Here is a 72,089-nt window from a genome sequence, read left to right as displayed (position 1 = left end):
ATGAATTATTTTCAAGAACAACATTGTTAGTAATTGACATTGCATTGAAGTTGAAACATAGCTAGTGATGCATGATGTACAATTGAGTGGACAGACGATTAATCCGTATTTCTTCCAAATATAAAATCAAAACTTGGAAAATCTTTACATAATATGTCACCTAAGTTGTTACTTGATGTAATTGGGTGATTCTTCAATTAAGGGAGTTTTTCTGTCCCCAAATTTTGAAAAAATAATGTTCTTTAATATCTGTTTTTTCTATTTCAAAAAGTTTATCAATTGGTCTGGAACAAAGATCTTAGCATAGCTTTGATTGTATTTCATGATGATTTTGATATTTTTATAATTTTTTCAAAGTTGTCAGAGCAAAATGTCATTACCATCACGAAAACAAAACACTGATTTTAATACAAAATGATTTGAAAAGCAAAGTTTTCACAATCATTCCAGTAAGTACAAAACATGCTCTTTAAGAATCATATTCTAAATATTTTTGTGTGCTTGCTTGCAAAAGCACACTAACTACTATTCACCGGGTCTATTTTTATTCTTCCGTTTCTTCCGTGTCATTTTTCGGTCGACTACTCCTCCCAGAGTTTTTGCCACACATACACAAAAAAAGGTATCAAATCGACCGGCTTGCCCATGACAAGTGTGCTATGACTTTTCTAAGGGTTTCGACAAACGGTTTTCAAATTATTGGGCAAAAACACGTCAAAACATCCCCCCAATGTAACCCTATGGAGAGTCTAGAGTGGTGATGTCATCAAGCAGAGTGGAGAGGGAGAGAACGAATTGTCAAAAAATATATTTGAAAACTGCGCTCCAGGCCGCAGATTTCACTCTACAGAAATAATTTATACATAGAAACGTAGGAAAATTTGTCCTCTCACTCACAATTCTCTGGTAAAGCTGTCAGAGTTATAGTTCGGTCGTAGGACGCACAGATGCGCCAACAACACGCACAAACTGCCTCATTCGCTCCCATATTAAAAACGCAGGAAGATTTCTGAAAAAGGGAGATCTAACAGTTTTTTTAGATCGCTCTGACAAAGCCATTTTTTAAATTTTTCTTAAAAAACAACAACATATGTAGACGTTGAGGAAGAACTCAGGACGCTCAAAGTGAAGTCGGATCAATGATAGGTATTATGGTTTTGCCAAAAATGCTTTCTGTTCAAGGCCAGAATTTCCACTTTGTCGACCTCTGGCTGCTCAGTGTGGCGGAACTGTCTCCACCGTCAGTTGATTTCAGTTGATTGCTCTGCTCTGATTGGTCGACTCCACCTGGCCACCTGGTTGCTTAACTACCAAAGCCCCCCCCCCTCCTCCAACACAGACATCTTAACTGAAAAGAGTTTACTCTAACTCAGCGGTTCCCAAAAAAACGTTTTTTAGCCGTGCACCCCCTTCTATGTCCCAACCATGTTGACGCACCCCCAATCCCCCACACCTTCAAAAAAAAAAAAAAAAAATGCAATAAGCTTTTTTATAGCCGTATTAAAGGCGGCATGTTTAATCATGCTTAAATGAGAACATATAATAAAATAATCACCATCATCATCATCAGAAATTTTATTGAGTAGGATAAACCCCTTGAGAGGGGTTCTTTTCGAGGGGGTCCTAAAGTACATTACAAAACAAAACACTCAACAATTTACAGACATAAAACAACAAAGACAACAGGCATCAACACAAACATAACAAACAAAAAATGAACACAAGAATAATCACAACCTCTCAATGGCCACAAGTTGGCCATAACATTAGCCTAGTAAAACTGAAAGAAGTAACATAATATTATTGTAAATTGAAATTGCATTTTTAAAAATAAAAAATAAATAAAATAAATATGACATAATATTATCTGAAACATGTGCAGTTTAACTCAAAATAAGAAGACAGGGCATATTTAAAACTATGAAAAGACGCCAATGATCGTATGTTTAAAGGAAGATTATTCCAGTCCGATGGCGCTTTGAACTTAAATGCTTTTTTACCAATTGCTTTGTTCACTGTAGGAATGAAAAAGAAGTACTGAGATGAGTGTCGTAATTGATATGTTGAGGAATATGAAATCAAAAATTGTTGTAAATAAACAGGATAATTGCAATGTATACATTTAAAAATAAACTGTAGCCAGTGAATATGTCTTCTTATATTGAGTGTGGGCCATTTGAGTGTGTTATACATGATACAGTGATGAGTGTAAAATAAACAACCAAGAACAAATCTACATAGACAGTTATATGCTGCGTTGAGGGGTAGAAGATTGGTTTTAGATGCATTTAGATATACTACATCAGCGTAATCAAAAAACGGTAAAATAAGTTGTAGGGCAAGTTTCCTTTGAACATTAAGTGTAAAATAGTTCTTGGATCGAAATAAAACACCAATACCAAAGTTGATTTTACGGAGAATATAGTCAATGTGAGGTTTGAAGGTAAGTTCTGAGTCAAGCCATAAACCTAGATATTTAAATTGTTCAACTCTATGCAGATTTGTACCATCAATACATGTTATTATTAAATTATTAGACTTTGTTTTTAGATTATGTTTTGTACCAAAGACCATGGAATAAGATTTAGTTTTATTGAGCAGAAGTCTGTTAGATGAGAGCCAGTTTTGTACGATATCAAAATCCAATTGAAGAGCATTTTGTATCTGTGAAATATTAGATTTAGAGGTATAAAGGACAGTATCATCAGCATAGAGTTGAACTGAGGTATTAGAACAAATCACAGGAAGATCATTAATAAAAATTGAGAAAAGAAGAGGTCCAAGTGTTGAACCTTGGGGTACACCCTGTTGTTGTACAAATAAGTCAGACTTACGTCCTTGAACAACAACATCATCACAACAATGCGGTCTCGCATTTGAATTAACCTGAACACAGTTTCAATATTAAGAGCAAAGAGGATGATGACAGGCTCAGGATCAGAGGCAGAAAGCACATAAGTTGGGGAAAATGTAATATAATATTTTGAGCCGCGTTGAAAAAAAATTGCAGCAAGTTTAAATGAGCATGGAGCTGAACAACCAGTCATAATCGTACCATCATCATAATCATCAATCATAACACAGGTTGGAAAAATGGAAGAAGATAACTTCTTCTACGCTTCATTTGAAGATGAAGTGCATTTTGAATAGCCTGCATTTATTTATTAATTAATATTACAGTTTTTGATTTTACATTTTACAAAGGAAATGTTAATTTACACTTCTTTATTGTGTGGGGGGAAAAAATGTAATTGTGTTATTATCAGACCGCCATTACATTTTTCATCTGGCGCACCCCCAGGGGTGCATGCACCACATTTTGGGAATCCCTGCCCTAGACAATAACAGGTTGTCTTACATAGTTTTTGCTGCTTCTTCTAGGGTGGGTAGATAGATATCTTACCTTATTAGGTGAACGGCCATGCATTCATATATTTTTTTTCTCATGATAACGAGATAATTTCATTTGTTTTCTCGAGATAACGAGATCATTTTCTGGAGATCTGTAGTCCAGACACGTAGCCAGCAAAGGTGAACCAGTAACTCTGCCCCTGAGACCATGTGCATCAGTAACTTTGTCGCTGAGACCCTGTGAACCAGTAACTCTGCCTCTGAGACCATGCAAACCAGTAACTCTGCCACCGAGACCATGCGAACCGGCGACTGCCACCGAGACCATGCGAACCGGCGACTCGGTCGCTGAGAGACCATGTGAACCGGTGACTCTGTCGCTGAGACCATGTGAACCAGTAACTCTGCCGCTGAGACCATGTGAACCAGTATCTTTGTCGCTGAGACGCTGTGAACCACTAACTCTGCCTCTGTGACCATGCGAACCAGTAACTCTGCCGCTGAAACCATGCGAACCTGCGACTGCCACCGAGACCATGCGAACCGGGGACTCTGTCGCTGAGAGACCATGTGAACCGGTGACTCTGTCGCTGAGACGCTGTGAACCAGTAACTCTGCCGCTGAGACCCTGTGAACAACTAACTCTGCCTCTGAGACCATGCGTACCAGTAACTCTGCCGCTGAAACCATGCGAACCGCCGACTGCCACTGAGACCATGCGAACCTGCGACTGCTACTGAGACCATGCGAACCGGCGACTGCCACCGAGACCATGCGAACCGGCGACTCGGTCGCTGAGAGACCATGTGAACCAGTAACTCTGCCGCTGAGACCATGTGAACCAGTAACTTTGTCGCTGAGACCCTGTGAACCACTAACTCTGCCTCTGAGACCATGCAAACCGGCGACTGCCACTGAGACCACGCGAACCTGCGACTGCTACTGAGACCATGCGAACCGGCGACTGCCACCGAGACCATGCGAACCGGCGACTCGGTCGCTGAGAGACCATGTGAACCGGTGACTCTGTCGCTGAGACCATGTGAACCAGTAACTCTGCCGCTGAGACCATGTGAACCAGTAACTTTGTCACTGAGACCCTGTGAACCACTAACTCTGCCTCTGAGACCATGCGAACCAGTAACTCTGCCGCTGAGACCATGCAAACCGGTGACTGCCACTGACACCATGCGAACCTGCGACTGCTACTGAGACCATGCGAACCAGCGACTGCCACCGAGACCATGCGAACCGGCGACTCGGTCGCTGAGAGACCATGTGAACCGGTGACTCTGTCGCTGAGACCATGTGAACCAGTAACTCTGCCGCTGAGACCATGTGAACCAGTAACTTTGTCGCTGAGACCCTGTGAACCAGTAACTCTGCCTCTGAGACCATGCGTACCAGTAACTCTGCCGCTGAAACCATGCGAACCGCCGACTGCCACTGAGACCATGCAAAATAGCGACTGCCACTGAGACCATGCGAACCTGCGACTGCTACTGAGACCATGCGAACCGGCGACTGCCACTGAGACCATGCGAACCGGCGACTCGGTCGCTGAGAGACCATGTGAACCGGTGACTCTGTCGCTGAGACCATGTGAACCAGTAACTCTGCCGCTGAGACCATGTGAACCAGTAACTTTGTCGCTGAGACCCTGTGAACAACTAACTCTGCCTCTGAGACCATGCGTACCAGTAACTCTGCCGCTGAAACCATGCGAACCGCCGACTGCCACTGAGACCATGCAAAATAGCGACTGCCACTGAGACCATGCGAACCTGCGACTGCTACTGAGACCATGCGAACCGGCGACTGCCACCGAGACCATGCGAACCGGCGACTCGGTCGCTGAGAGACCATGTGAACCGGTGACTCTGTCGCTGAGACCATGTGAACCATTAACTCTGCCGCTGAGACCATGTGAACCAGTAACTTTGTCGCTGAGACCCTGTGAACCACTAACTCTGCCTCTGAGACCATGCAAACCGGCGACTGCCACTGAGACCACGCGAACCTGCGACTGCTACTGAGACCATGCGAACCGGCGACTGCCACCGAGACCATGCGAACCGGCGACTCGGTCGCTGAGAGACCATGTGAACCGGTGACTCTGTCGCTGAGAGACCATGTGAACCAGTAACTCTGCCGCTGAGACCATGTGAACCAGTAACTTTGTCGCTGAGACCCTGTGAACAACTAACTCTGCCTCTGAGACCATGCGTACCAGTAACTCTGCCGCTGAAACCATGCGAACCGCCGACTGCCACTGAGACCATGCAAAATAGCGACTGCCACTGAGACCACGCGAACCGGCGACTGCCACCGAGACCATGCGAACCGGCGACTGCCACCGAGACCATGCGAACCGGCGACTCGGTCGCTGAGAGACCATGTGAACCGGTGACTCTGTCGCTGAGACCATGTGAACCATTAACTCTGCCGCTGAGACCATGTGAACCAGTAACTTTGTCGCTGAGACCCTGTGAACCACTAACTCTGCCTCTGAGACCATGCAAACCGGCGACTGCCACTGAGACCACGCGAACCTGCGACTGCTACTGAGACCATGCGAACCGGCGACTGCCACCGAGACCATGCGAACCGGCGACTCGGTCGCTGAGAGACCATGTGAACCGGTGACTCTGTCGCTGAGACCATGTGAACCAGTAACTCTGCCGCTGAGACCATGTGAACCAGTAACTTTGTCACTGAGACCCTGTGAACCACTAACTCTGCCTCTGAGACCATGCGAACCAGTAACTCTGCCGCTGAGACCATGCAAACCGGTGACTGCCACTGACACCATGCGAACCTGCGACTGCTACTGAGACCATGCGAACCAGCGACTGCCACCGAGACCATGCGAACCGGCGACTCGGCCGCTGAGAGACCATGTGAACCGGTGACTCTGTCGCTGAGACCATGTGAACCAGTAACTCTGCCGCTGAGACCATGTGAACCAGTAACTTTGTCGCTGAGACCCTGTGAACCAGTAACTCTGCCTCTGAGACCATGCGTACCAGTAACTCTGCCGCTGAAACCATGCGAACCGCCGACTGCCACTGAGACCATGCAAAATAGCGACTGCCACTGAGACCATGCGAACCTGCGACTGCTACTGAGACCATGCGAACCGGCGACTGCCACCGAGACCATGCGAACCGGCGACTCGGTCGCTGAGAGACCATGTGAACCGGTGACTCTGTCGCTGAGACCATGTGAACCGGTAACTCTGCCGCTGAGACCATGTGAACCAGTAACTTTGTCGCTGAAACCCTGTGAACCACTAACTCTGCCTCTGAGACCATGCAAACCGGCGACTGCCACTGAGACCACGCGAACCTGCGACTGCTACTGAGACCATGCGAACCGGCGACTGCCACCGAGACCATGCGAACCGGCGACTCCGTCGCTGAGAGACCATGTGAACCGGTGATTCTGTCGCTGAGACGCTGTGAACCAGTAACTCTGCCGCTGAGACCCTGTGAACCACTAACTCTGCCTCTGAGACTATGCGTACCAGTAACTTTGTCGCTGAGACCATGCGAACCAGTAACTCTGCCGCTGAAACCATGCGAACCGGCGACTGCCACCGAGACCATGCGAACCGGCGACTCGGTCGCTGAGAGACCATGTGAACCGGTGACTCTGTCGCTGAGACCATGTGAACCAGTAACTCTGCCGCTGAGACCATGTGAACCGGTAACTTTGTCGCTGAGACCCTGTGAACCACTAACTCTGCCTCTGAGACCATGCAAACCAGTAACTCGGCCGCTGAGACCATGCAAACCGGCGACTGCCACTGACACCATGCGAACCTGCGACTGCTACTGAGACCATGCGAACCAGCGACTGCCACCGAGACCATGCGAACCGGCGACTCGGTCGCTGAGAGACCATGTGAACCGGTGACTCTGTCGCTGAGACCATGTGAACCAGTAACTTTGTCGCTGAGACCCTGTGAACCAGTAACTCTGCCTCTGAGACCATGCGTACCAGTAACTCTGCCGCTGAAACCATGCGAACCGGCGACTGCCACCGAGACCATGCGAACCGGCGACTCCGTCGCTGAGAGACCATGTGAACCGGTGATTCTGTCGCTGAGACGCTGTGAACCAGTAACTCTGCCGCTGAGACCCTGTGAACCACTAACTCTGCCTCTGAGACTATGCGTACCAGTAACTTTGTCGCTGAAACCATGCGAACCGGCGACTGCCACCGAGACCATGCGAACCGGCGACTCGGTCGCTGAGAGACCATGTGAACCGGTGACTCTGTCGCTGAGACCATGTGAACCAGTAACTCTGCCGCTGAGACCATGTGAACCGGTAACTTTGTCGCTGAGACCCTGTGAACCACTAACTCTGCCTCTGAGACCATGCAAACCAGTAACTCTGCCGCTGAGACCATGCAAACCGGCGACTGCCACTGACACCATGCGAACCTGCGACTGCTACTGAGACCATGCGAACCGGCGACTGCCACCGAGACCATGCGAACCGGCGACTCGGTCGCTGAGAGACCATGTGAACCGGTGACTCTGTCGCTGAGACCATGTGAACCAGTAACTCTGCCGCTGAGACCATGTGAACCAGTAACTTTGTCACTGAGACCCTGTGAACCACTAACTCTGCCTCTGAGACCATGCGAACCAGTAACTCTGCCGCTGAGACCATGCTAACCGGTGACTGCCACTGACACCATGCGAACCTGCGACTGCTACTGAGACCATGCGAACCAGCGACTGCCACCGAGACCATGCGAACCGGCGACTGCCACCGAGACCATGCGAACCGGCGACTCGGTCGCTGAGAGACCATGTGAACCGGTGACTCTGTCGCTGAGACCATGTGAACCAGTAACTCTGCCGGTGAGACCATGTGAACCAGTAACTTTGTCGCTGAGACCCTGTGAACCACTAACTCTGCCTCTGAGACCATGCGTACCAGTAACTCTGCCGCTGAAACCATGCAAACCGCCGACTGCCACTGAGACCATGCAAAATAGCGACTGCCACTGAGACCATGCGAACCTGCGACTGCTACTGAGACCATGCGAACCGGCGACTGCCACCGAGACCATGCGAACCGGCGACTCGGTCGCTGAGAGACCATGTGAACTGGTGACTCTGTCGCTGAGACCATGTGAACCAGTAACTCTGCCGCTGAGACCATGTGAACCAGTAACTTTGTCGCTGAAACCCTGTGAACCACTAACTCTGCCTCTGAGACCATGCAAACCGGCGACTGCCACTGAGACCACGCGAACCTGCGACTGCTACTGAGACCATGCGAACCGGCGACTGCCACCGAGACCATGCGAACCGGCGACTCGGTCGCTGAGAGACCATGTGAACCGGTGACTCTGTCGCTGAGACGCTGTGAACCAGTAACTCTGCCGCTGAGACCCTGTGAACCACTAACTCTGCCTCTGAGACTATGCGTACCAGTAACTCTGCCGCTGAAACCATGCGAACCGCCGACTGCCACTGAGACCATGCAAAATAGCGACTGCCACTGAGACCATGCAAACCTGCGACTGCTACTGAGACCATGCGAACCGGCGACTGCCACCGAGACCATGCGAACCGGCGACTCTGTCGCTGAGAGACCATGTGAACCGGTGACTCTGTCGCTGAGACCATGTGAACCAGTAACTCTGCCGCTGAGACCATGTGAACCAGTAACTTTGTCACTGAGACCCTGTGAACCACTAACTCTGCCTCTGAGACCATGCGAACCAGTAACTCTGCCGCTGAGACCATGCAAACCGGTGACTGCCACTGACACCATGCGAACCTGCGACTGCTACTGAGACCATGCGAACCAGCGACTGCCACCGAGACCATGCGAACCGGCGACTCGGTCGCTGAGAGACCATGTGAACCGGTGACTCGGTCGCTGAGAGACCATGTGAACCAGTAACTCTGCCGGTGAGACCATGTGAACCAGTAACTTTGTCGCTGAGACCCTGTGAACCACTAACTCTGCCTCTGAGACCATGCGTACCAGTAACTCTGCCGCTGAAACCATGCAAACCGCCGACTGCCACTGAGACCATGCAAAATAGCGACTGCCACTGAGACCATGCGAACCTGCGACTGCTACTGAGACCATGCGAACCGGCGACTGCCACCGAGACCATGCGAACCGGCGACTCGGTCGCTGAGAGACCATGTGAACCGGTGACTCTGTCGCTGAGACCATGTGAACCAGTAACTCTGCCGCTGAGACCATGTGAACCAGTAACTTTGTCGCTGAAACCCTGTGAACCACTAACTCTGCCTCTGAGACCATGCAAACCGGCGACTGCCACTGAGACCACGCGAACCTGCGACTGCTACTGAGACCATGCAAACCGGCGACTGCCACTGAGACCACGCGAACCTGCGACTGCTACTGAGACCATGCGAACCGGCGACTGCCACCGAGACCATGCGAACCGGTGACTCTGTCGCTGAGACGCTGTGAACCAGTAACTCTGCCGCTGAGACCCTGTGAACCACTAACTCTGCCTCTGAGACTATGCGTACCAGTAACTCTGCCGCTGAAACCATGCGAACCGCCGACTGCCACTGAGACCATGCAAAATAGCGACTGCCACTGAGACCATGCAAACCTGCGACTGCTACTGAGACCATGCGAACCGGCGACTGCCACCGAGACCATGCGAACCGGCGACTCTGTCGCTGAGAGACCATGTGAACCGGTGACTCTGTCGCTGAGACCATGTGAACCAGTAACTCTGCCGCTGAGACCATGTGAACCAGTAACTTTGTCACTGAGACCCTGTGAACCACTAACTCTGCCTCTGAGACCATGCGAACCAGTAACTCTGCCGCTGAGACCATGCAAACCGGTGACTGCCACTGACACCATGCGAACCTGCGACTGCTACTGAGACCATGCGAACCAGCGACTGCCACCGAGACCATGCGAACCGGCGACTCGGTCGCTGAGAGACCATGTGAACCGGTGACTCTGTCGCTGAGACCATGTGAACCAGTAACTCTGCCGCTGAGACCATGTGAACCAGTAACTTTGTCGCTGAGACCCTGTGAACCAGTAACTCTGCCTCTGAGACCATGCGTACCAGTAACTCTGCCGCTGAAACCATGCGAACCGCCGACTGCCACTGAGACCATGCAAAATAGCGACTGCCACTGAGACCATGCAAAATAGCGACTGCCACTGAGACCATGCAAAATAGCGACTGCCACTGAGACCATGCGAACCTGCGACTGCTACTGAGACCATGCGAACCGGCGACTGCCACCGAGACCATGCGAACCGGCGACTCGGTCGCTGAGAGACCATGTGAACCGGTGACTCTGTCGCTGAGACCATGTGAACCAGTAACTCTGCCGCTGAGACCATGTGAACCAGTAAATTTGTCGCTGAAACCCTGTGAACCACTAACTCTGCCTCTGAGACCATGCAAACCGGCGACTGCCACTGAGACCACGCGAACCTGCGACTGCTACTGAAACCATGCGAACCGGCGACTGCCACCGAGACCATGCGAACCGGCGACTCCGTCGCTGAGAGACCATGTGAACCGGTGACTCTGTCGCTGAGACGCTGTGAACCAGTAACTCTGCCGCTGAGACCCTGTGAACCACTAACTCTGCCTCTGAGACTATGCGTACCAGTAACTTTGTCGCTGAGACCATGCGAACCAGTAACTCTGCCGCTGAAACCATGCGAACCGGCGACTGCCACCGAGACCATGCGAACCGGCGACTCGGTCGCTGAGAGACCATGTGAACCGGTGACTCTGTCGCTGAGACCATGTGAACCAGTAACTCTGCCGCTGAGACCATGTGAACCGGTAACTTTGTCGCTGAGACCCTGTGAACCACTAACTCTGCCTCTGAGACCATGCAAACCAGTAACTCTGCCGCTGAGACCATGCAAACCGGCGACTGCCACTGACACCATGCGAACCTGCGACTGCTACTGAGACCATGCGAACCGGCGACTGCCACCGAGACCATGCGAACCGGCGACTCCGTCGCTGAGAGACCATGTGAACCGGTGACTCTGTCGCTGAGACCATGTGAACCAGTAACTCTGCCGCTGAGACCATGTGAACCAGTAACTTTGTCGCTGAGACCATGCGAACCAGTAACTTTGTCGCTGAGACCATGCGAACCAGTAACTCTGCCGCTGAAACCATGCGAACCGCCGACTGCCACTGAGACCATGCAAAACGACGACTGCCACTGAGACCACGCGAACCTGCGACTGCTACTGAGACCATGCGAACCGGCGACTGCCACCGAGACCATGCGAACCTGCGACTGCTACTGAGACCATGCGAACCGGCGACTGCCACCGAGACCATGCGAACCGGCGACTCGGTCGCTGAGAGACCATGTGAACCGGTGACTCTGTCGCTGAGACCATGTGAACCAGTAACTCTGCCGCTGAGACCATGTGAACCGGTAACTTTGTCGCTGAGACCCTGTGAACCACTAACTCTGCCTCTGAGACCATGCGAACCAGTAACTCTGCCGCTGAGACCATGCAAACCGGTGACTGCCACTGAGACCACGCGAACCTGCGACTGCTACTGAGACCATGCGAACCGGCGACTGCCACCGAGACCATGCGAACCGGCGACTCGGTCGCTGAGAGACCATGTGAACCGGTGACTCTGTCGCTGAGACCATGCGTACCAGTAACTCTGCCGCTGAAACCATGCGAACCGCCGACTGCCACTGAGACCATGCAAAATAGCGACTGCCACTGAGACCATGCGAACCTGCGACTGCTACTGAGACCATGCGAACCGGCGACTGCCACCGAGACCATGCGAACCGGCGACTCGGTCGCTGAGAGACCATGTGAACCGGTGACTCTGTCGCTGAGACCATGTGAACCAGTAACTCTGCCGCTGAGACCATGTGAACCAGTAACTTTGTCGCTGAAACCCTGTGAACCACTAACTCTGCCTCTGAGACCATGCAAACCGGCGACTGCCACTGAGACCACGCGAACCTGCGACTGCTACTGAGACCATGCGAACCGGCGACTGCCACCGAGACCATGCGAACCAGCGACTCCGTCGCTGAGAGACCATGTGAACCGGTGCCTCTGTCGCTGAGACGCTGTGAACCAGTAACTCTGCCGCTGAGACCCTGTGAACCACTAACTCTGCCTCTGAGACTATGCGTACCAATAACTCTGCCGCTGAAACCATGCGAACCGCCGACTGCCACTGAGACCATGCAAAAAATAGCGACTGCCACTGAGACCATGCAAACCTGCGACTGCTACTGAGACCATGCGAACCGGCGACTACCACCGAGACCATGCGAACCGGCGACTCTGTCGCTGAGACCATGTGAACCAGTAACTCTGCCGCTGAGACCATGCGAACCAGTAACTCTGCCACTGAGACCATGCAAACCGGTGACTGCCACTGAGACCACGCGAACCTGCGACTGCTACCGAGACCATGCGAACCGGCGACTGCCACCGAGACCATGCGAACCGGCGACTCCGTCGCTGAGAGACCATGTGAACCGGTGACTCTGTCGCTGAGACCATGTGAACCAGTAACTCTGCCGCTGAGACCATGCGAACCAGTAACTTTGTCGCTGAGACCATGCGAACCAGTAACTTTGTCGCTGAGACCATGCGAACCAGTAACTCTGCCGCTGAAACCATGTGAACCGCCGACTGCCACTGAGACCATGCAAAACGACGACTGCCACTGAGACCACGCGAACCTGCGACTGCTACTGAGACCATGCGAACCAGCGACTGCCACCGAGACCATGCGAACCGGCGACTCGGTCGCTGAGAGACCATGTGAACCGGTGACTCTGTCGCTGAGACCATGTGAACCAGTAACTCTGCCGCTGAGACCATGTGAACCAGTAACTTTGTCGCTGGGACCCTGTGAACCACTAACTCTGCCTCTGAGACCATGCAAACCAGTAACTCTGCCGCTGAGACCATGCAAACCGGCGACTGCCACTGACACCATGCGAACCTGCGACTGCTACTGAGACCATGCGAACCGGCGACTGCCACCGAGACCATGCGAACCGGCGACTCGGTCGCTGAGAGACCATGTGAACCGGTGACTCTGTCGCTGAGACCATGTGAACCAGTAACTCTGCCGCTGAGACCATGTGAACCAGTAACTTTGTCACTGAGACCCTGTGAACCACTAACTCTGCCTCTGAGACCATGCGAACCAGTAACTCTGCCGCTGAGACCATGCAAACCGGCGACTGCCACTGACACCATGCGAACCTGCGACTGCTACTGAGACCATGCGAACCGGCGACTGCCACCGAGACCATGCGAACCGGCGACTCGGTCGCTGAGAGACCATGTGAACCGGTGACTCTGTCGCTGAGACCATGTGAACCAGTAACTCTGCCGCTGAGACCATGTGAACCGGTGACTCTGTCGCTGAGACCATGTGAACCAGTAACTCTGCCGCTGAGACCATGTGAACCGGTAACTTTGTCGCTGAGACCCTGTGAACCACTAACTCTGCCTCTGAGACCATGCGAACCAGTAACTCTGCCACTGAGACCATGCAAACCTGCGACTGCTACTGAGACCATGCGAACCGGCGACTGCCACCGAGACCATGCGAACCGGCGACTGCCACCGAGACCATGCGAACCGGCGACTCCGTCGCTGAGAGACCATGTGAACCGGTGACTCTGTCGCTGAGACCATGTGAACCAGTAACTTTTGCCTCTGAGACCATGCGAACCAGTAACTCTGCCGCTGAGACCATGCAAAACGGCGACTGCCACTGACACCATGCGAACCTGCGACTGCCACCGAGACCATGCGAACCGGCGACTCGGTCGCTGAGAGACCATATGAACGGGTGACTCTGTCGCTGAGACCATCTGAACCAGTAACTCTGCCGCTGAGACCATGTGAACCAGTAACTTTGTCGCTGAGACCCTGTGAACCACTAACTCTGCCTCTGAGACCATGCGAACCAGTAACTCTGCCACTGAGACCATGCAAACCGGCGACTGCCACTGAGACCACGCAAACCTGCGACTGCTACTGAGACCATGCGAACCGGCGACTGCCACCGAGACCATGCAAACCGGCGACTCTGTTGCCGAGACCATGTGAACCAGTAACTCTGCCGCTGAGACCATGTTAACCAGTAACTTTGCCGCTGAGACCCTGTGAACCAGTAACTTTGTCGCTGAGACCCTGTGAACCACTAACTCTGCCATGCGAACCGCTGACTGCCACTGAGACCATGCGAACCGCCGACTGCCACTGTGACCATGCGAACCGCCGACTGCCACTGAGACCATGCGAACCTGCGACTGCTACTGAGACCATTCGAACCGGCGACTGCCACCGAGACCATGCGAACCGGCGACTCCGTCGCTGAGAGATCATGTGAACCGGTGACTCTGTCGCTGAGACCCTGTGAACCAGTAACTCTGCCTCTGAGACCATGCGAACCAGTAACTCTGCCATGCGAACCTGCGACTGCCACTGAGACCATGCGAACCGGCGACTGCCACTGAGACCATGCGAACCTGCGACTGCTACTAAGACCATGCAAACCGGCGACTGCCACTGAGACCGTGCGAACCGGCGACTGCCACTGAGACCATGCGAACCTGCGACTGCTAATGAGACCATGCGAGACGAGGAAGACCACTTTTTAGTTTTAGACTTATCTTTTCTCTTTGTTTTTACATAATTTCATATGAAAAATACTATGTATCAATTTCTTTAAATGAGATTTGAATTTAAAGTAAAAAATAAATATTTCACCTGAAATTAATATATTATTAATGTAGGCTTATTAAGGATGTTTAACCCATCATTTCAAGACTGTCAATATTTTTTTATTTTATCCAATGAGAGATGAAGTTTATTATTGTATTTGTGGTAATCTACATTTGAATGCCATTATAGTTATGTTTTAGAAGATAAAACTAATGTTAATTGCAAAATGAATGTCATTGAAAATAATGTTCATGTCATTGAAAGGCCTTGAAAATCTACCATTGCTTTTTTTGTTTGTTTGATGTGCTTCTCTCTGGGTCAGGAATTGCAAAACTATCGTAAAATTTTGAAGCAACCAAGTAGATTGATAGTTGTGTATACAGATAGCTTTCCCCTGAGACACCGGTGTTGGTCTCTTGCATGCAATGTTTAGACTTACCCTCTCCGCCCCCTCCCCAGAAACAACAATTACAAATCTCACAAAGGTTTTGTTAATCTAAAAAGTTACCATCAAGATGTAACCTCTCCTTGGATGGAAGTGCGTGCAATGGTTGGTTTAAAAAAAAAGAAGATGTTTAGTATGATTGATTTGCATTAAGTTATGTATTTAAATATACATTTCATGTTTGTGTTTGTTGAAATGGAAGACATACAATGTTTTGTGTATCACTTTGTGCAGAATTAACAATTGAAGAATTTTTTAAAAAGCCTATCTTTTCAACTGGTGAACGGGGGCAAGTGGGTCCAGAGGTCATCCAGCTGTTCTTGGACTGTGGGGGTGTCTGTATTTTCAGAACCAGATGACACACAATACCAAATTTATTCATACATTATAAATACTCAATTGTGAATTAATATTTTATTATTCAAAGGAAGTAGTTAAGACAGCAGATTTTATTATCAGGCCATGTCTGTGTCCACTGTGATGGGGAAAACAACAAACCCATACCTTGTAGACTGGAGAAGGAGTTGTGGGTGCGTTATCCATCATCCACAGCCGGCTGGTTGACGGAGGTCTTTGAGGTACCCCATGGTCGGAAGTGGTTGGGCTAAGTGGGGCAGGATCTGCAAGGTCGAGACTTGTCCAACGCACTTTCTGAGTGCGGCATCTTGGAAGCAGTGGTCTTCCTCATCTCACTTGGTCCTGCAATATACAATAGCCTGTACAACAATAACTCACAAAATAACACAATTGTAACAATAATACGCAACTGTAAGTGATCTGAACTAAATTAATTTGCTAACTTAACTGTCCCTAGACCAGCATAAAAAGCTAAACTATACAAACTAAATACTCTACTATAAACCTAACCTACTCCTAACCTAACCTAAATATAAATGTGCAAAAAATATGAAAAGTTAGCTTAGTCTGTCTTGAAGATGCTGGACACAGGAAACCTGGAAAAGTCAGAAAATACAGTGACTTCTATACTATATATTGAGGACCACATGCTGAAAAATCTGCATCATGTGAAATACTTATTCTGATGTGAAACAACAACATGGTGATGGCTTCTCAGGTTTTAGCCTACAAAATAAATAAATACATTAATACATTAATGAGACAGCAATACTTAATTAGATGAGAGTTTGACCAAGCGTCAATTAATGAATGAACATTATTGTTACCAATTATTTTTTACTAGTTACTAGTTTTTGTATTCATAATCTATTTTCCCCCATTCTCTGATTTAAAAATGAATAAATACATGAATAATACTAATAATATTGATTATCCCAAATACACCTTTCCTTCAGATATAATTGTATATCACTATACATGACATCACAGAACAGTGGTTGAAAGTTCTTTATGAATAATAATTTCAGTGTTTCTCAACATTACAAAAGCATTTTTTAAAAATTGCTTACCTGAAAAGGTGAAGACAAACAACTGAATGCTGGAGGTCAACGAAGAACTGGATACTCAAGTCTCTTAGGTGAAGTAGTGTTTATCTAGAACAGGATGACAACCGTGAGCATTGCAGCAATGTAATAATAATGTGTAATTAATGTTTTAAATAACTGAATTAATGCATCACTTATTCATAAAAATCAGTATGAAGCTGAATATAATCATTAGAATTAAATACACACATAGCACCTCTAGAAACACAGCAAAATTTTCAGCATATGTGCCCCTATGCATCCTTTATAGATAATATACATTTTAACTTTCTTCATACATTTTTACGTGTTTTATACATTTTTATAGCACCCATGGTGCTCAGGGGTCAAAAAGGACCTCATGACATTATACTGGTTTTAGGAAATGTAGAAAAAAATTTTACCAACTTTTTTTTCACCTTTTAAGGTAACTCATGACCAAAAAAATGTATACTTCATTTTCATATTTTTTTCATTAATATTGGTCAATTTTATTCAAATATACAAATATCAAAACATAAGTTTCACTAAAAGTTGACATGACCTACTCTGTGCATTCCCATCAAGAATTATTTTTTTCCATTACTATTGAAAAAAGTATTCAGGGTTTTTTTTTACTTTTTTCTCTCTTGAAATGAGGCCTAATTTAAGCCATTAATGGCTATGACTCTGGTATTACAAATACACCTTATTACATAATAACCTCTATTATCAAAATAGTATTGCAGTATTAATATCAGAAGAAAATAGGATTAAAGCCTACAATGAAAATGCTTCACAGCACCACTTGAGGACACACACACACACACACAAATTAGTCCAAAGCTGTTTAAGCCTACATTTTCAACTTCCAATCAATCTCTCTCTCTCACACACACACACACACACACACACACACAGAGAGTACATTAATATTAGTCACAGGAGCACATACTTCAGGTACCAGTTGACATGACAAATTGGAAAAAAGAAATGGTAATAGTTTGGGTAATAGTCTGCTAACAGTAGTGAGTAACATTGACATTGACACAATGTAAATCTTAAATGGTGAAGTAAACTACCAGTTCATCATTACAGTAAATTTCTACAGCCCTGACTCCATGGTTAAATGTATATACCCATGATTATCTTTTCTTTTTAACCTCTCATTACCAAGTGAGTTTCAGTTTAATATTATCCAAATACACCGAATGTTCAAATTTAGCCATTGATGAGTATGACATTGGTATTACTATTACACCTTATTACATAAGAATACCAAAACATCCTCACAAAAAACAGGACTATTATCAAGATGCTACCATCAAAATCCACATACAATTAGCTACATATCACAGTTAAAAAAAAAATTAGTCAGGCCAATATTGTACACAAACCCTACATTAAAAATGGCATTTAGACAACATTAATCAAGGAAAATAGCATAAGCTGGCAATTTTTTAGCATTATTATATTATTAGCATAATGACACCTTCCCAGGTAGACACAAGACAAAACACAGCAATCATAAACTGTTGTGGCCTAGATTATCAACTCACAATGCATTATAGGCTGTCTGTCAGTAGCATCAAATCAGTCAAACCATGCAATGCACTCTTAGAATCAATAGTGTTTGCTAACACCAGACACATCTACTGTTAGCATCATGGTAACTGTAACATGGAGTAACTGTAAAGATATTCTGCCTCAACGGACCATTTATAAATTGCTTCGACATGATGCTAAAGCTAGCTCAGACCTAAGACCAGTAGCCGCGAATAAGTTAGCAAAATAAAATGACAAACATCGTCCAAATGAAACTCAAATAACTTGCAACTACATTTCACAAAATTTTCGACAGTAGTTTAAAAGTTCAAATATGAAAATGCTAACATTATAAGGCACAATTGTAACGGTAGTATGCTAGTAGTATGTCTTCTTACCTCAGACGAAAGGCCAGAGAGGCCGAGTGCCGCCAGCTCTGATGTAAAGGATTTACATCAAAGCCAAAACACAAGAAGCCAATCAGATTCGCCCCATAACTGTGCTCCAATCCTGTGATTCCCAACAGCTGTTCCGCGGCACACAAGTGTGCCGTAAGAAATCGTGTGCCGTGGAAGATTATCCAATCTCTAAGTGAGCGGCGTGAAGTGAGAGGCAGAACAATTAAATGCTCTTCCAACAGAGTGTAGTGTATCAGTGAATCTCGCGAATTCACGCGTAATCAAGTGATATAACCGGAAGAGAATCAACATCTCATTAATGACTGGAGACAAATCCAGGGACTCTGTTCTATGAAATCTTCCTCCAGAAAATGCTAACTACAGACGCTCGGGTGTTTTTAATTTCACCGCCGTTATAACCGGAGCTCTACTGAGAGCACAACACTCAGTACAGTACAGCGGCATCAATCCGCCGCAGTGACAGACAGGCAGTGAGACAGGTCAAGTTAAGTCAGCAGGTATTAAGTCATCAACTATGTTCATACTCCAAAACAAACCGTATACACAAACACAATAATTGAAACGTAGCTGTCCGACTCTGTCCCTCTGTGAGCCTCTTATTAAACACACCTTTCACCTCAAACAGCAGCCCTCATAAATACCCTCACCACTCTGAGCCTAAACATGAACATATCTGCAGCTCAGGATTGGTCTGAAATGACTGTCAAAAATGAAAAAGTAACCACATTAATATTAAAAAAACACCTGTCTTAAAACCCAAATAATTCCACATAAACATCATTTAATTCCTTGGCCAGAGGAGCTCATCACAGCTGATGCAAACCTCTAAAGAAATGATTATTTTTACTTATTATTTCTTACCGTGACTCCACGTTCTCCACGTCAGTCAGTCGGGTTATCCTAAATTCCGCGACCTCCCTCACCACATCTTGCAGGCTATATTCTTGTGATGTGTGCAGTTTAGCATGCGCTATTCCTTTACTTGGCCTAACTGCTTCAAATGCGTCTCCATGTGTAGTGGCAGATTTTTTAAATAAAAAAAGCAGCTTCTGCTCAACAGAAGTATTGACAGTAGCTAGCTAAAAAAAAATCATGTTGTCACCCAGACTTCTCAGACATGTTTTGCATCACACTTTCGTCCACAAGAAAACGTGTTCTTTCAACCTAGCCGGCCATTTGATGTCATTGTTAGCTAACGCTAATGTTAGCTAGTAATTAGCTATTACCGTTAGCATGGAGCAACATAAATTGAAACGTTTTCGTCTGATAACGATTGAAAATGGAAACATTTTCGCATCTTCTCCATCATATTCCTGTCTCACGTTTAGCGTTTATTTATTATATTTTACGTTAAACCACCGGCGATTACTGACGTTAGTTAGCTTGACCTAGTTACCTGCTGTTGACAGGACGCTCCGGTGTCTCAGCTCGGACATCCTTCAGCTCGGACATCCTTCAGGGACAGCACGTCCTCTTCCCGGCACAGTACTCCAAATGTGCGAACATTTGTTACACATGCTTCACCACGCATGGTATGGTCCAGGTCAGCCTCCTGACAGCAGATTCAGTCTCAGGACACACGACACCAGGTGCTGCCGAGCTCCGCCCCCCAGACGAGCTCCGGCTCCACATCCTCCTCTCTCCGGACCACCGCTCCAGTCTCTGATCAGAAAGTCTTCCAATGTTTGTGGGCTGTCTGAGAAGACTGACATAAATTAAGACGACCGCCATCCTCTGCTTCAGAGAGACAGCCTGCACCGCTGGACTGCAGGTCTCTGCTCGGTGTCACGGCAAACCCATGGATCTAACACTTTAACTACTGTATGATCATTTAGAAACAAGAAACAGCATTTTTTTAACCTTTTCGTTATCGGTGATGAAGCGTAGAGTTGTGGTCGTGAACGTCATGAAACAACCGTTGTTGTTGTTTAATTGATGCCGCCGCTACCAGCTGTCAGCAGTAAACTGAAAAGGCACCCACGTGGAGGGCTGGAAAATGACCAATCATAAGAGGCCTGGGGTCAGCCTTGCCCCCGCCCCCAATGTGTAAAGAGTCCTCGCTCCGCGGGAGTAGAGCTCCACCGCGAGCGAGCACGGGGAGAGTCTGCTTCACTCAGTTGCTGAATATGTGCGCGAAGATCAAGCAATGACTCATGACCCCCCCCCTCCAAGACAGACATTCTAATTTAAAGGACATGGCGTTTTTTCATAAAGCATGATACCTTATAACTTGACCATACATTGTCCAATCTGCCTCCAACTTGTCATGCATGATGATGGTTCATCACTGACCAGTTCTACATAACAATATTTAATAAATTCCCGCCCTTTTTGATTAGCCACGCCCCCTTTCATAACTAATAAACTGTTTGTCCTAGAAACTTGTATAAGGTGTCAGATTACTCGGCATAGAGTTCCTGTTTAATAAGTGGTTGATTACCCCGCCCCTTTTGATTAGCCACGCCCCCTTTTACTAACTAATGAACCGATTGTCCTAGAAACTTGTATGAGGTGTCTGTGAACTCAGGACAGAGTCCCTGTTTAACTGCTGATTTAATCAACGAGAATCAAGGGCCAGAGGCAAGCACACAATCAAAATTTCTTTAGAAATGTTCTAGTTGTAAATACAATTGGTCACTGTTCAATTATGTATCATAGTAAAGTAGTAAACAGTAAATTAAGCTAATATATTCTAGTTATAAGGTAATAAACAGCTAAACTGTCATTAACATCACTGATTGTCATTACCATCACAGTCACTTGTGTGATGGTAATGACACGTGATGGTAATGACAATTTTCACTTGCCGCACAAAATGTTGGCTAGGTTTTCGCTAAGCTAAGCTGACTGGTTAGCTAGCATACAATTTACACTAAATATACGTAAATAAAGTGAAATTTCCTATTAATTAATTAAAATACTCAAATAGTAACTTGTTTGGTAATGACGCCTAATAAACATACTCTCAGATCAGGATGTATAAAACATCAAATTACTTACATATGTGGGCATCAAAAAATCAGGCTACTGCCTCATGTCTGGGATTGGTCCTCTGGAGCATCTAATTTGCATGCAACAATGTAAGTAACTTTTTGTAAAAACTTCATTGCTCTCTAAAATGTTGAGTGTGATGGTCATGACAGATGTATGAGGGACAGTGATATTTAACTATAAATAAATTGTAAATTGAATAAATATAAATTATATGAATTTTAAAAAAAATCTTTTTAAGTTGTTATGAGGAAATGCAAAGTAAAGTTTTAATGAATTTAGCACTTTTTATTGCTTTATTGAAGAGGGGATGTCAAAAAGTCTGGGTTGGGGACAAGCCCAAAACAGTGAAATTCTTGCCCATTTCAATTTTCAAACACTGAAAAGGTATTAAAATGTCATCATTGAGACACTGTTATTTTTTTCATAGCTACTACAACCTAACCTTAACAAATACAATAATTGTTTTTCCTAAAAAACATTTTTTTCTTGAAAATCTACCCTGGGGACAGAAAAACTCCCTTAATTGAAGAATCACCCAATTATATATTTTTTTACCTGCAGTGGTATCTTTTTATTGAAGCTAGACACCGAAATAGCCGAGGTGTTTGGTCTTTCTCTCTGTCTGTCGGCCATCTTGGTTTCACTGACTACTTTTTCCCATTGCAATGACCAGCCAATGGGATTTTTTGTATGGGATGATGCAGTAGCTTCCACTAGTGTGGACTATATGCAGCAGTGCCCAAAATTGCAGGCATATATAGAAAAAAAGCACTTTTTAACAGCTGTACACTGTAGTGACCTCTATGCATGAAAGGGTTAATGAAATACATCAAAACTATATTGTTGCTAATCATTGACATATCCCACACATACTCTCAGTATTCAGTTAACAGAAAATAAATATTTTTTTATTTTTTTATTTTTTTAACATCAGTGGCATTATGCACACAAAGTGACATTTAAAGGGTTAAATTTCACATTTGCGACTGATGAGCTGGACTCATGTCGGGTGAAAGATGTGTAAAGTGGAAAATAATGTTATATATATATATATATATATATATATATATATATATAACATTATATATATAATTTTATAGCACATTTCTGCCATTTTCGTCCTCAGAGGTAACAATAGCAGCATTTTAAAGGGTTGAAAGGGGTAAAATAAATTACTTGTATAAAACCAATAAAAACATTTTGACATTACCAGAGCTACTGGAGATGACAAGTAATGCCTCACAGGAGCCACTAGAGGACAGTGTTGCTGTGTGCTTGTATGTTTTCAGGCTTCCCCCTCAGATAGCCTGCAGTGAGCCTGTGGTTTTTATTCTCTATTCATCATTACTAATAAGGCTGAATCACATGCTTACTGCTGTTTATTTCAGAGTAGGATTCCCCAACCTATCACAGGTCATACCCTAATGCTGTTACCACCAACATGCTAGTCTGCTCCTCAGTTGAACCTCTCAGAGTGGACTGAAAGTTCCCTGTCTGTTCTTCCTTTAGTCACGTATAAAACATTCACAAGGACATTGTGATTATACTGCAAACCATCTACTCTCATCTGTAAAGGACATAGTGCTGTTGTGGTATAGTTTGACTCCTGTCTCTCAGCGTTGCTTGTGTTTAATGACCTTCCCTCCATATAACCAAATGAACCGATTGACCTCGATGACAACAGGAGGTGTGACTTGTTCACCGCAGAAAGAAAAATGAAAATAAACACTCAGCAGACTGAATCATCTCACAAACATTAGTCACAGTTTTTAAAAAAATCTATTAGCCAAACACAAGTCATAATGCTGACAGCACATGATGCATTTGAGCATACATCGATTTTCATCAGGATCACCAACAATCCAAAGAAGATAATACACAGATCACTGCTGTGAACGTGCACCACTATGAGATGCTTAACTGCAGTTATCTAAACCAATAACCCGTTAGTGTTTACAAGCCAATAAGCACCATAAAAGTACACATCATAGCACTGCAGCTTTCTGTTTGTTAAATGTCGGTCATTTTAAGTAGGTCAGCTTGCAACAAAACGTACTTATGAACCAAATATATATATATTTGCATTCATAATATACTTAATATACTTAATACACTTTTCAATAATTCATGGTGAAAAGTAACAACCTTTTTAATTTGATGTGTTATTTTAACATTCATCAAATTATTACATTCAAACACCAGGATATTAATAAATATGGAAACCGATATCCAAGCAGCAGCTATAATGGAAGTACAGTTCATTTCGCACTACATTTATATATTCAAATTTAGTTTTATTTCCTGATGTGTGTATTCAACTATCAGGGGACTTTGGATTAGTGTCTACTGGTTAGTTATTAGCAACAGAAAGCTGGACCCTTTCAAAGTGCAGAAATCAGAAAGGGCCAATGGTCACTGTCTGCAGGGTTTAAAAAAAAGGGCCTCACAGTCCTCGGGTCACCTCTGGTCTCAACAAGCATGCCTCTCCCTCGCCTACAAACAAAGCTCTCTCTTGTGGCGAGGAGGGTTTCCTACCACTATTCCTGTTTCTTCCCCAATTCCCATGAAAATCCCAGTAAGAATCACTAACAAGCCCTCACACCAACCTTGTTAATAATAATAATAATAATAATAATGCATCGGTTTTATATAGCGCTTTTCAAAATACACAAAGACGCTTTACAAAAACACAGAGTGAACAAATGTACAATACATACAGTACATAAATATTCAATGGTCGGGTTGGCTGCAGTGTGCAAGTGATCCAGAAAATTGCTCGTAACGATTCCATTACCAATCAAAAACTTTGAAACAGAGGGCTGCTGTTCTGATTGAATCGGCTGTTTGTTTAATAATTCCCTCCAATATCGAAACTTTGCCTCCTTTGAATGTGTGGCTCTAAAGTTGAATTGTTCTTCCAGAGTTCCTAAGTTCCTAAATGTTCCTAAATGGCCACCTAAATACTGTACAGCCTTATTTGATTAATTTTCTGAACTGCTGTCTATAATCTATATTGACTTTGACTGTGTAGTTATTGTTGGTACCTTTAACATTTATGTTGACAAACTCCATGACAGAGGGACTAAACAACTGTAGTGTGTTATTGATAACTATGGACTGACTCATCATGTGATGGAAGACACACAACAAAGGTCACACTCAGGACTTAGTCATGTCCAAGGCTGTTGGCATTTCTAAGGTTGTTGTGATTGATCTGATCAATACTGTGTTTGTTCTTTGAGAGTACTATCTCTGCACAGACTAATGTGCAAAGAAAAGTTACCACAAAACATTACATCACAGAGAACACCTGTGGAACATTGATTCAGGCTGTCTCCTCCACAGTCAGTAGCCTAAGGCTTCACTTACTTTTTCCACCAGCACGTTGTGTTTGTCTAAACTTGTGACTAAGATGCAGACCGGATCAAGTTTTGTGACAAATTTAAAACAGAAAACTAAGTAGCTTTAAAGGGTTCACACTCTTTTTCTTGTCGCTGCAACTACTAGTAACAACTGGGCGTAACTGATATATTCATGTTGAGAGCCAGATAATAGAGGGATTTGTATTTAATAAAAAGTTAAGGGGAAAAAATATTTTCAGGTTTGCTTTTAGTGACCTCAACAGAGTCAGTCAGACTGTGACGTACAAAGTGAGGTTTTTCCAGAGAAAGGGGGCATGATTGGGAAAGGCCCTGTGGCCTGCTGACTTGTTTTTGACTGAGGAGACAGATAGGAGCCCTGTCTTCTGAGAGCGCAGAGGATGGCCACAGACTTTCCCAATTACATCACTTTTAGTATTGTTCCTGTGAACAGGGTTTACCCTCGCTTGTTTGTCTTTTTGAGTGTTTGTTTCTGGGAAAAAATAGTCAGCACAACTTTAAAATAGCACATGACTTTAGCAGAAAAGTTGATCTTCTCTGCAGTGGGATATAGATAAGGAGCAGCCGATGTCCCCATGGCTCTGGTCACGTCAGGACAAATGCAGTTATGTTATCAGCTGGTTATTCTGGGAAGCAAAGAGACCAGATATCGTGCTATATCCCCTCTGAAATTATGTGCATTTAGACTTTAATGTGCATATATGTTTTATTGCTACTTTTTGAGTTGCTTCTCTAACATGAATTGCGAGTCATCCCTGAACACTAATATTATCAAGTGCAGGACAACAGCCCTGCAGATGATAGAAGTTTCCTGTTACTCTGTTGGAGTCACTACAATTATTTCCAAGAAAAAAAATCTCACAGAATATGTGATAGTGAAGGATATAAAACAGAGTTCAACTCAACTTTTTACTGATATAAGATCATAAAGCAATCATAGCAATATTATAACTTAAGTCACCATAGCAGATAACAGAAGTTACTTAAGTTATAAGATTATTCTAAATTCGCAGTAAAACTCCTTACAAGAAAGAGAGGGGGACAGAAATGCATGTGGTGGAGGGCAAAAGTAGGGGATTGCAGATAATATGATCTATTCATAGAAGCCAAAGGTAAAGTAAGAGATAACCACTTAACATGCAGCCATGCACTCCATGGCCACTTCTTTAGGTACACCTGTACAATGTAATACAATCAAATATAAAAGCTCTTCCATGAATTCTACTTTTAAAAATAATAAAATTAAAAAAATAATTCTACTTCAGTTTATTACTGGGTCATAGTGGATGATGGTCTTGTACTCCAGTGCATAATACTAATACTTCTAATATTCTGGCCCTCTGCAACCTCAGATAGAAAAACAAGATAAACATGTAGTTAAACTGTTACCTCTTTTATGGTTGTTCATTGCTGCCACAAAAAAGAAAAAACACTCAGTATTACACTTCAATGTGAATATTTTATATTTATATAATATTTTATTATAACAAGATATTTTTCATGTTATGAGAAGATATTTTATGCTGTGATGAGTTTTTTCACATCATAACGAAATACGAAATTGTTCTATACTATTACTAGTATACTGTAAAATTGCTGTTGTTATTATAACAATGTTAGAATATGAAATGTTTAATGCTATAACGAAAAGTTATGTTTTATATTCTTATATTTTTATTACAATATACTACTTATATTAAAACATATTATGTTACAGACACAATTAATCACATTATAAAATCAATATTGTATTGTTTTAACAATATACAATTTGTTTTGTTATAACAAGAAACAAGTTATAATGTTATAACATGAAACATGTTGTTATGACGTGGAACTATTCTTGTTATAACAAGTTATCATATTATCAATTGAAACGTTATGTGTTATAACAAGTTAATTCTCATCATGAAGCATTTCACAAGATACACAGTGCATTGTTATAACAAGTAAAATGTTCTCGTTATAAGTTGTTTGTCGTAAAAATCACCATTCCAAAAAAGTTCAAATTCAGAATTATTTTATAGGCCTATATTTACAATATCTTACAATATTTTGTCTTTGTACTGTATTAAATTGAATGTATGTCGCAAATCATTTCATTCTGTTTTTATAATCTTTTTTCACAGCGATTTTTTTGGATCGGGGGTGTAATTAATTATCTAACGTGAAATGAGCTTGTTAAAACCTACTATTAAAAAACTTTTTGTTATGACAATAACATTTCACGTTGTAAATTTGTTGTGATCCATTTTTCTTTGTCTGGTGGCAGCAATAAACTGCCATACACAGGGCTGTACTGGGTCACAGTAGACAATGAACTGGCCGGTGAGAATACACTCTATTTTAATATTAGGGGGAAAATGGCTCATAAATTAAACCTCGGCGAAAAGATGGAGTGGAAAAGAAAGGGGGAATAAAAGCACCGGGTACAAAGTTAAGAATTCGTGGATTACCGTGAAAGTAGGCGCGGGCTGTATTCTGAGGAGCGCTCAAATTACAGACTTCAAGGAAAACATTACAAGTGAGTCCTCCAAGGACGCAGATAAGTGAACACGTCGTTTGCCAACCCCCTGAGAAGACCTTTAAAGGGAGTGGTTTGCGCTGTTGATGACTGCAGAATTGACTCAGACACCTCCGAGTGTAATTCACTCAGCTCTCAGCAAACATGTCAACAGACTTTTCCAAGAACGCAGTGGAGAGCCCGGAGCCTTGCAAGGCAGAAGTAAAAGGTAGGTCTACTTCTTAAACTTCTTTTGAACACGCATCGAGTTTAATAACGCTGAATGTTTAGAGTTTTTCATTTATTTTTTTACTTCTCATTTTAGGGAATATTCCCAGCTGGCTGCAAGGCACGCTGCTGCGCAATGGCCCCGGCCTCTTCTCTGTGGGGGACACCCGCTACGACCACTGGTTTGATGGCATGGCCCTCATGAGCAGCTTCGACTTTAAAGATGGTAAATTGATGGCTTTACACTTGTTGATCTTACATTATGTCTGTTACACCTGAAGCATCGTGTCAGTGAAGAGAGCACACTAAACATTTTTCTTCTTCCAGGTGGAGTGACCCACAGGAGCAGATTTCTTCGAGGGGACACCTACAAAGCTAACATGGCTGCAAACAGGATAGTTGTGTCTGAAATGGGGACAATGGCCTACCCAGACCCAAGCAAGAACTTCATTGTCAAGTGAGCACACTTTTATTCCTTCATGGCATCACTGTAGTAGTTTTATTTGTATTTATTTTCAGTCAAATATACCTGAAGTATTGGTTTGTTACCCACAGTTCTGAGTTCCCATTGATTGTTTTTATGTAACAGTCTGGTTAAGGGTGTGTATTCCCTCAAAGATATAGGGGTTTACACTTAATTGGGTATTTTGTGAGTGCATTGAGATGCAGATGTGCCACCCTCCACCCCACCCCCCCCAGGGTCCTTTCTACCACAGCTGTATGCAGCATTCCTTTACATTTCTTTGTCTTACTTTTCAGGGCGATTACCTTTCTCAACCACACAGTGCCTGACTTCACGGACAACGGTGCAAGTAATTTCATTAAATATGGAAAGGACTATTACGCCACCTCTGAAACCAACTACATCCGCAAGATTGATCCTGTGACACTGGAAACCCAGGACAAGGTAATGTCCCTCTGCCGATCTTAATCTCCAATTATCAGTATTACCACAAGTGAAGAGTTGACTTCAGAGCTCATGAGTTGCTCGACTGTTTCACCCAGGTGGACTACATGAAGTACCTTCCGGTCAACTTGGCCTCATCCCATCCGCACTACGACAAAGAGGGCAATGCCTACAACATTGGAACTTCAATCGCAGAGAAGGGCAAGACTAAATATATGTTGTTCAAAGTCCCTGCTGTCCAAGAGAAAGGTACATAAACCTAATAACTTGCTTTACTTTGTCCTGATACACTGTGTTGTTTTCATATCAGCTGTGTTGAAGATATAGAAAATTAAAGGTGTAGCACAAAATTATTAAAATGCATGATAGGACAGGAGAACATTTTCAACAATTTCAATGAACTCTTCACAGCATTACACTTTTCTGCAGATAAACTGATGTCCTTTTCTCTAACCTTTTTTTGCTCTTTACTTTAAACCTTCAGACAAAGGCAAGAACGTCCCCGCGCTGAAGAATGTGGAGGTGATCTGCACAGTTCCCTGCCGTTCCCTGCTCACACCCAGCTACTACCACAGCTTCGGCATGACAGACAACTACTTCATCTTCATCGAGCAGCCTTTTAAACTGGACATCCTCAGGATGGCCACTGCCTACATGAGGGGAGTCAACTGGGCGAGCTGCCTCAAGTTCTGCCCTGAGGAAAACGTGAGTTTGTTTGTTGTTTTGTACGTCGTTCTTTGCTACTGTAGATATCTGGGGGAAAAGGGTGCACACAAGTTTACCATTGTTAAGGACGGAAAACCTGCATTAGCATAACCGCATTTATCTTAATTTCTTCTACAGACGCTGATTCACCTGATTGACAGAAAAACCGGCAAAGAGGTGGAGACAAAGTACTTCACAGGAGCAATGGTTGTCTACCATCACGTGAATGCTTTCGAGGAAGACGGTCATGTGGTCTTTGACGTCATCGCCTACAGTGATAACAGCCTTTATGAGATGTTCTACCTGAACAAGCTAAAGGAAAATCCCGGGTTCCATGATGAAAGCTACTCCAAGCCAAGCTACAAACGATTCGTACTTCCCACCCACTCAGATAAGGTGTGATTTAAAAAAACAACAACTGGAGAAACAAATGGATTTCATTCAGAAATTTTGAGAACATGTTCCTATGAATAACACTCAATTTTTATTTCTTTTTGACTGGGTTTTGCAGGGTGTGGCAGTTGGAGAGGACCTGGTGAAACTCAAGTACACGACAGCCAGTGCGGTGAAAGAGAAAGAAGGCAAACTAATCTGCCAGGCAGAGGTGTTCTGTGAAGGTAAAACCATTGGCACTCACATAGACTCTGAGAGCAAAACAAATCATTATGGTTCATCAATTAAAAATTAAAAATAAATATTATTTCTTAGAACTGCACCAACACCAGTCTCAAATATCGTATATCACCCCAATACTGACTCAGATATCAGTGACAATGGGGCAAATCTATTTAGTTAAATTGAGATAGGCCCCTCGTGCTGCATTCAAGTGTTGTCAAACAAGTTTCCTGGTCATATTTCATGGCTCATTTCATCAATTTCCTTTGCTCTTCCATCTCATGCAAATACTGGCAACAGCTATCAACATGCTGTTGAAATGTTCTTCTCTGTAGTGTCCATGTTGCTTCCACATTACAACTTAAAGCTAACGAACACCTCAAAGTCAGAAAAACCACTTCCTTACTTGGGAGATGACACTGTCTGATGAGCACATGAATGCTCCATTGACCTGTGCTCTCTGAGTGCCATTTTGTTTAGTTATTTTATTTTAATGATAAACATTAACACTGTGATTGAACTGCTGTCAGCATCATTCTTACATGCACAATTGCACATTTCTTTGTTTATAACTGCCCTGTTGCTTTTACATGGACATTTGATTTGCTTATTTCAGAAAAAAATACACTTCTTTAGCAAGCTAGATTCCAAAGTTGTCATTAAAAGCAGAAATGAATGCAATGAATATGCCCATTAAAACGATTCTGAATAGTGAAATGAAATGTATAAAAGACTTAATTTCCTTGAGCATAGAATGTCAAGAAGTCTTTTAGGATGCTGTTGTCTATCTGCTGTGTGCACAAGGTGCAGTAACCTCTCATGGCCACATGGTACCATTTGAATTGTCAATGCACATTTGATCTGGTTTACATATGCATATATAAGCATTGGCTATGTAATTATTTTAATGTATATGCAAACAAAAATGCATTGTGCTGCAAATTATGTTAGTGGTTTTTAATATAAAAATTATTTTTGTACTTCTCTTAGTACTTCCTGAACATTTCAGCATGATTATTTGTCTCACTAAAATAGTGCAAATACATTTTAACATCCATTTACCTGTCTTTAAGAGAGATGTATTTGTTCACACAAATCTTTTTTTTTTCCCAATCAGGTTTTGAATTACCCAGAATGAATTATGACTTCAATGGCAAGAAGCACCGATTCGTCTATGGGAACTGCGTGGAGGAGTCCGCACTGTCAAAAGAGGTATCTACTCCCTATTGTTTTAAATTTCAGCTATTGTCAAACAGAACTGGTGGGAACATCCGTCGTCGTGATTTCTTACAGTCTCTTAGGTATAATTTGCCAAGAGAGATCAGAAACAGGCAGAAGAACAGCGTTTCTACAAGTAGGGCTATTGGGAAACAGATTGTTCCTGGCAGCATTGTTTTTACAGAGGTAGGAAACCAATTGGAGAACTGAGAGTTACCAGTTGACGTAACAGAAGATAGGAAACACTTTGATTTGAGAGCAGCTGATCGCCGCAACAAAGACAGAACCACTTCATTGCTTTGGCTGAAATACTCGCATGTCCTTTCCAATGGGCATACTTGTATATCAAGGTAACAGAAACAATGGAAAGAAGTGATAAACTCAGTGAGGCTTGTGTAAAAAGAGCTTCCCTTACGTGTCACTGCATACCCACACTGTCTGCAAAGAGGAAGAAGGAACAGGAAACATCCTGGTTCAGACAATAAGATATTTTTATTCATTCCCACTTGACGCACCATTCCAACAACAGAAGAAAGCTTTGCTTTAAATTTTAATGTTGTTTGTGATACTAAAGGCAAAGCCGGACAAGCAAAAAAATAATAATAATTAAATGATCATGAGCAGTTGTCACACCAAGTAAGAAAACATTTTTATGTGATGAAATATTTAAGGTCAGTTCATTTCAGGTCAAATTGTATGATGTAATTGTAAAACTTACATACGCAAGGGGAAAAAATGCCTTTATTTAAAGCACTTGAACATGTGAGCAGTAATAAAACATGTGATATGTATGCATGAGTTGAACCACTGCATGATGCCACATCAGCAATTCTATTTTTGGTTATTTCAACACCATAAAAAATAATCTTAGTCATAAATCTAGATAAAGTCATTGGAAGAAATATTATATATGTATACATATAAATATGTTTGTACTGACATACGCAATTATTTTGGTCCCTTTTTAGAGATTAATCAATAGACGGTTATTTATCATACCTTTTGACTGCAACGATGAGGAACACAAATAGGAAATGAAACAGGTGGAAAATTACAGTTATTTGTTAGAAGCAAATATGCTTCTGCATGTTTATCCACTAATTTAATTATAACTATAGTGAGTTCACTTTGTGTTTCAGTTTCTAAAAACAACATTGCCTTCCACTATTAGACATTGCACATTATGACCAGGATTTCAGGTCATTTTTATTTCTATTTTGCATTAATGAAACAGGGGTTTCACAGTTTATGGGTCCACTCTGCCCACCTGTGTGTGTGTCTCACAGTATGGAGTACAAGTATCTGCATGGGTTTCCTCCCACAGTTACAAAGTCCCATGCATGTTGGGATAATTGGCAACAAGTGTAAACGTCAGCATGAATGTTTTTTGTTTTTTGCCTCATCCCTGTGGATGACTGTTGACCTGTCCTGCCATATATAATCTGGGATCGGCTCCAGCCGCCCACGACAATAGATTAATGTAGTACTACTCTGTGGTACTTAGAAGCATTGGCATCTGATTCCAGGAAAAGAGACTTGATTTCTAAATGATCTTTAGTCACTCTGACCAGCTAACAGCTGTTGCCAGTTCCATATGCATACTTACATAACTAAGAAGGTCTATTTTACATCTTTATTGCTCTTTTGTAAGTATATGGCTTGTAGTTGGGGCGAAGTCCTGCATGGGCATTGGTTGTCTACATGATAAGCGATTTGTGCAAGATTCTGGACATGTAAGTTAAAAGAAAAAGAAATAAGACGAGTGGGGGGAAAATATTTCTTAAATAAATCAGATTAACTTAATATTTTATGTTTAATGTTGCCATTTTATGTATTGCTTATGTTTTTAATAATAATTCATGTAAATAAATGTGTGTCTTATGCTAATTATTTTTTCTTCTTTTAATTTAATGTAGATTGCAAAGCTTGACATGGAAACCAAGGAGAAGACCTACTGGAGTGAAGACAACTGCTGGCCGTCAGAGCCTGTGTTCATCCGCAGACCAAATGGAGAGTCAGAGGATGATGGTGAGAATACTGTGTGGTGTGCATGCATAATGTACGACATGTATATAATTGCTGTGCGTATGCTACAGTACGTCTGCTACAAATGGATAGAAACATCTGCCTAAAAAGATAAGCTCCCTCATGGGGGACCTCCTTGAAAACCTGCACTTTTAAATTCTTTGCACTCTAACAAAAGCCTCTTCCTTTCCATTTGCAGGTGTGGTCCTAACGTCAGTCATCAACTCCAACCCAGGACAGTCTGGTTTCATCCTGATTCTTGACGGCAGAACATTCAAAGAAGTAGCTCGAGCATACGTGAAGGCTGACCTACACAAGGATATGCATGGATTTTTCATCCCACATGAAAATTTGTAATTTGTGTACATGTAAACTGTGCTATATGCCACGGGGATCTATTTGAACATTGAAAATCACACTGTTTGGGGTATCCCATTTGCTCACCTGGAAGAGCATGCTTCCCTCTCCCTTCCCCCCATTTCTGTCTATCTTTGGCCCCATAAATAAATAAAAAACACTGCTGAATAGTGTTTTAGACAAAGTGTGAGGAGGATGGTTTCATGGACTACCGTATCTTTTTAAAATGAAAGGGGTTGTATCAAAACATTTTTTATATGTGTGTTTATGAAAAAAGATGCCAAATTCTTGATTTTGCCTGGATTCAAAAGTTGTATAAGCATGTATATATCACTCTTTGTTATGTAGTCAACATTATTGTATTGTATTGCTTTGAGATCACTGTATTTCTGCTCATTCTTGTCATTAAAAAACAACAACATCTTAAGATGTACGTCCATTCTTCCCACCAGTTACATGGGAGTCCGAGGTTCATAAGCCACCACGGTTATCTTTTTGTTCCCAGTATATCATCACAGCCCCTCTGTGAGCACGTTCTCAATTACCATTATCACTGGACAATCTCAGGTTAGTTAACTGAAAAGCAAAGTCTATTGGGGAAAGTACAGTACAGGATGGTACGCTGCAAAAAAATGTCTTCAGTTTTCTTGTGAGCCTCACTTGCGTGTGAAAGTTGCATGTCATAGCTTTGTGTTGAAAAATTACATACATGTTGATGAAGCGATTATACATTAGAGAAGATGTGATTAGGGTTAACAAGTTTATCAGCAGAAAATAAACATCTGAGCATTATTATAAACTACTGCACGACTTTAAAAGCAAAGTTCGGGTTTTATCAGGGTTTCAGTCTGGCTATCTACAGAATATGGTGTTAACACCGCAAGACCTATAATAAGACTATCTACTGTAACACCCTGTACAAGCAGTAACTGTTAATCACAGAGGCTGGAAATGTGTTGCATTACATATTCCTATCCATATGACCTGTAAAAGTGTCCATTTTATTAATATGTATTAATGTATTATGTATCTAATTATATTGTAACAGATGAGCAGTATTATGGTTCATCTGCAGCCTAATCAGCAGTTATTTAGCATTTCATTCATCTTCTGTTTTTGTTTTTTCAAAACTAAACTGTAAGTGGAAGCATTTTACAAGCTGTCCTTGCCACAGGGACACAGATAATTGTAAGTTATTATAACTTTTTAAAAAAAATCATATTCAGTTGTGAAACCCTTTTTGTGTGTGTGATTTTAGGAAGTATTAAATAGAAATGAAAAAATATAACTTTTGTCATGACATATAGTTCCATAATTACAGTATTGAATGCCACATTTTTTTGTATTACAATACAATTAATTTTTAATTAAATTAATTACAGTTTCTGTCTCATAACAGAGAGCTAAAATCCCAATATAGGTTTATTAAAAATAATGACAAATTTACCAGTGGTATGGCTTTTCTGTGGCCACATAGTAGATTTGGCCACTAGAGGGAGACAATGACCATCTTTCTCAGCCGCTCTCAAATGTGGACAAGATAATCAAATGAATTCATCTTGATGTTATTTTCCACCAGTGAGATTTAATTGCATGTCAACAAAAGCAAATATGAGGGAATTACACCATAAAGTCAATGACAAAACAGTGACATGACTCATGAATGAACAATATAGAAAATATGCTCTCGGTCACCTGTACTACAACAGTACTGGTCATGAAATCACATTATACTTGACTCAATATAAGTAATTATGATCTGTAAATACAAAGTAAAAATGCCCCATTGTCATTTAAAGGCATACTATGTAGGAAGTGTTTACTGTGAGTAAATATAACATTCAGCCCTTCTCCCTGGCTCAGTGAAAGCAAGAGTTCTGAATGCATCAAAATCAAAAGAAAGGAGAAAATACGGGCTGAGAGCAGGGTCTGTGTTGATACGGACACAGCTACACACTTCTAAAGGGGCATAAATCATGACAGAGAGGGATTGGTTTTGTATGTGTCAATACATTGTTGTTGTGAGGTTTTTATAGGGAAGTCATTTTATTTCTTTTTCAGTCTGAAAACTCCACAAATACAAGCCAAGACAACCAAGTGATGTCATCAGTTTTAAGAAAATACTCAAACAAAAGCGTTATATGAATTCAAGATAGAACATTTCAGAGAGTATATCCCCATATGTGATTGGTATCTTAGCAATCGTAATAGTACTGAAAGGGGTGGTTCCCTCCTAAGTTTAAATGAAAGGTTGACTGACGAGAGAAATGTGGAATTCATAGGCAGTCTGTCCGATCACAACAATAATCATTCTAACAGACTCCCCATAACAGAGAAATACACACTTCCAATAAACAGTAAGATAATACATTATAAACAACACACTGGTGTATTTGAGTGCAATAAGTGTTTTTTTTTCTCCAGTAGCAAATAAATGCTTGATCTAAATATTCCACTGTAAATTAAATCACACTAAACACACACTTCCTTACACACACTCACACACAGACACGTTTGGATATGCTAAACAGCAGTGCATCAATCTAGAATAACCAGAACACATTGTAATGTGGACACTTTTTGTGTGTAGACTTTAAAATCTTTACGCTTGAAAAGAGAACTTCTTCATCCATTGCCGTCACGTACTACAAGACAATGAGAGGGATGATTAAATATAACTATTAGTAGCCAAACTAGAGTTAGATCAACATAAGGTGTATGGTAATGGTAAATTCCATCTGACTGATTGCAAGAAGTCACAATGAATATTTGAAGTTGACAGCTTAATATATACAAAGTTACAAAATGTGGGAAATCATAGGTAGGTTGCATTTTAAAACGTTGTCATTGTTCAAAGATCTAGAAAACCTTTACATTATTTTGAATATATATAAAAAATGGAAGGAAAATATGTATTATCTAGTAGAAGCACATAGTGGCTGCATCCGTGATGCCTGGCAGTGGGTACAAAAAGCACTATAGTGGATTTTTGCAAGGGTCAGTGTGCAAGAGCAAAGCAAGAAAAAGTGAAGCCAGCCAGTGAGACGAACATAGTCGCTCTTTATATTAGCTTTTTGCCTTGATGATGTTAAAGAGCATTGTTCCAGTAATAAATGCTATATGTCCTGTGTTTTTAACCTGATTTGGACTGGCCCTTTCTAGCAATGCTGTTTTTAAAAGTGGCAGATTGCAGGGTGTTCAGTGCGACTTTAACCACTCAAAATCCAAAAGATGGATGGAACTAGTAGACTAGTAGGCCCAAAATAAACAAATATACAAAAGAAAATCATTGAGGGAGATGAGAAATATAACACACGTGCAGGTGTAAATGCAAAAGAACAGAGGAAGGAAAATATCCAATCACTGTCCTCCGTTCCCTGAAAGTGTTTCAGCTGCATCACCAGTGATTGATTCAAGACAAGGAGTTTTAATTCAATTTAATTTGGAAACACTTAAGTCTGGCTCCTTCTCTCCATTCCACTCAGGACCACTGACAGTCAAACATGGCTGATCGGGGTTGCTGATGTCATGCATGCATCAGGTCCAATCTCATTCTGCCAGCCATGATGGAAAGGCAGCAAGCAAAGGAGACTTTTTAAGGAAAATGGAACACAACCAAGCACAGAAGGGAAACTGCGCTGTGGTTGCCATAGCAATGCCTCCTTGACAGCGGGACGGTGGCAGTGGAGGATTTTGCCGTGTCTGTTCACAGTCATTAGATGCGACTGGCCAGTTGGGGGCCTAGCATTCGGGGATCAGGTAGACAAGAAGAAGTGGTTCTTTGAGTCCACAAATGTCAGTTTAGCTGCCCTCAGCTTGAGTCTCCTCTTCTTTAGCTGGAGAGTTCTGGCCTTTCTCACTGTTTTCTCCCTCATCACCTGGCAGACAGAGGGACAGAGGGACACAGAGACAGACAGTCAGTTTCATGCATAAGTTACTACTTTTGGAGTCAGTGATGCGAATGGGGTTGGTTGAATCAGCGAGTAAGTCACCATGAAAACAGCAGGCACAGAAGTCGACAAGGCAGAGCCGAGAATAATCACCTCAGTTTTAAGACATATAGCATGTTTGAGTCTGTTAAAAATCTTAAAACTGAGCTGCAGAAGGAAATTTAACATTTCCAAGACTTTGCAATCAGGATCAAGGACAACAATGTTTATGTAGTGTGCTCTGCAGGACACGCCAGTGGGATTCCTGCCTACCAGTACAAATGTCAGGAAACGCCCAGGACAGCCCCACATTCAGCACCATGGACAGCAGTCATGACTTTAATGCTAATATTCTCATTCAAAAATTTAAAGCCCTGGTCCTAAAATATCTTACTGAAAAGTCAATTGTCAGCATTTGTGCACTGCAGGTTCCAAGTTTCTACTTTACGTGGGAAAGCTACTTTGAAGCATAGCTTTACAAGCTACCAATTACTTCACACTGGAAGAAATTGAACAACAAAGTTACGCTAAGAGAAATCTAGTTTGGTTCACTAAGCTACTTAGATTAAAAAAAAATAGTACTTTGTAAAAAGATGATAAAATTGACAATGAAGCTGTGATATGAAATTCAATCAAAATATATACTCTAATACAAAAAAGCCACTCAGTTGAGTTTATTGAGTTCCAACTTATTTACACGTCATAGCATACACGAATAATAAAAATAAAAGAAAAATACCCCACTATTCATGGAACACTGCAAGGAATGTCACTTTTGAAACTCCAGGTGGGGGTATTGCACCGAACGGTTTACTCAGTTAGTCAGGTAACTTCTAAAATAGCTTGCAACGACTTCTCTAAAATGAATTAATGAACAGCGATAATCAGTACTACACATGACTTGACATGTCTACATGACAACTAATATATTCAAGTTGAATTTAACAAATTCAGATTAAAACATTAAAAAAGTATAGCCAAATAATTTCCCAGATAAAACAATAAAAGTAATAATAATAGTAAATAATTTCTTTCTTCTTTGTAGTAACAAGAAGTAAAATGCATATCTGGGTTACTATGCTTTTCCTCTCTTGTTGTTGAATGATGTTTTATGTTCATACACTATCTAATATTCTTGCAATAAATAGCCATTTCACAGCCAATATATACAGTTAACTTAAACTTTTTTGAGATTTGACATCACCTGCTGATAGTATCAAAAAGGACACTGCACATGCTCACAAATATTCTTGATGGATTTTATTTTATTTATTTATTTATTTATTTTTAAAGATATTTTTTTGGCCATTTTTCAAGGCTTTATTGATAGTGAGACAGATAGAAAGGGGGGTGACAGAAGGGAGGACATGCGGCAAAGGGAGCTCAGGCCGGATTCGAACCCGGCTCCGCCGCAGCGAGGACTGTAGCCTCTGCACATGGGGCGCCTGTGTAACCCACTACGCTACAGACCACCCCAATGGATTTTATTTAAATATATTTTTACAAATTACCGGCATTTACAAGCGCTGCCTTTGACACAGTAGATCACCACATTTTATTAATCAGACTAAGAAACCTGGTGGGACTCTCTGGTACTGTTCTTAACTGGTTTTACTCCTATCTCACAGACCGATGCTTCTTTGTAAGTATGGATACATGTTCCTCCAGAACCCATGAAATTAAGTGTGGAGTGCCCCAAGGGTCAATTTTAGGTCCAGTACATTGTAATCTGTATCCCCTTGGAGGTGTCATCTTCCACAGCTACGCTGAAGACACACAGTTGTACATCTCTGTGTCTCCTGATGACACAGGGCCTATTGATTCCCTTTTAAACTGTATTTTAGATATCAAGTCATGGATGGCAGAGAACTTCCTACAGCTCAACCAGGACAAAACAGAGGTTTTAGTTATTGGTCCTGAAGGCAAGAGAGAGAAACTCTTATCAAAACTACAAGGTTTTAAACCTTCACAATCTGTTAAGAATCTGGGTGTCATTTTTTACTCCGAGCTAAGTTTTATTCCTCACATTAAAAATGTAACAAAGATAGGTTTTTACCATCTTAAGAATATAGCCAGAGTCCGCCCGTTTCTCTCTCAGGCCAACATGGAGGTGCTGATGCATGCTTTTATCTCCTGCAGGTTAGACTATTGTAACGCCCTTCTCTCTGGTCTTCCCAAAAAAGACCATCTATAACTTACAATTACTCGAAAACTCAGCTGCATGTGTGCTGAAGAGGACCAGAGGGCGGGAGCACATCACACCAGTTTTAGAATCGCTGCATTGGCTCCCCGTGTGTTCCAGGATCAATTTTAAGGTGCTTTTATTAGTTTTTAAGTGTCTCAACGGTATTGGGCCATCTTATTTATCTGACCTGCTTTTACCATATCAATCCTCGCGGATCCTGAGGTCCTCTGGCACCGGCCTTTTGATTGCTCCAAGGGTTCGGACCAAAACCCACGGGGAGGCATTCAGCCTTTATGGTAGCCAAGAAGCTTTGGAACAGCCTGCCCGAGGGCACCAGGACCGCAGAGACTGTTGATGTTTTTAAAAGCAGGCTCAAGACTCACCTTTTTAGTTTGGCTTTTAACTGACTTCGTTTACCCAGTCTTTTCTTTTATTTATTTATTTATTTGTTTATTTATTTATCTATCTATTTATCTTTATGTTATTGTGTCTTAGCTGAGTCAAATTTTAATTTTTTACTTTTTTATCTAGTTATTTAGCTGAGTCTTTATTTATTTATCTACTTTTTAGCATTTTAGCTCCAGTGCTTCCTCATGGGGCCCTCCACACTGGGAGGTGTGTCTGGTCTGCCTGCTGGGGCTGCTGTGGCGGCGCTTCCTGCGGCCGCTGGCTGCGATCCCTCTGGATGAGCCCCCCCATAGGTGGTTTTCCTGTCATGGTTCCTCAGTGCCCTGCTATGTTAATGTGTGTGTGCGTGTGCGTGTGAGTGGGTGTGCGGTTGATCCGTGGGTCTGTGTGTGTGTATGTGTGTTTGTGGGGGGGTTTAAAGTTTTAATTTGAAGGTTGATTTGATTTTGATTTTGATTCATCATCCATCCACCAGATGCCCTCAGACTTTACCTCCAATCCCAACCAACCTGACTGCCCCACCCATCTGCACACCTGTTTCCACTTCTTTCATCAGCAACTCAAATCAACAACAAATCAGATCCCCGCAGCAATGTTTCTCACCTGTCTTGTTGATGCTGAGCTGTGCCAGACTCTGTGACAGGTCAGTGGGCCCCTCCCCTTCAGGGCCTGCTGGGATATCATGAATGGCGTTCCTGCGGCCGGACCGTCGAGAGGCGATGAAGTCCTCATAGGTCGCCTCCACATCCGTCATTGCTAACACACCTCACCATAGCAGAGCCTGGCACACATGGACACACACAAATGAACATAGACTACTAAAACAAATGAAATGCAGAGAATTTATGCAGTTTGTCCCAAGCAGCTGTAATGCATCGTCTTTTTATGTTTACACAAAGAAAGTGACCCATGCACTCATTCAATACATCCCTCCCTCCTCTTGTTTGATGACCTAATCCCTGATTAATCTTTTTTAATCTCAGTCTAGGGTACAGGCGACACCAGTCACACAGAAGACAAGCTGTGCAGAAGGAATACTGGGAAGTGGAATGGAAACACAAATGAGGGTGCTAATGATCTGATGCAATACAGCAAGCAAAATCACACACTCAAAGGGGTAATTATGGCACAAGGGAGGACAGAACTATATTCAAATGTCATCCCACTTGGAGTAAGCATGGAGCATGATGGGAGCTGTGTTGCTGCAGAGATTTAGGTTAAACCCCCCTGTTGACATTCTAACACGATCAATCTGCCTGGGTGAAGCTGCCCAACAGCGCATAGCAGGTTCTGGCTTCCCTGCCCCACTTTCACTTAATTAAAATCATCAGTCTGGGATATATTTTTTTAACATTACCAGTCCATTTTTAATATATGCACTTATAAGAGCACAAAGAAAAACAAGCTTAACTGAGACTTTGTCCCCTTGGACATTCAAAAAGTTTGGTTTTACTCCAGTCTTAATATTACATTTTTAACTAATAGGGAAAATTTGCAACAAAAAAAATTACCTCAGCTCCCACATCCATTTGTGGCTATTCCAAGAGCCGAGCAGGCTGTGATTGACCGTGGCTATTTTTGGATGCCTCCTATGTCATCATCTGAGCACGCTCCCACTCAGCTGTCATTTTCAAAATGGTGTCAAGACGGGCAAGACGGGCAAGACCCAACAGATGCTGTCCATGTACAATTGTCAGCCTTAACATGGGGGAAGCAAGAAATACTGGATGACAGGATGATAAAAACAGAGAATCAGTGCATCACCTCACACGAAAGCAGTGATGCTGAGTCATCAATGATAATGAATCGCTGGATATGGCCAAAAGTGCGAAGATCTGGATGATAAAATGTTTATATAGCCAGACATTTAGAAAATAAATGGATAATCAGTTTTAAAGGCTTACATCAAAATTTAACACAGAGCATAGGCTATAATGTGAAATGTTGTAATTGTGTGTGTGTTAATATCAAGTCTCACCCTTTTTAGATGCACTTAAATGAAGTAAAACGTTTTTGTCCTAATCTTTTAAATATAACATGAAGCGTAATGCTTGCAAACAAACTTAAAATAGAAGTAATTCAATTCTAATCTGTTAAGTGATTTCTTATGGCTGTGAATATAGACATTTTAGACTGAAGAGGTAGTTTTATTTGTAGCAAGAAGTGACAGAACATTCCTGGTATGTGTTTCCTATGCTCGTATTCTATGAAATATTAATTGACAGTTTACATAATTTAGTCACGCTGTTGCACTCATGAAGCAGAACATCAGCAGCGCAGCAGCGTGTGTAAGTATGTGTCCTGCCCTTGCAGAGGCATGCTCATGCTGTCCTTAGTCCCATGTGGGAACCAGAGCTCAGCTGGCCTGAACAACAATAATATATCTAGCACATACTCCAAATGGATATTTCCAAATCAAATACAGCAAGTCAGTGTTCTCTGTCCTCTCAATCACTGAATAAAAAGTGGGGGGAAAATTGGCCGCTCCTGCTCTGCAACCATTTGATTAGTTGTGCTGCCAAACAGAAAATTAACAGTGAGTGTGGCAGTGATGAGGGGAGGGCAGTGGATTGAGTCCAACAAACTTCTGCCAGTGTTATTCTAGGTGGCCTGTGCATAGCTGGGAATGGTGCCCAACAATCTCTCTCCTTCTTGCTCACTCACACATACAAATAAACACACCCCATACTCCTACACAGCCATCTAGAAGAGTAATATTCTAAATGACTTATTATAATAAAATCAGAAATGTCTCAATAGTATATATAGGAGCCTACAGTTTATTTGAGTTATTTCTACAGCACCCTGATTAATCTTAGTCTATATGATTATGACAGGATTAATTAAGTAACGTATGCCCTTGCCATGATTCTGCATTAGCTGTCATTATTCCATTGAAATTCTTCATTAGAGTAAATAATTCATGCCTTTCAACATTTATTCTCTTCTCAGGCTAAAGTGGAGGCGCTGCAGTGCATTAAGTATAGCCTAGTCGTGCGCAACTAGCTCCTATAAAAAATCACTTGCATGTTGACACAGTAAAGACCTAACCTTTACATAAAGACATTCCATTAACGGTGCAGGAAGATCGACAAACTGTTTTAATAATAAATCAACAGCCATATGTCTTCCCCTGATGACAAAGACTCCCACAGAGCTCAGTGCCAGTCAACGCAGCCTGCCTTGATATTAACGTTACACATGGAATTACGATGCCAGGCATGCACACTCTATTCGTACAATTATAATAATAATAATGATACTAATGATTATTATTGTTGTTGTTGTTATCAGCAGGGTACCTGTTTGGGTTAAAGGGCTTCCCAGTATTCGGAAGGGTCAATCACATCAGCTTGAATGCCACACGATATTCCCCATTACGCTCACGAGAGAGAATATAACAATGTCAAGCCAATGCCAGCATACAACTACTTCCGGGTAAAATTTCAAAATAAAGCATTTATTTATGAAGGAATACAGTAAACCAATGTAATAGGGATCGAAATTACATTTATGCAACGTTTCCGATGTGTGCCATTTCTTTATTTTTTTGTTATAAATAGATAGATTACGTGTGATTAGCATCCATCCAATATATTTATTGACAAAAAAAACAAAACATAGACGTGTAATGTATAGTATCAAGAAATGAACTAGGCTAATGTATATACATATCACAGTGATATCCACAAACTGTATTAACCAGTATATTTGCATATACTTGTTCAACGAAAAAGAAGCTTGGATTATCTTTATTCTGATGAACCCAGACGGATCACCACTCTAATAATTTTCTGTGAAAGTCTAAAAGGTCAGATGACAGATGAACAAACTGTTATTGTATATGTTTGGTTTGTGTGTGTGTGTGTGTGTGTGTGTGTGTGTGTGTGTGTGTGGAGAGAGAGAGAGAGAGAGAGAGAGAGAGAGAGAGATCACAGAAAGCAGAGTCAGTGTGAGAACAGTGATCTTACTGTGATGAAGGCAGAGCGGCTGTAGCCATTCAGAAACACGTTTTCTGTGTTCTCATAGCATCTGGTTGTGAATTGCTCCATTCAAATGACACATGTGCTCAATATGACAAACTGGGACTTCCAAGTGTTGTGGGAAAGTGTTTGAGCCAACAAATGCACTAAGGGGATACACTGGTTTCATTGTGTGGGAGTAATGATCATAATCATTTTAAGATTAGGTCTTTCATCAGACAATGTTGGAATATAACATAAATCAACCTTCCAATTGAATTGACCAGATTTTATTTTTGGCCTATTGTGTAAATAAGTGTGTAATTTTCTAAGATGGATGCTGCCATCATAGGAAGAAAAATGTTCCGTCAGTTTATTTTTTTTAAATAATTCAGCTCTATTATGATATTCATTAAGTAACTGGAGCAAGTTAAAAGGCATTGACTCAATTTCAGTAAAATGAGGGAGGGCACCTTAGCTGATATCAAATCGCACATTACTTGGTTTACTTCAATGCCATATTTGGGGACAATGATAGGAATGGGAAGAGCAGGGCTTGCCTCCCACGCCCCATCACTGCTCGACATAGGCCCAAGCTCTACATTGTGGAGTAACATCCAATGAAATACTCGGATGTTAACATATGAAGCGGCATCAGACAATCCAGTTGCCATTGGAAGCCAAAGATCATAATGTCAAGATAGTTCATTCTCATTCCCAGCCCATGAAAATCGGTGTCGGTTAGACATTAATTATAATGTAACATAGGCACAATCACCAGTAAACTGAATATAAAAACATAACTATTTACCCAGGTGATGAATACCTGAAATATTTTTGGGGGGAAATAGTAATATAAGCCGCTCAATAGTATGGCATAACCACATTGCGCATATACAAAGGAACCTGTTAAGCAAAATGTGGTGTTTTCACAACACTATCAGTAACTTGAAAAAGACCCTACGTGTTACTGTATTCAACATTTATTAGTAACATTTATTGTAATTTCTCTCGAGAAATAGAGGAAATGACACAGTTTAACACAGTGTCTTCCGTATTATTGCGAAGCCGGAAGTATGCAGAGGTGAATCCTCTCACTTCCACTGGCTACTTTCGGCCGTCTGTAACAACAGCAGCATCAGACAAGGGATAACCTAATGATGGAAGAATTTGAAGGTGAGACAAATTGTCGTCTAGATGTTATTCCAACTATTTTGTTGTAACGTAGAAGTCACAACTGCTCCTATTTTATGCTTTGAAACCGCCATTCCTGCTTTAGCTTACCAGTTTTTGTCAGCGACCTCTTTTTATGTGCGGTGTTTAGCCCAAGTAATGCTAGGTAACGTCAGGGCCAAAGATGAAGCTAGCTTCTGGCTGTCTCTGAATGGGTGTGATCCCTACATTAGCTATAAGAGCTATCCAACGTTAGCATAGCTAACTAATGAATCTTATCATTGGCAACACCGTTTTACTATAACTGAGCTACGGGCTGTGCTATCGTTAACGCTAGGCAGTTTTTAAGCATTTTGAAATCAATGGTAGAATCAGTGTACCACAAACTAATAAAGCGTCAAACTGTTAAAATAATCGCCAAAGTCATTTTTTTTCAAAATTGTTTTTTTCCCCCAAAATCATCTCCTCATGTCGCCGGCCACCTATGGTAAAAACGCCTACATCCTCAGTTGATCAGATCATGTGATTCTATCCCTTTAAGATAATGGCCTATGTCAAGCGGATTTATTATGCCTAATTCAAAATAAAATGTGACTTAGGCATTTTTGAACATGCCTTTGTGACTTAAGCAAGATATGGTAACACTTTATTTTGAAGGTGTCTACATAAGAGTGACATGAGCGTGTCATGAACATTAATGACACTTTGAAGTAACATTAATACTCATGATACTTGTCGTGGCATGTTTCTGACAGGCTTGTGTGACTCTTATGTAGACGCCTTCAAAATAAAGTGTTACCATATCTTGCTTAAGTCACAAAGGCATGTTAAAAAATTGCCTAAGTCGTTTATTTCTCTTAAGTTACATAATTTACACACAGTGTTATTACTATGCCAACATTTAATTATCAGTAAATGTCATATGTTACACTTTTGGTGAAGTTTTTTGTGTTTCCTGGAAAACTTGAAAAAATGAGTTAGGCGATTATTATTATTATTTGTCGAATTTTAACAGTAAGACAGAGGTTGCCAGTTGTGATGATTTTTTTGTTCTCCATGACATTAAACCTCCCTCACTCTAATCAGAATTCCCTCTTTTATTCCTGCAGACAGTGAAGCTCCTCCTGCTGAGGATCTGGCTCAATGCAACACTTGTAAAAGATGGTTCTTCCCTAAAGTCCTGGTAAAAAAAACACAAAACACTCTATCCTTGGTTCTTTTTTGACATTTCTTTGAAGAGATACTAGGTGATATCATGTAATATTCCAAAAAAAAGTACAGTGTTCATGGTCAGTATATTTTTGCTAAAAAGAGGAAGACATTGCTGCTGTTCTACTCAAGTTAAAGTGGCTCTTTTGAAAGCTTACTGCACACCACTCTATACTGCCCATCTGTGGTCTTCTTACAAAAATTCCAGCATGAAGAAGTTACAAGTTGCGTACAATGATGCAATGAGAATTTTACTCAAGGTTCCCAGAGGAGGGATTGCTAGTCAGATGTTTGTAGCTGAAAGCACTTTTAAGAAATTTGATGTTTAAGTTTATGCAACGTCTGGATGAGTCTAGAGTATCATGGTAGTACTCTCAAATCCCTTTGTGAGCTGCTCCAGGTACACATCCAGACTGAGAGTACATTGGCTGAAATGTCTGTATGTATTTTAATTCTTGTATTTGTTTTTGTTTTTCTTGTTTTGTTTCTTTTTATCTGTCCTGTTTTGTGTGGCTTTTGGACATGAGTCTGGTAAATAAACTGAATTGAATTGAATTGCTATGGTGACTATGTTTTCCACAGTTATTGTCAGCTGACAGGATATCAGCTGTTTGGATTTGTTATTTGTTATGATCCAAATAGCCAGTAGCGCCCTGTGAAAAGCCCTTTAAAGGACGGATTTTAACAGAGTGCTAAAGCTTTGCATTTAGGCAAACATGTAATATTTTAGACTACATGATTTAAAACCTGCTGTAGTTTTAACATGGATTGTCAGATGTAAAGCTATTTGTACAGATTGAAGATAATGGTTGCTGTGTAATGGAATTTGTTACTTAGCAATCAAACTGAAAAACAAATGCTGGGTTTGTACTCTTGATGCTGTTTCAAAAGAGCCAATTTTACAATGAGATTTATGCACTATTGAGGTGACTCAGAACACACTTTTAGGCTATATTACTGAATTATTATTGTGTTAAGCATTTTGTACATGTGATTGTCTAAATATGCACACATGCTGTAGATAATCATGTTTATGATGCATATATTTATTTACCACCCCTGTATTTGCTATCATCATAACTTTATGCATTACTACATATGTTAACATGACTTAAGCATACAGAGTTGGATTTTATTACATGACTTCAAAACATTATTGGACCATATTTTTTCCTAGTAATGCCAATACATATTTGTGCACTTATAAAAGCAATCCTTCTCATTAGTTGATAATAGCACATGTGTAGTTAGGATGTGCTTGTGACTACATTAGAAGTTTTAAAATAATTGGATGCAAATTCAGTGGATTACTGGTGTCATTAATGATACACAAATAACTGGAGTTTGTAGCAACATTTTTTGAGCGCTATGTGTTTGTCTGTTTGCTGTTTTTGTCTCTTTTAATACAAAATTATAAATGTTTTGGAACAAAATAGCAGCTATGGTTATATCATAAAAAGTTACAAATCTCAGATGTTGGCAGCAGAATAAGAAACAGATTAAGTTATTGCATACTGTGCATCTTTTCTCTCTCTATACAGGACAAGCATGGTAAAATCTGCCAAAAGACAGCAACCAAAAGGAGGAAGATTTTTGATTCCAGTCGACAGAGAGCTGAGGGTACAGACCTCCCCACACTTAAACCCCTCAAACCAAAGGTAAGCGTACACCTTAGGAGGGAGTTGGAAACCAGACTGAACATTTCCAAAAGATTTCAATGTGATTATTAATAGGAATAAAAAAAACTGTTCTTCTGTAAAATCTGTCGAAAATTACCTTGAGAACAGTTTAATGACAACAGTGTATTAAACATGTGAAATTCAGCCTGAATAAATTCGGGCACTTTCAATTGTATTTCAGTCACAAAGTTCTTCTTCTACTGGGAAAGTAAGTTGATTTGCTTTTTTTGCTTTGAGTAATTGGTTTAAATAGTCTGGTGGTGTGTCAACCCATTCTGTTGGTGGTATTGAATCTGTGGTATATTCTTTCCCCCAATCTACAACTGACAATATTCAAATGTGGCCCATTTTATTCAAATTTCCTTTAACCATTGCTGTGTTCAGTCTTAACTTCCTCTCAAGCTGCACTAATGCTTTTAATCCTGTCGTAGACTCACACTCTTTAACAACTCACCTTGAAACTGCAGAGCTTTGTTTATGGCTCCACCTTCATAGAGGTTGTCATGAAGTCACCATGACTAACCGAGACTTGCTCATCCTTTTGTGCCCTGTTTGAGTTCTCTTGCATCTTGAAGTGTGTTAAATTAAAAATGACAATAAATAAATGTAAATATTAAGCAGCAACAGTTTAAATGTATACAAATAAATAAATAAATAAAGGGGGGAATTAAATGGTATATTAATACATAGTTAAAGAGATAGAAGAAGAAGAAGAAGAAGAAGAAGAAAGAGAAATACCCAATTTTTATTTTATGAATTAATTAATGTTGAATATTATTATTGGTACATTTAAAGGCATATTTATTCATTGAGTTATTTATTTATCTTTTTTTTATTTATTTTGGAAGTGTCCAACCTCTATTGCAACTCAAACAGACAAAAACAAATGTTTCTGTTGTCTTGGCTTCAACTAACTGCTGCACACTCACTCTGCCCTCCCACTGGAATAAGAGTGTTCTCAGTTTTCTGGCACGAACAGGACAAACTCTTAGTTGTTATGGGTTTTATTGGCAATTTGGTAGTCCTTAATTCAATCAAAAAATGATAAACAAAATATTGAGTCTTCAGGATATTTAATTATATATAAATGCATCACATAGCCATGGTCTTGAGGAATGGGGAATATGCTGAAAGTGCTTCATGGTTAGAGGAAATAATCTTGTTCATCTGTGTTTGTCAGACATACTAAACTTGAAGACTAGCTTTAAATGAGGAAGTAGGAAGTCAGCAGGGCTATGGTGTTGCTGATGCTCAGTGAACTACTTCTGTCAGAAATCATCAGCTTTAAATAAGACTCAGATTGCTGCTATGGAAAGAAAATGTTGAGGATGAATAGAGATGAAGTTTAATTGTTATTAGAGTCAGAAGCATATTGTTAAGGGTTGCTTTCAATAAAAACATGACTTATATTACAGGATTTTCTAGGCTTAAATAAGAGGGAAATAAGAACAACCAAAATTTTGGTCAAAAGAACATTTCAGATGCTTTTTGGGCATCCTTGTGGCTCAGTAAAAATGTCTTACTTACTTTTAGGTTGTTTAAAGAAGCAGTTTGTAGGTTTTAGGGGGTCTATTAGCAGAAATGGAATATACTATTCATAATGCTGCTTTCATTACTCTACAATCACCTTAAACTAAGAATTTTGTTTTCATTAGCTTCGATTGAGCCCTTCATATCTACACAGGGAGTGGACCCGCCATGTTTCATGTTTTTATGCATGGTTCTACAACTACAATCTTGGAAAAATAGGGAGGGTGGAGTCGGTTGCAACCTGCCACCTCACCACTAGATGGCAGTAAAACCTTCACACTAGTCTTTTAATGTAGAGAGTAAATGGAGACAATAAGACATTGGGGGGTGACTTTATTTTCAAATCATCCAGTTTTTCTGTCAAAGGTTGTGGTTAAAAAACACCCAACAGGCTGGTGTAACTGAGCATCTCATCTGTGTTGCCTCCTGCCAGGCAGAACCCCCTAAGAAGCCATCCAACTGGCGCAAGAAACATGAGGACTTCATTGCTACCATTCGGGCTGCCAAGAACCTCACTCAGGTCATGAAGGATGGGGGACCATTACCTCCACCTCCTCCTCCTACTTATGACCCAGGTAACACATAGCTCTACAGAGACGGGAGTGAAGCAAGAAACAGAAGAATGACAGTAAAAACTAATCTCTTACATTTAATATACAGGAATTATCTCATAGTAGCAGTTTTGTGGTAGATGCAATCCTAGGCATATTTCTCATCACCTGTTTTGACTTTAGACTATGTCCAGTGCCCTTTCTGTCAGAGGAGGTTCAACCAGGGTGCAGCTGACAGACACATCAAGTTCTGCCAGGAGCAGGCCGCCCGTATGCCCAACAAGGGCAAGATAGGGGAAACCAAGAAGCCTCCTCCTCGCACGCAGGTACACACACGCACACACACATGCACATACCGCACCACTAACTGTACACAAACACTATTTTTAAAACTTGTATTTTACTCTAGTTTACTTTGGTTGAACATACACTATTCATTTCTCATCGTTAATGTGATCAAATATTTAAACATGCACTGCAAAATCTAATAGTGTGAGAAAAATATTATGATACATTGCACACATATCTTACAGCTTTCTTCTCATAATGGAAACAGCTGTTTACCTACAGTATTTATAACATACACAGTTCTTCTCACCCTAATACTTGCCCAGGCAAATATCAATCTTATGTTATTAGCTGTTCTTTTCTAATACAGAAGTGTTGTTTGTAGATTCATAATATTCCTTGTCCGTTATTGCCATGGTGAGACACCCACTTTGCAGCAGGCGTAGAATTACCAGTCACTTAGCAACAGCTTTGGCAAATGACTGGGGAGTTAATTTGGAAGCCAATAAAACCAGCAGGGTTCAAACCATTTTGGTTAAGGGCTCTGCTTTTTTTTCACATCATAATGAGAAACCTGTGGCCATTGATCATTATGTCTCCTCGGTTTCCCACTGTGCATATTTGCAGGTTTCACAGTGCAAAAACAAACGTTGAAACAAAGGCTACACTATAGTGATGCATGACCTTTTTCTGTGTCTCCGAGTAGAGTAAATATGCTGATGCTTGCCATCCCATAATCTTCATTACTAATGTTTTGTTTTATGTACTTTTTTTTCTTTTCTTCTCTCTCTCTTTCAGTGTAAGCCTCCTGCTTCTGTGAAGAAGACCAACTCTCCTGTTGTGTCAACTATCCCTTCAGCCTCCTCTCGTTTACCCCAGAGATCAGGCCTTGGGCAGCCCACTGGTAAGAGCGCAGATGTGCAAATTTTTTTAAATATTGTGGCAGATTTTTAAAAAGTAACAACTGAGGTAATGCTAACATAATCACATGGGTAACATGCACAGGTCCCTGTATTACGTTCTCATTTCCTGTTTTTTCTCTTTTGCTCCAGGGATCCCAGCTAGTAAGGTCTCTTCTGCAGGTTCACTGAGGAGTAATCGCTCCGGACTCACAAGTCCTCCATCAGGGTCAGTGCTCACTCAAACACACACACACACACACACACACACACACACACACACACACACACACACTGCACTGCACTGCACTGCACTGCAAGATAATTGCACACAGAATTCAAATGCTTCACTTGTGTAGAATATATTGATGGCTTTAGTTAATTTTCCCTTTTACTATGCAGAGTAGATGATCTATTTGAGTTTCATGCACTTTGCTACATATGCATTGTTATTGAGAAATGTTTATATCTACATCACTCAATAATTATTTAATTAGATTTAAAAGAACTACTATTTGCTATGGGGAAAATGTATTTTAATGTCGTATCAGTAAACCCCATTAATAAGTGCTTTCAGTGTTGATTGTATTCATTGGCAACTACTTTATCTTTTGTTGACACGTGTTGATATAAGATAAATAGTAACACTATAATTGAGTAACTGATACTGTAAGAGTATAAAGCTTTGAATATAGTAGGTCTGTGGCTGCTCAAGTGAGTTTTGAACCTGGAAATTGCAGTTTTGTACTTCTGTCTCACTTTACAAACCCAAGGAGTTTATTTTTTTTTCACATCCTTGTCTTCGTCATCTGATGTTTTTCCACTAAGTTTGGGAAGTAAGCCCCGAGCAGTGAGCTCTGGCTATGGCCCTGTGAGGAACACTCAATCTGGAACAGCACTCAACAAGAAGAGAATAGACACCTATATATCAAGGTGAGCTGGTTCACTCACATGTTTGCTAAATAATAATAATAAGGTGTGAATGAATGAAAAAAGCACAACAGAACCACTATACAGTGTTGCTAAACTCTCCTGCCCTCTTGTGGTGTGATTGTGTATTGCATGTAGATGGAGAGTCCTATTCTGTTGCTTTTCAGTGTTTATACAACAGGTTACTGAATTGTAGAATAGTTGTTAGTTAAGTGTTTTAGAGTATTTAAATCCATAATAATCTGATATAGTATAATGTACTTAGTTTCTAACCTTGCTGCTTGGGTTATCTGCTTTAAATTCCTCAGGAATGATGTTGATGGCGATCCCGAAGTTGGCAACGGGGGGATGGAGAGCAAGTTCTGTCATGCTTGTGGAACTAAGTACCCAGTTGAATCAGCAAAATTCTGCTGCGAGTGTGGGATTAGGAGAATGTGTATCTGATCTAATGGAGGGCAGAAGAAGGAGAAACTAGAAGTATGGGGATGCACCAGTACTCAAACTAGCATCAAGACAATTTCACCAAAAGCTAATTGGGCTGTGTCTACAGGCTCGTGGGTCTAATTTCACGGTAGAGTGGTGTAAATCGGCAGACAGCCAAATGGTGTTTCTTTTCAAGTTGCTACTTAGTGTTCATTGGATTTGCTGGACATTCTGCCTTTTTTATACAACAAATACAATAATAATCAAAAATAAATGTTCCATTTATTACTATAATCACTGTGACATCAGTGGTGATATGATGTAGTATAAAGCTATGCTAAACATTGGCAACAACCCTACACTGCTCATTATTTTCAATTCACCTCTTCCTTACTGCTGCAACAGCATCACAGCTGTTTCCACCAGGTCATGCACATGAACTTTTATTGCTGTGGAAAAAAAATTAAATGTATGTTTGTTTGGTCATGGGACTCTAATTAAAGCAGTCTGAGTCTGTATTGTAAGAAAAAAATTATTTTATTGTTGCTGGGCACTAATTAAGAGCTGAGCACCTTATATAGCAGAGTCAATATCAGCAATTGAAAGCTACTGGTGCATCCTTAGAGGAGAGTAGATAAAAGATGAGTAAGACTCATTGGAGGTGTGTGTGATTGCCCCTGTATCTCTATCCCCAGTCAACCATGATCTATCTGAAATGCATTCCTTAATCCCATTTGCCTCTGCTTCCTCTCAAACAGAGTACGTTCCTATTGAAGTGCAATATGATTGACTACTGAAGAAAACAATGTGGCTTTCGAAAGGAAGTGTTGTGTAATTTTGGAAAGATATCACCTTGTTTTGACAGGGACCAGTCCAAAAAAAATTATGTTAGCTGGTCAGTGTTCCCTTTAAGGTCGCTTTACAGGCAAAGTTTGTCCCCCAGCTATCTTAATGTTACCACCATAGGCCTGACGTTTCTAGAAAAATGTAGCATTTCCTCAAGCCATTTCATTCCCCTTTATTTTATACAATGTAATTATTTATTTTCTTATTCCCTTTCATTTTACTGAAAGAACAATGACTGCATCTTTTCTTTTTTTTTAGTTTTGTTAATGCTCTATAGAAATAAAACATGTTTTCCTTTAGATTTGAATGAAATGCACCTAAATGCATCTGGGTGTGCTGCAGTTGACTTTTCCTTGACAGTGTTTTTATTGAGTCAGTATTCAGTGCTTTAAAGGGTATTTAGGGTAATGGTACAGTAACACTAAAGTTATTTTAAATGCTCTGAACAGGACTGACACTATGACCCCACACAGTTCATTTACAGGCAGGACACTAAGAGGGAAAGGCCTCTACTTGCATTGTTAATGTTCATTGATTGCCACACTTTTTAACATTGATTAAGTATGAAAAACTGAGTCTGTTGAGAAAGCATTGGTTGCAAGTTTCAATACGCAAATAATGTTAATGTTACATGACCAGAAATGTTCACATAGACTGGACAAGGGTGTCTTTCTGTACTAATGACTGCAGTTGTTCATCTGGATATGGTTGTGCACCTGATGGCATGTATATCCACCATCAATAAATTTCTATGACAGCAGTGTTCATGTTGAGTGTTTGTTAAAGTGAGAAACAGTAGAAAACATCAACATTAGGGCTGGGCAAATCTATTATATATTTTTTTTTGACCAAATACGAAAAACATTTTACACAATGCAGTCTTTAATAAATAATCATCAGGAAGAAGATATGACTACGTGCGTAAAGGCAAGTAATAAAACAGGCTGGTATATCTAGTCTCATAAATATATTGATTTATTGCTCAGCCCTGATTACAGTGCTGTAATAATGTAGGTAATTTAGGGTAATGCATACAAATGAACACAAACCTTTGTTTTAGATATAAATATATTTGGAATACACGTGGCATGTACAAAATCATTTTCTACATTTTACAAACAGAAATGGCAACATGATAATGCATTATGTATGGTCACTGACAAAAGAGACAGCTGCTGTGGTAAAGGCTGCACGCTGGTGTGTTTTTTGGCCTTCTGGTGCACAAACCAACAAATGGCCTCATTCCAAAAATATATAAAACAAATGTGACAGTTAAGCATTTTGGTTCCCCAAGCTATAGTACAGCCCTAATTGGACTTATTATTTTTATAAGGCAGGCACTATTAATCAAAGCACCGGCTGACTGCCAGGAAAGCTTCTTAGATGTATCCCAGAACAGAGTCAGGTAAGTGTGAACTGACCTCAGCCATCTGTAGCAGAATCGGCTTTTAAAATATCAATCACACTCGATGACTAATCAACACAGTCATTTTAAGGAATGTACCAATGACTTGTCACAAAGCCTAAAACAACTCCTCTGACAAAAAATAACAAAGGAGCTTGGGATAACAAAGAAACAAATATGTGCCAGGGCTAGTCATTCTAATCCAAACTGAAAGTCAAACCATATTAGAGCACCTTAATATTTCTTGTGCATTCCTTGAGCTGTTAAATGAAAATACATGTCATAGCATATTCTTAACAATGTGTTTGCTTTAACAGAATCCCTTTAGCTGCATTTGCACCTTTAAAATGCATAGCTTCTCTTCTGAATACACCTTCCATCATCCAAGAGTCCTTGAGCTTTGCATCATGCTCCTTTTGTGGACATTCATGTGAATTCTGCATGGTAGTGGGTGGTATATGCAGCACACAGTTGGCCCTAAGCACAGTGCCTGAGAGTCGACTTTGTTGGACGGCCTTGGAACTTTATTCTCGCTGAAAAGCTTGTGTCTGTGTAGCTTGGAAAATCTTATCTGAAGAGTCAGTAGTCATACATCTGAAACAGCTGCAAGAGAGATATATTGGTACTTGACAGGATAGCTTAAATTAAGTGGAAACTTCCTCTTCCATAATCCTTCTGTGCAGTACAGAAAAACTGCTTTTTAGCTTTGCGATGAGCTTGAGTTTGGTTTTTTGGTTTGGTCCATTAGTATAATGTTCAGCATCTGGTAGCATTCAGTCATTGAAGACAGGATTGCTTTGGCTTTGCAAGCATTTTTAATCCCCTTTTGTCTTTGTCTCTGCTCGCTTCTTCTAGGTCTCGTCACTCTGGGTACTGCGATCTAGTCGATAGAAGTCAACACAAAAACACATCCTTATTAGTGTTAAGTCCTTAATGAGGATCTCATGAATATCAGTTTATGAAATGAAAGTGTCTTTTACTGATAATGCTCTATCACTGCATTAGTGATTATCAGCAGAATTATCATAAGCAGAATTATCAATATGAAGTAAAACAAATCTCATTCCACAGTCTGTCTCTTCCGACAATCCCAATCACAGCATACCATTAATTTCTACCCTATACCAGGTTTGATGAACTACAGTATTTTTGTGCAAAAGTTTAAAACCAACCATGTGACAGTGTGAGCCGTATGATCAACCTGTAGTTGACTGGTGAGGCCCGAGGCTCTGAATTGGCCCTGGTTTGTTTCACTGTATGACTCAGACTTTATATAAGAGCCTGGATCATTGAATTTTATCCCACACTGTTCAAAATGAAGTAAACACAACTGATCCAGGAGTAAAGAGGGTGTGATTTTCCGCCAAATTTTGGGGGAAAACTTTATTTATACTGCACCCTACTGATTCAGCAAAAAAATATTACCATCCACCTCTGTATTCTGTTAAAATCATCTGATATTGCATTTCAGTGTGACTCAGAAAGACACCTTAAATAGTTGAAATGAAACCAGAGGAACTGAAAAAGCACCCAAATGACTTTTTTTTTTATTTCTTTCAGTGCACAAATAAGCCTTTTGTGACTAACACCTTCTGAATGCACATATTTTTTGCTGAAGCTTGTCTCTGCCTGACACCAAGTAAAATAGTTTACAAAAAGGTTCCCATTTGTATCAACTCCCATAACCAACAGGCTATAACCTCAGACTGAGTCACCCACTATTTGGCAAAAGGAAACACTGTAGCCTGCCAGCATTCCAATGTCTTTGTCAGTTAACCGTCTCACACAGAGAAACCGAAAGAAGCATTTACTTAAGTTTGCCACCTTGCTATTGCCCCTTCCAAAGTTTGATTTAAAAAACTACATTTATTCATCAAGAACATGTACAATTTTTATGTTTTTTTATTTTTACAAATAATGCAAGTAGACTCACCTGACTCTCCTTACAGTGGCACCGTAGCGAGTCAAGGACAGACCCGACCAGTTGAGCTGTGTTGTTAATGCTTAAATTCTTCATTTTGCAGGTTAGGCTATGCAAGGTGCTCACAACGTCCTGAAGGATATAGGTATATTAGTCAGCATTTGAGTCATACAGTGTACACCCTCTGTGACCAAACCAATTAAAGTTCAGTAGACCAGTCAACCACCTTTGGCCTAGATAACAGCTGCTATCCACCGTGATGGTTATACAACAGCTGACTGTGCATTAAACACCGCTTAACTGAATGCAAAATCAATATTGAGCGCATAAAATTAACTAAATGACTTTTTCTTGAAGTAATGGTTGTAGTTGGTCTACAGTAAACTTCTTTAGCAAGTTTTGTCTCTAAGCATTTTGGGTTTCATTTGTTTATTATGTTATATATATATGACTATAATGGGGTCCAAAATCATGTAAAATTTAATATTTTTTATTGAAAATGTAACATTATCTTAGCTAATCTAAGCCCCACCAAATACACTCAAGTCGTCCACAAACTTAAGGAAAACATTGATATAACACTATATATCAAGAAAAACACTAAATAAAAATGAAAGACACTCATCAAAAAGCAGTTTGCTGACAACTACAGAATAATCATTACTCACTGTCGCCGTGATGTTTGGCTTGCACTGATGTAGCTTCTGTTTCAGCGCTGGGCAGGGTGAGCTTTGCAGCAAGTCTGTGATATTATTATTCTTTAACGGATGAAAGCATGACAGTTGTATATATTAGAAATACATTTCATAGGAGGGGAAGATGGTGTCAAGTCAACATGTCAATGATGTTTACTTTCCAAGCATGCTTTTAGATAATAATAGGTTATTTTGAGATGTTATATTTGCAACTTCAGCTTAAATACATGCAAACACCTGCAAAATTGACAGTTTACATTAAACAGTCCTGATGTTCAAACAATCTTTCCATCAAGACTTCCATGTATGTTTACACAAAAGTAAAGAAGTGATCTACTCAAATGTAATTGTGTATTCTACATTGTGTTTTGACTTATTATTTTTCAGTGTATAGACTATTCAAAGACCACTGTATCAGTTTCTGACAATGCCACAAAGTGTGTGCTGGCTGTTGCAACAAATAATAGATGTTCATTGGAAATTGTCAATCTTTCATCCTGTTAGTGTCTTTTTTTCTAAACAAACATGTTCAAACCAGTTTCATTCCTTGTTTTGCTTTAGTTACCTTGTATGACTGGCTGCATCTTTCGTAACCGATACCTCCAATAATAATATAACATCAAAGCAACAGGGGGCTGTTCAATCTGACTGTACAGTGAATGTACAAAGGTTTGTCAGCCTCTAATACCATAGTATTAAGTTACATTTGCTTTTTTTCATGAGCAACACTTTTAAAAGTGCTGTCCTAACTTGTCTGTTTTCACTTAACAGTATTTCCATCTCTTCCCAGTGATCAGATTTCATAAGAGAAATAATTGAAAAATTATAACTCACCTCATCAGTGCTATTCCTGAAGAAGTCTACACCATGTTGTAGGCAATCTACACTGTACTTAAAGACTACAATGCACCCATTCTGATATAGATTTCCTGACTGGAATGCTTGCTTCTTCTGGATGAGAATACACATAATTGTGCGCAGCATGGCAAAATAAATACAATTGGTGTCTTACTTACTGTATTGTTAAGATTAGTTTGCACGATTAGCCTGTAATGTTCTCCAACTTCTTCAGGACTACTTTTTCTGTCACAGGAAAGTGATAGAGGTAGAAGCAGAAGAGCAAGGACACTGATACAAAGAAGAGGCTGAGAGTTTATGGTCACAGAGTGAGGATGCAGGGAGAGAGGGAGGCAAAGAGGTCAGTCAACTGATCCAACATGCTTATGATATACAGTTTAACTTTTTTTTTTTTATGTGAGGAACCCCCCAATAACACTTGGAATGTCATACTGCTAAATCCATTGATGGAAAGTACATTAATTTAAGCACATTTGTTTTATTGTTAAATGAACTCTATTTGTACTTTCATTGAAAACTACAATTAAACTTACATTTTGGATGGAATTAGTGCAGTTTTTAATCTGTTGCATTTATTTGAAAGCTTAGTTACTTTGCAAATTAATATTTAGCACACAAAACATAAATGGATAAATGAAACCTGGTTATATCCTACAAAGTATAAAGGAATTGGAACCAGCTCCACCTTGACCAACCACAGATTATAATGCTACGTACAAGCGAATGCGTCAGCAGTTAAAATCCAATAACATCATAACCTAATTTAAAATAAAATGCTGCATAATTATGAATATTTTAACTATTTGCTTGTCAAGCCTTGAATGCATGGCTTTAGTATTAGAAGCTACTTTTACGTGGATATATGATGATCTGCAAAGCTAACCTGTTACTACAAGTAATCAATGACTCGCGTGGAAATTAAAGCAGTCTGTCAATTCCTGCAAACCAGGTCCCAATTCCCGTAAATCCCAAACCTTTCGGTTTCCTTCTGACTGGCAGATGGGAAGTTATTAACACGGAATTCCCCTGTTTGGAGATCCTGTAAGTCTCCAGCACACAGTAAAACAGCCAGTCGCTCGGCGGAGGAGGCAGGCGGACGGATGCACGTGCAGTCGGCTCCCGGTAAGTTTTAAAAACGGTTCACTACGCTGCTTTACATGGTACAGACTTTGAATGTGTGCTGCATTATCCCCGCACTAACACTGACTTGACTTCGGCTTTACTTCGGCTACAGTGTGGAGTGGATTAATGTCAGTTTAACTCGGTGCGTCACAACTTCAGATCATTTGAGTTAACATACGCGCAGTCCGCTTTCTTTACTTACCATTGGTCATTCTTTATTCAAAGTGACACTCCGGCGTGTCTTCATTGCTGCTCAGACTGTCTGGTTTACATTGTAAAAAACAAACGCTGTGGTTCTGCCCCTACTCCCGCGGTTCCGTTGGCTTCTGAACGCAGGGACTGCAGTCATTTCCCACCACGTCCTGCGTTGCGCAGTGCATGTCATTTTACTTCCGTCCTCACCCGCAGTGGTTTCACTTCAGATTAATTAACTTGGACTGTGTTAGATACACAGCTGCAGACCATCAACTATCTATTCATTCAAATGCTCAGTTCACATTGGGAGCTGTTGTATGAACTCAAACAGCACGGTTGAGTGAATAATTAAATGCCTTGCTCAGTTCTAAGGCAGCAGAGATGCTGCCAGAGATTTTGGGACCCACGAAATGACATCACATTGGGCCCAACTACAACTCTACTATCCAGAAGCCAAAATCAATTTCCAGGTTTGCTGATATAAGTGAAATGTGCACTTTCTGTGGAGATGAGCCAGAGACAACTTTACATTTATTTAATACTTGCCCATTGTCATCTATATTTTGGAGGGATATGGAAAATTTCATACTTGATCAGACTGGACAGGCCATCATTTTTTAACCTAAAGATATTATCTCAAAATTTGAATCTAATAACAAAACAGTATGCTTTATAACTTTATAAATCTTATGATTCTGATGGGAGAGTTTCACATCCACAAGGTGAAGTTTTCCAAATCCCTCCCTAACTTTAACGCTTTCACAAGAGGATTAAAATGTCATATCGAAACTTTAGAGTTGATGTCAAATAAAAAATGTGAACGCACTCTCATGCACTTTGAAAACGTATTTTCAGAAGCCCCAGAATAATATAAAGAGAAGCACCTTATACCCTATGTGCCTTATTATGTTATTTTATTTTTATATACTGTATTTAATTTACTGTAACTGACATTTTTCTTTGTATATCGTATTTATATACTGAATGCCTGTATTTATTTCATTGTTAAATAAAGATCTGGGGGAAAAAAACTATCCAGAAGCCAATTAACCCATTCAATACATTAAATTACTCTACCCTTGCTGGCTTGCACCCCTTTGAAGTCCAAGACTTGTTGTTTATTTTTTTATTTTTTTATGTTTATTTACAGTGAGCTGTGAAAATATTACTCTGTGAGGACATGTAGGCTACAGAAGGGGATTAGGGCCAGGTAGGAGGAAAAATAATGAGAGGAGTGGGGAAAAAATGTATTATGCACTTTGAAAAAAAAGTCAAAATGGCGAGAATAAAGTCGAAATACAATGCTGAAGAAAAAGTAGAAATTTTGAGAATAACGTCAACTTTTTGAAAGTAGACTGCAAGCTACAACCTGATTTTCCTTCTGAAAAAAATCACAAAAGTAGCCTACTAACAGCTCATTTATGTGTAGGGGGATTTCAGTACTACCACACCCTTAAATATTCTGGTTATTGCTCATTTTATGACATTTGTGAAAATCTGGTTGTAGCTTGCAGTCTACCTAACTGTTCTGTGACAGCCAGCCTGTCCACGCCCTCCTATCCAGCCCCTAGGTACTTGTGCGGCTCCGATTCGCCCAGGCGTAAATGTCAGAAGATCTCAAATCTCCGTCTCTCTCTGTCATGCCGGTTCCTACACTGCAAAAAAAAGAAAAGTTGGGGGAACTAAAAATTTCAAGGCAACAAACTTCGATAAAATTTTAAGTTGGACAATTATACTAAATATTTTAAGTTTTGTTTTTGAGTTTGCTCAACTCTGAATTCAGATTTTTGTCAACTGTAAGTTGTACTAATTTATAATTTTACATTGTAATAACTTTTAATCCTTATTTCTGCTAACTTCTGCAATGTGCTGAATTGGCACGACAATTTTGAGTTAGCATCATACGCTAATGGCTACTCTTGTAGCTGTAACAAGCAGCGCCGCTAGCATCAGTTAGCCGTTAGCATCAGTTAGCCGCTAGCATCATTTAGCCGCTAGCTTTCGCTAATGACCAAATTTCACCGCTTTCCCGCATTTCACAACAAAGAAATAAGAGTTAGCAGAACTATATTGTCCCTTGTTTTGAACCCCAACTTAAAGGTAGAAGTAACAACAACTCACAAACTTGTTTTTGAGCAGACAACTGGCTTGCTTTGTTGTGCTAACTTACATTATTGCCCTTAATGTCAATAATTTATATTTCCAAGTTTTACCAACTTAAATCACTGTTTTAGGCCAAAAAATACAAGTTGGCTTTTTTGCAGTGTATGTTAAATATGTTCGCGAATTTTTTGATGTGCAGCTCAAGGTAACCAGTTATTTTAGATCAGTCCAAAAAAAAGTGTTACCCTAGATGCTGAAGTAAGCTTCTTATGCAATATAATTCTTGCCGCGAAGTGAGGCACTGAGCTTGAGTAGCTCACATGTAGGCTAGAGGTGATGGTTCATGAACAATTAATTTTGCTGTAGTGAATTCGAATCCAGCTGTAAATGATCTTGCAAACATTCGATTTTCATGCTTTCTTTTTATTTATAGGTGGCTGTGATGTAGTGTTCACTTATACAACAATATTATCCACAGTAGATAGGAGATGCGACCTGGAAATCGTCAATTATGTTTATTAAAAATGTGACGAATCTGCTAGTTGAGGCAAAACACAGCTGCACACACGAGTACGGCAACCAGTTAGTGTGGAAACCAGTAAGAACATAACACCGTTGCCGGTTGCCGCTTTGGATGCGTCATAGCAAACAAAGGAATGAACTGTGAATAAACAATGTGTCTGACTTTGTGTTGTGTGAAGCACAAAAGCATCTGTGTTAATGAAAACTGTATTCACACAACACAAAGTCAAACACAAATAACACATTTGTACTTCTTGAAAAAACTGCATGTTTTTGCCTCCAACTGCATGGGATTAGCAAAAAGTGGGTATGTCTGTAAGGAGAGACTCATGGGTAATGGAACCCATTTTCTTTCAGATATATTGAGGTCAGAGGTCAAAGAACCCCCTTTAAATATGGCCAGATCAGCTTTTCCCTTGACAAAAGTATATTATTTAACCCCCTTAACAACGACATTGTTGGTACCTAACAATAGATTCCTTATATTATTTTTTTTTTTCTGGTACACTCAGATTTACAGTCATCCATTGTCCAGTGTAAGGTCTTGGAATATTTTGTGGGATGTGGGACAAGTGATAAAAATACTCTAAAACAGTACTGTCATACACATTTGGGGGCAGGATCAAACCACCATTTAAATAGAGAGGGGGCTGGGTAAGAGAGAGGCCCTCTGGGTGTTTTCTTTATTTTGCAAAAAGAAAATAAGGAAAAAAAAACAAATCGTTTTTTACACTGTACATTGTAAATATTACATTGATGAATATTGGTCCCTTGATAAACCACCACTTCCCAGAAACAATCCTGGCATTGAAATACCTTTTTGAAAGCATCAGACTTCCAGGGCAATTCCCTTCTAAAATACAAACCAGTTTTGGTTGTGCAATACATGTGAATAGATCAGTTAAATATGCAGGAAATACAATATTTCTTTCAAAAAGTCACTTCAACATTAAGCTGCAATTACTTAAGAAGTTCAGTTACCTTAAGTCTTTGTCCTTTGGAGCAATAAAACATATGTTTTCTGTCAATCTAGGACTACACCTTTTGTGCATATGAAAATAACAGCTCTGGAGAGTATGGCTTAACCAATAAACATCAACAATAAACTGATACTTAATAGTCATTGTGGATGAGCTTTAGGCTACGCATGCAGGCAACAGGCATCTTTGGGATTAATTGCAACTGTACATTCACTGAAAAGGAAAAAAGAATGATTTTCATGGACCAAGAAGAAGCATGCTATTAGCAAAGAGAACCAGACATGGGACCCAGTATGGGTTCAAAAAGCTGTTTCAACACCAAGCAGGTTCATTAATTGATTAACATCTACATGAAAAAAATACTAAAATAATTTAATAAAATAAAGTTTTGTCCACATTGTCCACCTGCTGTTGACCCTACTCCTGGAATGTGAACATGGCTACAGGATCATAGCCAGTGACCAATAGATCATTTGCGAAAGCTTGAATGAAATGGAAAGTAGTTTGGACAACAAAATATATAAGCCACATGTCAAAATGCTCAAAATTGCATCAGCTGTCAGAAGTGAATGTCATTCCTGAAACTGCATTTTTACAAATTGAAAGTAAGTCACAGTCTGCACCGCCAAGAAAAGTTAGAAAAAATACATGAAAAGCGTTTACAACGGTTGATGTCAATTTAATGAGGATGTAATTTAGCTGACATGTTTGCCAGCGCCAGTAAAAACACATTTTCTTTAATCTTGACAGAAGTAACGTATAACATCTTCACATTTGGGACATTAACTTAAGAATCACACGTAAGCATATTCCGATTAGTTGCTGTCTGTGCCAAAAGTCAAAGTTCAAAAGTATCACGTTTCTGGGTTTTGTTTTCTTCATTACAAACCTTATTGCTACAGATACAAATGCGCAGGTGCTGGCCAGTAGTGACAAAAATATTCAGATCCCTCACTTAATTAAATATACTAATACCACACTTGCATTCAAAACTCACCTAAATGAAAGTACGAAAGCACCAGTATCAAAATGTTAAAATAAGTATAAAAAAAAAGAAGTACTTTTTATGCAGAATGGATCCACTCAGATTGTTATATATATTCAAAATAAATTGTGTGTGTGTGTGTGTGTGTGTGTGTGTATATATATATATATATACATATATATATATATATATATATATACACACACACACACACACACACAATTTATCATAACAATTTATCAACACAATAATCATATATATATATATATATATATATATATATATATATGATTATTATTTATGTAAGCAGCATTTATTTTTTTTATTTTTAGATTTTAGGTTTTTATTATTTTTATTTTATTAGGTTTAAATTAAAAAAAGAGGTTTTGAGTACCTTAAGTACAGTACTTGGAGTAATGTTACATTCCACCACTGGTGCTGTCATTGTGCATACAATCATAGTTTGACGGATACATAAAGGAATGAGGGTGAAGTCTTGCTATGTGTCATTACCTACTGACTGTTGTTGTGTTTGGCCAATGTGCTTGTCTTTTACAGTGTTGGGGTCCACAGTAATTAAAGACATCCATCAGATTATGACAGTAATGTTGGGAAGCATGACACCGTGGGACCCGGAATGTGACCAGGGTAACCATGACGGCCGCAATCAAACACAGATGATGTTCGACAGCAAGATTCCTCTTGTTTCCTGATGCGTTGTGATTCACTTACAAACTATGTGTGCGGTGCACTGAGACACAGAAGGCGTTTAAATTGTTACATTTCTTCTTCTTACTGGTCATCTTCTATATCCTCCTGCAAAGCTTCCCTCTGTTTCACCTGTTATTTTCCATTTTTGGTACCTTTCTGTAGTGATGACAATACATGGAACATGTGACATGCATAAAGCTTTGTAAATTATTATTGTTTGTTAAGGCCAGCATAGATGAGGTTTACAATGTGCTGACAGTTGAGAAAACAATGGAATGTATTTTAAAGTGTAATTTGATGCAGGAGCTTAAAAAACAAATGATCTAACAAATGACAGATATTATAGATTATCCCTCTAAGCAGGTTGAACATGTAACAAAACCTGAGTTACTCATTAAAGCAACCCTTAATATAGTTATGTGTTGTTGAAATGATAATGAAGGTTATTTACATGACATTTCTCTATTGACAAATTGCTTTTAACAACAATGAAAGAGAAGTTGCAGGTCGCATTTTAGCTCAGGGGTCATAGGTTACTTTCAGCAGAGGGATTCCTGTGTAATTTATTTTAGGAATGTATGTTGTTTTGAAAAGGGCCTGTAGTTTCAGGTCAAAAGGAAATTCATGAGAACTGGTGGAGTCTGTTTGTGTTGTCATTTTCTGTGTTGGCTCATTAAATTACCACACTTGTGTTTTGGCTTGTTTCAGCTCATTTACTACAAAGCATGTACTACTGTTACATGCTTTCTACCATAAAAGTGTTTTTTCTGCTATTCAGGCGGTCACTGATTCATGCTGTCAGACTAGAAACTTGCTTGTGACAGCCAATCCATCACATTAGATTTTTAGTGTTTTCTTTCTGTGGTAATGCACTGGATCAAAGCATGTATTGTTTTATGGGAAGGCATCCGTGACTTCAGAGACAAGTATCTGAACTTCTCAACCCTTTTAAACAGTACTTGGTGCGTTAGTAAACATTTATTTTACGTCTGCAGGTAAAGTCATTTGGAAATGTATTTTAAAAGTTGTGGGCCATTACCAACTAACCATGAATTTATGTTTGTCACAAATTGTCTGTACCTGGAGAAATTGTGGTAGGAAGAAAAGAGCATGATTATCTCATTGCATTTATTGTTTCTGCAATAAATATTGTTTTGTTTCTGCAATAAATATCAGTTAATTATTGCCACTTGTGTCTCCCTTCTTTGTTAGCCAGCGAACCATTCATAAGTCATAACACTCTTATTGTTATTTAATGTATTGGGGCTGCTCACTAACAGGACCAATCTGTTGCATATTGTATCATATTTGATATTTGATATCTAGAAAATTTAAAGCACCTTCTGCCACCTTTTGTAAGTGTGAAGTGTTATTGTTTCTCTATCTTCAGTGACAACTATCGATAAAGTGTTGTGGCACAAATAACATAGTAGATGTTCTGAAGTAGGAAACATGACATTCATATGACAGTCATTTGTTAAATTGTGTTTTTGCAGCCAAAGTTAGTTTTGTGCCCACAGCCATGTACTGTATGCAGCTGTCAGCTGTCAGAGAAAGACATGAGGGTGTGACTTTACGACACATCCTGGAAGTGTTTATTGCTTAATATTCTTGTCTAAAATCTTCATTGCTGAGACAGTTTCCCATAAACTGAGTTGCAACACATTTTATGAATGGGAAGGTTTTAAACAAACTGCTAGGGTGTGAAATAAAGGGAATTACAAAAAGAGGAAGTTAAAAGTTTGTATCCCTTCTCTGTTTTATTACAGGGCTTTGTTTTTTGCATCATTCACTTATTTTATATCCAACTGTTGTAGTAACAGTGTGGAAGGTCTACATGGGTCTACACCTATATACTATATTTATTCCTTTAATGTCCTCACTAAAAAAGCAATGGAATAATTGAAATTTAATTTTTAAATAAGACATTGCATTTTTTATTTACTTGGGGAAATAACAGCAATCCAATTTTTTGTGTGTGTGTGTTTTTTTTTACAGACCCAGCAAGTTAGTACACAAACACATTGTAGTTCATGCTTTTGCTACTTCAAGGTTAGATTACTGTAATTCCTTACTGTCAGGCTGCTCCAATAAATCCCTTAAAACTCTTCAGTTAGTCCAAAATGCTGCGGCTCGTGTTAAAAATCCTTCTTCTCACTTACAAAGCTCTAAATGGTCAGGCACCATCATATCTTAAAGACCTCATAGTGCCATATTACCCTTTTAGAGCACTACATTCCCAAAATTCTATGTTACTTGTGGTTCCTAAAGTCCTTAAAACTAGACTGGGAGCCAGCGCCTTCAGTTATCAAGCTCCTCTCTTGTGGAATCATCTCCCAGTCTCAGTACGGGAGGCAGACAACCTCTCTTTATTCAAGAGTAAACTTAAAACTTTCCTCTTTGACAAAGCCTATAGTTAGGGCTGGCTGAGGCCTTGGACCAGCCCCTAGTTATGCCGCTATAGGCCCAATGTGTCGGTGGACACGATACACCGGGGCCCTCTTTCTCTCTCTCTGATGTCCAAATAATACATGACACATGCTTGTATTTTCCCAGAGTACTTGCACTTTTCTCTGAACTCGCTTTCTCTCGTCCTGGGAGATGGATCCCTCCTCTGTCGCTCTCCTTGAGGTCTCTTCTTCTTTTTCCCCTGCTAAAAGGGTTTTTTAAGGAGTTTTTCCCTGGCCGATGTGAGGGTCTAAGGACAGAGGGTGTCGTACCATGTACAGTCTGTGAAGCCCTTTGAGGCAAATCTGTGATTTGTGATTTTGGGCTATATAAATAAAATTGATTTGATTTGATTTAGAAATTTATAAGAGCTTTGAAACTATAATATTAGAAATTCCACCGAACAGAGCCCCCACGTTAATTTCCTTCCTAGGAAAACTGAAAGTGCATACTATTTAAAGACACAGCGACATCTAGTGCATTCTTTCAGCCTAACATAAACAAACGGTACAGATGGCTCAATCAGGTTGACTTAAGTCAACACATATGTCGATACACTAGTTGAGCAGAACATAAAGACTTATCCCCAAAAGTATGTGAGGCATGTGTTACAGCATTCGGCCAATAGTGGACTCCCACCTTTTTTATTGGCTGTTTGGGGAGGGTCCCTTCCCATTTCAGTATGACAATGACCATGGCCCAAAGCCAGGTCTATAAAGAAATGTTTTTCCCAGTTTGGTGTAGAAGAGCTTGACTGGCCTCGACCTTATCCAATTCCCATGGGGTAAATTGGATCACTGACCGCACGCCAGGCCTCATCGGCCGACATCAGAGTGTGATAACCTCAGGAAATCTCTGCAGCCAAAATGAGATTCTTCCCAGATGAGTAGAGGCTGTTATAACAGCTTATTAATGGCCACAGTTTTGGACACATGCAGCCATTTAGTGTATATCTCTAACCCCAACAGTGTACTGTAAGAGTATCCTCTTTGCTTTTTTCTTGCAGTTTGGTGTTTCAGGTTCATTAAATAAAGCATATGAGATGCTCAGACAGAAAATTGTGGCGCAAACCAATATATATTTCCTGTTAAAGAAAACTCCTGCCTAATTGGGCGGCTCATATTCACCCCCGTGTTTACCTGCTCTCTCTGCTCCGCACTCTAATGATGCTGCTTCCTGATGCTGCTGTTTCTTCTCTGTTTTGGCTTCACTTTTCTGCTGTGCTGAATGCATTTTTGTTTGCACTCCTTGATTAAGGACTGGCAGTGATCTTTCTCTGTGCACTCATCTGCTGCTCAATATGTTTTCATGGGAAGTTATGCCAAAAACATATTGCATTTACCTTTTCTTTTTGAACTCCATATTTTTGATATATTGAATCTATGCGTCCCTTTCAAGGTAATCAAACCATTTCTTATTTTAAAACAATTTCTCTGTACCCTCACGGTCTACTCAGCTTTTGCCATATTTTTGTGTTAATAAAGACCATAAAGGCACCTGTTGTGAAATAAAGCGTAACACTCAATACAAGTTTATCTCATGTGTGAGTGTGTTTTTGGCAGTGATGGAAGAAGTACTCAAATCTTTTACTGAGTAAAAGTTGTAAAACTACAGTTTAGAAATACTATGTTGTAAGTAAAAGGCCTGCATTCAAAAATAAAATTAAAATAAAAGTACCTATGATGCAGTGCCTCTTTGCTCTGTTATTTTATTACATTTTTTAATAAAATCTGTATATTTTGTTATTTTCAATACAGTTACCCCAACCAAATATCAATAAAGTCAATCAATAGAGTATTTCTAATTCTGATTCTTTTGGACCGCAGCCTATATCAAGAACAGGCTTTAACATATAATAATATTTTACCTATGACCTTGCTGCCTCTATATTAGACTAAAGATGATGTCACATGATGACCTGCGGGTCAAAGGTCATCATTTATTGAGCCCTCAGTTACGATAACTTGTGCAGGTGTGCGCCGGGACGCTGCAGTAGTAATTAACATTGTTTATACGGTGAGTTCCATATATGATTGAATAGCACGTTATTACTTTTTTGTCATATGGTAATCGCGTTTAACTGCGCCAACATGCACCATTGCGATAAGTTAAATGTTGGTCCTGACTGCTGGTTCTTCTGATAAATAGTTAGCAGTCATGATGACGCTCACCAGTGTGTGTCTGTGCAGTGGTTCATGTTGTCATGTGGTTTGCCTCTTTAAAGCTGTTGTGGTTTTGCTGTTGTCTGCAGACCAGTGAGTGAATAGAGACAGAATTATTAGGACTTTATTCCTTTTTGCATTTCTTGGTTGTTCAGTCAGCTGTTAGTTGTGAATGAGTCACATAATGAATTTGTGTATAATGAGCCATTAGCTGTATTTGATAAATGCATGGATATTTTTTGATGTGAATATAATTTTTAAATCTGTTTACTGATTGACTGTTTCCTTTTAAATATTCCTGCAAAACAGAAAAGTGCAAATCTGACGATGTTCTGTCAGGCTTGGGTCCTAAACCTCATCACTGCTGAAATGAGCACTTAGTTTTTGAGTTAATCTGGCTCCCTATGAAAGACCAAATGGTCCTAGTCTGGCCCTTTTGGTTTACATGTTCCAGAACCACCTTTGAAAACACAGATAATCCCATTATAAAGTTCTGTACCAAACCCTTTATGTTCGTGTCATCTTTGTTGAGATCAGGTTTTTAGTTTGTGATATTTATATCAGTGGTTTATTCACTTTTTATCTTACCTCTTTAATTGTGTTGCATTTAGTCTATTTGTCCAGTGCAGGGAGGTATATCTTTTATGCCACAAGAGAACAATAGCGCGTGCTGCCTTTAAGTGCCAGTTAAGCAATCTTTACTTTATTATCCACAGTAATAAGTTGAATTTGTATGATGTCATAACATGTTTAATATAAGTTATTTTAATAATTAATTGTATTGAATGACTTATTTTGAGAAAAGTAAAACTTACAATTTAATTGGAGATGATTACATTTTTCATAACGATGTGTGAAAAAACTGTAAACTCTTACAAGCACTACGAGGGAGCTTATTAAAAGAAGAGTATGACATTTTTGGGAAATTTTAAAATGCTGTTCCACGTGCCCCTTTTTAACTGTGAGGAGCTGCCCATCTGAAGGTCTCTGCATGGCCCTGTGCGGGGTAGTTTAATCTATAAATACTACATCATCATTTTTGGTTGATTGATGTTTTGTATTACCAGTCTCAAGTACCTCAAAACTGTACTTCCAAAAGTCATCAAAGTTGTGACTGAAACATCGTTACATCAACACACTTTTTACAGAAAAAGACTCAGACGGCTTGGATGACTGTTACTTCTTTTTTCTTCCTTTCTATTTTTGTCAGTTTTTCCATATCTGTGCAGTGACCAACAAGTCTAAATGTCCATGTTCACAAGTTTCCATTACATTTATTGTTATTTAATCATCAAAGACCTGCCAATGGAATCTCAAGGGATAAGCTTTATCACAGCTGTGTTTTATGTGTTGCAGGTTGCAGTAGGGAACAAATATTTGTAAGGCTTTGTTTACTAACATAACATGACCTTTTGCACACACACACACACACACACACACACACACACACACACACACACACACACACACACGCACACACACACACACACACACACACACACACACACACACACACACACACACACACACACACAGTTCCAGACTGAGGAGTAAAGAGGAACATGCAAACAGGATCTATTGTAATGAGATCTTTAAGTCCAAACTTGGAGAAAATGGAGTGTTAGTATTCATTTTTATAAATGAATATGCAGAAACTTAACAATCTGAATAGTTTTGTTTACTAATTTGAGGATTAAAGTCGTATCTCAGCTTAGTGGTTCCATCTAGTGGTTAGTCTTGAAACATGCATGCAAACACACCTACATAGATGTACAGGGAGCAGAAAAAATAAACAGAAGACACACAGTAGGAAGTCGAAGTTTTAATCAGGATAATTTTATTAGAAGCAATTCATAAAAAATGAATTATTACAAGTTCAAACATTTTTAAGATAAAAAATCTTGGATTGACCTCCTTTACTTTACTTTTCATTTGCCTGTAAACAGGCTGCTAAACAGCAGGCAGAGATATGCAAAAGAATAAACTCAATATGGGAGAGATTCTAGTATGTATCTTTCAAAATTCCCTTTTGGCAGTAATGCCATTACAATATGGGATGATGGAATAATCAAGTGAAATATGTCTGTTTTGCCCATATGTGCAGGATGAA

General features: G+C 40.4%; 3 protein-coding genes and 1 long non-coding RNA gene across 8 annotated transcripts; 3 read left to right on the top strand and 1 right to left on the bottom strand.

Annotated features, from left to right (window-relative positions):
* Nucleotides 1–27,805: 27,805 nt before the first annotated feature.
* Nucleotides 27,806–34,278, top strand: bco1 (beta-carotene oxygenase 1). The gene is made up of 11 exons (XM_059327172.1): nucleotides 27,806–28,034; nucleotides 28,131–28,259; nucleotides 28,361–28,490; nucleotides 28,793–28,940; nucleotides 29,039–29,189; nucleotides 29,425–29,645; nucleotides 29,784–30,041; nucleotides 30,157–30,262; nucleotides 31,378–31,472; nucleotides 33,395–33,506; nucleotides 33,703–34,278. Exons 1-11 carry the CDS (start codon nucleotides 27,971–27,973, stop codon nucleotides 33,858–33,860), a joined length of 1,572 nt encoding a protein of 523 aa, XP_059183155.1. The 5' UTR covers nucleotides 27,806–27,970; the 3' UTR covers nucleotides 33,861–34,278.
* Nucleotides 34,279–35,425: 1,147 nt separating this feature from the next.
* On the bottom strand, nucleotides 35,426–45,765 carry pkia (cAMP-dependent protein kinase inhibitor alpha). 4 transcript variants are annotated; one of them, XM_059326990.1, is made up of 4 exons: nucleotides 45,629–45,765; nucleotides 41,894–42,080; nucleotides 40,986–41,163; nucleotides 35,426–37,738 (listed from the first exon to the last, which is right to left on the bottom strand). In XM_059326990.1, the coding sequence occupies exons 3-4, from the start codon at nucleotides 41,134–41,136 to the stop codon at nucleotides 37,662–37,664; spliced, it is 228 nt and encodes a 75-aa protein (XP_059182973.1). In that variant the 5' UTR covers nucleotides 41,137–41,163; nucleotides 41,894–42,080; nucleotides 45,629–45,765; the 3' UTR covers nucleotides 35,426–37,661. The 4 variants fall into 4 exon arrangements, with proteins under 4 accessions (XP_059182973.1, XP_059182971.1, XP_059182972.1 ...); XM_059326988.1 differs by lacking the exon at nucleotides 45,629–45,765 and adding an exon at nucleotides 43,685–43,768; XM_059326989.1 differs by lacking the exon at nucleotides 45,629–45,765 and adding an exon at nucleotides 43,685–43,756 and having other exon boundaries at nucleotides 41,894–42,105.
* On the top strand, nucleotides 45,447–54,637 carry zc2hc1a (zinc finger, C2HC-type containing 1A). Of its 2 annotated transcripts, XM_059326985.1 has the most exons (10): nucleotides 45,447–45,520; nucleotides 46,627–46,700; nucleotides 48,268–48,384; nucleotides 48,587–48,613; nucleotides 50,369–50,510; nucleotides 50,670–50,812; nucleotides 51,573–51,678; nucleotides 51,827–51,902; nucleotides 52,502–52,606; nucleotides 52,912–54,637. In XM_059326985.1, the coding sequence occupies exons 1-10, from the start codon at nucleotides 45,502–45,504 to the stop codon at nucleotides 53,045–53,047; spliced, it is 945 nt and encodes a 314-aa protein (XP_059182968.1). In that variant the 5' UTR covers nucleotides 45,447–45,501; the 3' UTR covers nucleotides 53,048–54,637. The 2 variants fall into 2 exon arrangements, with proteins under 2 accessions (XP_059182968.1, XP_059182969.1); XM_059326986.1 differs by lacking the exon at nucleotides 48,587–48,613.
* Nucleotides 54,638–59,798: 5,161 nt separating this feature from the next.
* Nucleotides 59,799–66,258, top strand: LOC131962354 (uncharacterized). Its single transcript, XR_009389924.1, has 2 exons — nucleotides 59,799–59,873; nucleotides 65,217–66,258. It is a non-coding gene; the product is annotated as an uncharacterized LOC131962354 (long non-coding RNA).
* Nucleotides 66,259–72,089: the final 5,831 nt, after the last annotated feature.

The sequence above is a fragment of the Centropristis striata genome, chromosome 23, assembly GCF_030273125.1.
Source record: "Centropristis striata isolate RG_2023a ecotype Rhode Island chromosome 23, C.striata_1.0, whole genome shotgun sequence".
Taxonomy (NCBI): Eukaryota; Metazoa; Chordata; class Actinopteri; order Perciformes; family Serranidae; genus Centropristis; species Centropristis striata.
The sequence above is the reverse complement of the archived record's forward strand: the minus strand, read 5'-3'. Positions and strand labels throughout refer to the sequence as shown.

Coding starts and splice junctions, on each gene's coding strand:
- pkia (XM_059326990.1), bottom strand. CDS start 41,136: ATGACGGATGTGGAGGCGACCTATGAGGACTTCATCGCCTCTCGACGG. Junction 37,739..40,985: donor GCTCAGCATCAACAAGACAG/GTGAGAAACATT, acceptor TCTGTCTGCCAG/GTGATGAGGGAGAAAACAGT.
- bco1 (XM_059327172.1), top strand. CDS start 27,971: ATGTCAACAGACTTTTCCAAGAACGCAGTGGAGAGCCCGGAGCCTTGC. Junction 29,190..29,424: donor CCCTGCTGTCCAAGAGAAAG/GTACATAAACCT, acceptor TTAAACCTTCAG/ACAAAGGCAAGAACGTCCCC. Junction 30,042..30,156: donor TTCCCACCCACTCAGATAAG/GTGTGATTTAAA, acceptor TGGGTTTTGCAG/GGTGTGGCAGTTGGAGAGGA.
- zc2hc1a (XM_059326985.1), top strand. Junction 48,385..48,586: donor TTAAACCCCTCAAACCAAAG/GTAAGCGTACAC, acceptor ATTGTATTTCAG/TCACAAAGTTCTTCTTCTAC. Junction 50,511..50,669: donor TCCTCCTACTTATGACCCAG/GTAACACATAGC, acceptor TTTTGACTTTAG/ACTATGTCCAGTGCCCTTTC.